We start from the raw sequence: 60,948 nt of genomic DNA on the forward strand, positions 1-60,948 counted from the left end.
AAGCCATAATCATTCATTCATTTACAAAGCACAGAGCAGTTGGTTTAATCAGATACGTACTATTACCCTAGTCTTTCAAACCTAGGATCATTATGGTTGTGGTTTAAATGTGCCATGTGCCCATTATAGGTTATATACACCCATGATGTGACCATTCACGGCAGTATGCATTCAAATGAATTAGGGCTGATAGCATTGAAGAATTAAACCGAACACGAAAAAGAGGCGTAATATTTCACACTTTCTCTTTCGAACTAACCTTCGACTCAGTTGTTGACAATTTGTCCATATTTTTAAAGGACTAAGTCAGTACTAAAAGCGTTACATAAAAAAGGGTGAACTGGCTATTTAAAGCTGTTAGTAAACTGAATTTCCGGAGTTCAAGATATTATCCTGTTTTCTGGTTGAATCAGTTTTGTCTCCATCGAGTGGATTATCGAATAGTGCTAATCCAATGTCTCGCAAATACGATAACTTGCAGTTTTGTGAGCTTAAATGTTTCCTGATCTGTTTGTGTTTTTGCAGCAGCCGAACTTGGAGGCAAAATAGGTCAGAAGCGGCGGAATGTAAAATCTTACAGAACGTGTGTAGAGTGCATTCCATCCATAAACATAATACAATAAATTCAGGTAGTAAGAAGAAAAAATACATTTTTATCAGATAGCAGCGCTCTGGCATTAAACCTTGGATTTGTTGTGTCCGACGCTCCATTTTTTTTCTTGAGAAAACGGCTAATTATCAGACATTTATGAAACTTCAGTATGTTTTAGGTGAAGATCTGAAGTTGTGCACCCAAACATTTAGAACTTTTGATCACGTGGCGGCCATGTTGGATTTTGTGGAAAGCGAAAAAAATCTTCCCCATGATGGCTGATGCGATTGGGCTGAAATGTAAACTGCAGTTTCATAAAGCCTAGGCAAGTTCAATTTGTTCATGAGGACTTTCTCGGTTGAAAAATGAACATGTTCGTTCGTGGGTGAAAATGTCATGTGGCCAAAAATATCAGGTTTCTCTTTCTACAAATAATTTCTACACTGCTGACTTTTTTTTAAATAGTCCTGCTTGAAACACTACACAACTGAAAGTGACATCATCAAAACCGGAAGTGGGTATATGTCCTCAACAAATGAAGCTAGCGACGCAGTCTTAAGGGTTAACGCCATCTCATGGCAAGGAAACGAATTCTATGTTACTGTAAGTGACATCAGTAAATCGGAAGTAGAACATGCCAATAAAGATCGCCAGTTTTGCAATATTCGAAATTATAACACTTCTGCAGCTAAAACGACATGACAGAAATGCATTAAACTCAGGTGAGAAGTAGACCTTGAGATGAACTTTGGCGAGCAAACAGTTTGATCTTCACAGTTTGAACACTACATTTGGCACATTCCATTCACATGCTTTGTAGCAGGCTATACATACTATGTATTAATGGCTTGCAAGAGCGTACGATTTCTCTTTTCCGATCAAAATTGATTTGTGCATGTGTTTCGAACTATTACTTTAGTTTTGCACAGACCTCGTGTGCATACTATATATTAAAGAGCCGGATCTTCCCAGGACTTTGACCGCGTGTAGCATTCAAAAAACCATCTTGTAAATCGAAAACTATAAAAGCTACAAACTTGAAACTTACACGAAATAAAGCATTAAAGAATGTTGATTTACGGCTTCACTAACGAATAATGTAGGCGTGATGAGTGTTTTTTTCCCATTGTAAGTCTAATGACATTACCTTAAGTTAGAAATGAAGTTAAAATCTATTCATTTAGACATACATCTGTACCACATCTGCAGCAAACACTGGAAAGAAATTCATGAAACTCGTGCATATTATAGGCCAATACGTGGAGTTCAAGTGAACTTTTGGGCGGCTTGGATCACGTGGTTTGATGGCTATATTTGATTTATGTGAAATCCTTTGAATAATGTTCTCCAAAATGACTCAAGCGATCGAGCAGTTGCATAAGGCCTAGGCACATTTAATCTTTACATAGTGTCTTCCTTGGTTGAAAATTGTGAAAGTTCGTTATTGGGTAAAAATGTTATGTAACCCGAAATTTAGTTCTCGGCCATTTATGTCTACCCCGTTAGAGATGTTGACATATCAACAGTCCTATCTCATGCAGTTTATGGCGCTGATTCCACATACCGATATTTCCATATATCGATATTTCCATGTACCAATATTTCAAGCCAGACATGGCATCTTGAACTCCGTCTGCTTTAGTAGCTATATTTAGGAGATCGGCCCTCTGAGCGATACCCTCTTGAAACTGTCAGGAGTTTTAACCACAATTTGTCCGACGAAATCTGCTGACACATTACACAGTGCTTGCCTATGGTCTGAAGTAGTGCATAAATTTGTCAACTTCAACCTCAAAAATACATATTCCCTAACTTTGATGTGGTACCATGCTATACCACTACATGCGGCTTGCACCTTGCTCAACAACATATCATAAAATCAACCTACAATGACCACAATTTTTAGAGCTTTGGTTGCTGGAAGTGAAGTCATAGTATTTTATTGCCTTGGTAACCTCCTTGTTGGTGACACTAGGCCAAAAAGGACCTGGTACGGTAGAGCGGAGAACCGGTTCCAGAAAGGTACGATAAGAATGTGTAAATTTCAAAATCCCAGCACAATTCCCTTAATTTCGGAATCAGAAGTATAAAACTTGGTCGAAGCACTCATGAAAGTTATAATGCCATAAAAAAGATAGTTGCTTAGTAATAACCCTCCAAAAATGCACTCTCGATCAAAAATACCATTTTTCGTTCAAACGAGGCAGTATGTTTTCAATTTACAGTATGTAGATCAACGTTAACCAAAAAATATTTTTTGCTGAAACCTTCAAGTGTGTATTTCTACGAGCTGTCAAAGTTTCGTTTTGTTTAACGTTTGTCTGCATATGTAAAACATAAACTTTATAATGTGATTTATATAGTTTTGTCATATTTTAGCAAATTTAAAGTATGTAATTTTGCCGTGGTCTATCAGGCACCCCCACCTCCCACACCCTACATTTCAGTGGACTAACGAAGTCTTTCTTCTGTGGAAACAAACTTTTGTGTGAGTAAAGATAAAGGCCGTTTGCATTAAATAAGTGACATATTACGTTACATTTGGCAACTATAGCGACATCGTACGTGAATCCTGGTTGTGAGCATATGTTGTCCACTAGCTATCATTTACATTAAGATGTTAGGCGTAGAGGAAGTATAAGGTTGAAAGTTACATTGTTATATGTTTATTTGATTGATTGGTACATAAAGAATTTTTCAGAAAGTTAAATTTGTGGTGCATTGATTTTCATAACCCCACACTGTCTAATGCAAAAAAAAGATATTTCAGTGTGACTGGAGCCAGCTACAATTTTTCGAGTTTCTGACCTATACATCGCTTCAGTGCATGTTTGGAGCTTTATAAACCGCATGATTGCCATATAACCGGAAAAGACGAGTAAAACAGAACTGAAAAAAAGAAGTAGCCTTTTGAGTGTGTCAGCAGCTGTCTGTCACTCACAGCTATAGTCAGTTTCTCGTGGTCCACAGTTTCTTGCACTGGGGTCGATTCCCCGCTTTACCATACCAGGTCCTTTTCAGTTCTATCCAAAACAGACAAATTACGGATATATTTTAATTGAGTGCAAAATAGCAGCGCAGAATTTTATAGTGTGCTAACAACCCAAAATGTCTGTTTGGCAGTGTTACCCAATCAGCGCTCCTTCACTTTTCATTTTCGAGGCAAATCTTGGATCCAGCTGCTTAAATTACGCAGATGTATCCTTTACGAACCTTTTTCTCTAGAACCACCTAATCGATTTTCTTCAAATTTGACACACGTGACTATAGCTGGGTGGCAATTAACACCTCTTAATGTGAATCCTTTGGCATGTTGGCCATTGAAGATAGCACAAAAGTAGGTCAGCTGTAAAAACTGCATAATTGAATGGAACAACATTATGAATTTCAAAGAATTATTCCCGTTCACGTTACGGTTTTCACATAATCGCCAAAAAACTTCAGAAATCTTTCATTTGACAAGTGGGCTTTGTGTATGATTAATACCTCTTGATGGGGCTGTGTTTATGTAGAAGCAGGACTTCAATGTATGCTGTCTTCAAAATGATACTGTTGTCTACTGCAAGGCGAAGCATATTATTAAACTGACATACATCGAGCGCAGAAATAGGGGGGTCGGGTTGAGTCGTACGGACAACCACCGGTATGTTGAGGAAAACTCACTGAGGACAGACGAGTGCATACTAAGTCAATGCTTGCATAGGCTTATATAGCTAATCGTCTAACTAGAGCTAAAATAATAAGAAAAATTTGTGAAATTTGGCTGTAAAGTTGGTCTCCATTTTTGGAGCTTTATTCCGAATATGCTACGGCATTTTTTTTATGAATATTTTATGTATGTAAAGATAGACATTTGAAATCAACAAGCGTCATATTGTTTTTTGTAAATTTGGCTCGTTTTTTCTCAATTAAAAAAACTTTGCCCGTGGTTCTTAATAAAAATTGTATGAATACCAAAACAGGTATCTAAAATCTATATCACGTTTTCTTATTATTAAGATAGTGTATGCCAGTTTGCACTAAGCGATAGAGCGGAGAATTGTTTATAAGCATTCATGTGAATAGCTTGTTCTGTTACAAATTATATGGATACTCAAAAAGCTGATTCAAAAAACGAACGAACAACATTTTACGGATTACCGGATTACCAGATTACCGGATTGCCGGATTTCTCGTCTCAATGTTATTTAAGTGCTGTCTCATTTACGTCTTCGCATTACTTGTCCGTGTTCGACACATTTTAAAGACATGTTTTCATGTTTTCATTATTACTTTGTGTAACAAACATGATTCAGAGCGATTTCAAGGACTGCCATATCACGACTCGTGATATTAATACAGATAATCTTCTCTAAGGCTCAGCACCAAGTGAGAGAGAAATGCCAAGTGAGAGAGATACCATATTAGCCAGTTTTAATGTCAGTAAGCGGTATTCCAGCTCTGAGGAACTTAATCTCGCGAGAGCGTCGGGATTATTGCGCGTAAAGGGGGAACAGATTGTGGGAACGTTTATCACTTTAAATTGGATTTTTTTATGAATCTTTTAATTACTATTCATAATAAGCGCTTATTTGTCTCTGCATTCCTTGGTAAAATATTTCAAATGAGGGGGATGCACGATTCGTGTTCCGAAGGCAGTTCATACATAACACACCTGTGATATCCTGCTAACACACCTGTGATATCCTGCTAACACACCTATGATACCCTGCTAACACACCTGTGATACCCTGCTATATCAGGGGAATTTTCTCCTACGACATTTCCTCGGAACATTTTTGTTGCATTTCTATTTATGTTTTGTACTTTGATTGTTTTAAACAAGAAACGCTGACTATGTAGTTTGAAGAGGTTATGATAGCTATGTGCCATTACAGATGGAGGTTAAGAATGATCTTCATTCCCACCCTCGACAAGGCCCTGAGGGACAAATCGTCATCTAAACAACATGATTCTAGCAGACAGTTTGAAGGCTCGGTTTATTACGACTAACCTGGCAAATTTCAATTTCATGGAAACTTAAAGCCCTTAATTAGCTGGAATCGCCAAATTTGACTCGTGAGTTTATGTTAATGCGTCCAAAGCTGGTCCCCGTGGAGCTACTCATACTTCACATCTCATTCCCTGTTCATATCACAATAACGCAAGTTATGCATGCGTAAATTCCAGAGACAAGAAAGGTCTTAGCCACATGTAAATGCTGTAACTAATCTTACACTTCAGATGATCACCCCGGGACAACAACCAGGAAAAGTACATTCTGCAATATCACACTGTCTGAAATACAAATGTTGTTTTCAATCCTTAGAACTTATCCCCTCTAAAACTTTTCCCGAATCTAATGAGAGAGCATAAATTAAAAGAGTTTCAACTGGAATTTCCCAATTGTTTCATGGATTTATGACTATATGTGTATATGATTCTCAGCACCTGCTCCTAATAAGCCTTTTGCTGTTTGGCTGTATAAATTTAAATTTAATTAAATTTAAATTCATAAATTTGTTTACAGATATGAACTTTATGGTGATAACCATTCAACATTTCGTACGAATTCAGCAAATCCGATGAAAGTCCCAAAATCAAAATCACGAACAGCTGTACATTCCACTAAGCGAAAGTAGAGAAAAGTTTAATGATAACTGGCCTCATTATCGCTTAAGAAGGCCTAGTGATTTTACAGTGCATCTAGCGGAAGTGGGGACGGGGGTGGGCGCGGAGCTACGGATTAAACCTAATAATATAACTACGTCACAGCTCAATTAGTCAGGTGAAATTTGAATTGATTTAATTTCTTCAAATGGATATGAAAAATGTGAATCCCCATTGTGTCAATAGATGGCTCATAGATAGTGGTGCTATCAGATAATCGGTATATTACTGGTATCTATAATGTGTGAAATTTTGTGTCTTCGTCCATAACGCGCGGCATTACCTTCAGTGTGTTTACCTTCACAGATTCCCTCACAACTAATGAAAGCAGTCATTATGGAATTTTACTGATGAGTCTCTGCTGAGTAAGGCAAGGATTCTTCGATCAAGTTTTTGGATTGCCTTTCTACCTATGTCGCCATCTGCACTAGGATGAACTCTCTGGGTAACGGGTCTTACTTGTACGTTATAGAACAACATTCACATCGTAAACCTTGAGGCATCTTGTCGGCTTGAATACTGGAACATGGTGAGTGCAAAATGTCAGGCAAATGTCTTGACCTACTGGAACCTACTTCTGTTGCACTATTCACATGTTTTATCATAAACTTTGGTATCAAGCGACACCATGAAGTCACAGTCAGAGTTATCAGGACAGCAATGAAGTGGCCGCTTCATTGCTAATGTAGCTTCTTCACCAACAACTAATTTATTTATAGGAAAATAGCATGTTTCAGGGTCAATTGAGCGGATGCACCCGTATCTCTGTGCAATTTAATGCTGTATAGTCGAACAGTCTGCGTGTATCAAGAGACAAACTACCTCCTGCCACGTCACGATATGGTCAGAAAAGGCGACTGCAGTATCCTGTGTTTCGACAGCTATTGACTTGGTTGAAAAAAAGTTAAATGACAAATCCAACCATTTGCCAGGAAGATTTTAATGTTCTTCTTGTACTTGATTAATTGGTCAACCATGAAAATATTTTATAAAGCTACCACTACAGAAAGGTTATCATATTTTATGCACTTCTATTGAGATTATAAACATTTTAGTAGGTTTGACCACCCCAGGATGTACCAATTTCATGTCTGGCCCTTGGCCTATAACAGATATTCATGAAGATATTTAAACAACATAAATAATTTGTTTATTGCTTTTACATTGCAGTTTCCATGACCACAAATAACTAAAATAACAATACAGACACGAATGTAGAAATCGTCTGTTAACTGATATGCCGAATTGGTATTTAAATCCCTCCTACACACCTAATGGATGCGACCAGGCTCTTTCTACTCTTTCAACCGAATATGAATGCTTCATACTAGAGTTAACCCCACACATAGTCAAAAGCTAATGGATGTCTATCTATTTATGGAGTAATTTTATACTGAAGACTTGTGTCAGTGGCTAATGAAAAACAAGCCCACGCCTAAATTATGATGATTGGGATTTTGGGTCACATGGTTTCATTCTACAGATAGATATGCGCCAGTTGAGTAGTACATGTTTAACACACCATAACTCATTCACGGTAACTGCACTGAGATGATACCTCTTACCAAAAAAAAAGAGAACAAAAAATAACCAAAATGAACATCCATATATTCAGTCAAAAAAACAAACAGTTCGAATGAGTGTAGGCCTTTGGGAGTTTGTGGAGCAGGAAGAGGTTGTTAGCCTCCGAGAGAACCAGCGTTATGACTGACGGCACTGCTTACACAAGCCTATCATCGGACTGAGATTCATGACAACTGGGGATCATCAAAGCTGTCAGGTACAGAGAGATGTTAAGTAGCTGTTTGGATAGTGAACGACTAAGATTGCCTGCAATTCCTCCCTGCGGACCGCTTACACCTTGCAAGGTGTGTAATTTCTGTATGAAAGCCCCCATCACCGACAACCTCGCCACTCCACCCAATCTACGACACTTTCATCGGATGTGACGTCATCAATCGAAAACTGCAGCATCCCACGGGTATCACGTGTCTTACAAAATTCGAACTGTTTTATGTTACTGTCCTTTTTCTTGTTTACTGCCTAAGAGAAACGTATATAGGAAAGTGTTCGCAGTTTGATTTTGAGCGAGTTATTGGTTTGGATATGAACTCATTGGCAGAGTGTTAACGCCTACGTTGCTGCGGGTTTTTATTCCACGGTTCGCAGCTTGGCGGTCTAAAGAGGCACACACTGCTGTCATTATACCAGACGAACAAGAGGTTGGCAATCTTCAGTTTACCCTTAATTTAGCTGCTGTTTCATTCAGGTAAGTTATTTCAGTTTTAATCAATCAACTTTTAACACAACATGACTTTTGCGACTATTTCTTTGAACTAACTACTCTAGGTTCCATCACTGAATGTTTCGTCCTCTTCAGCAAATTTATTTGCCTTAATTCGGTTCATCAGTACCATAATTCTTGTATTACTCAATGTCCGTAAGAGCAATCGGATTGAAAGTTACGAGTTTTCTGAATCTCAAACTACATCAGAGTTCGAACTAGTAAAGGTCGGGTGTGCACAAAAAAAACGTATTTTTAGAAGTACGATTTAAATGTTCGGAATCGTTGAATTCTTTGCTGAGATATTGCAAATGTCTTTGACCAAATGAAACACAATCTTGTCGAAAGAGTAACGCTTGTTTGTACTGATTAGATTTACTCATTGCACGACTGTGTACAAATTAGCACATCCACATTAACACCTATAAGTGGTGCACAAACTGATACCGATAATGTCATTGTGTGCTTAATTTGTGTACTCCTGGTAAACAAAATTAGACAGATTTTATCGCACATGTGCCCGTCGTAAATTTTTAAGATTGGTGTGTAAAGATTACCTATAGTGGCTGTGAGGAAAATATACATTTTTTGACTTGATGTATGTGATGAGGGATGAAAACAGCGAGGCTAAACTGTCCATCAGCCGAAGTTTATCCAACTATGACCGACTTACTAAGGTGTAACATTTTTGTACAAGATCTATGGAAATCCGTCCACATTCTTTCGGAAAAATGAAGTATTCAGCTCGCGGACATGAGCAAACCTAAGTTCACACGTTTCACACACTATTATTTATGGGTGTCATGATCGGTTACAGCATTTTAAGAACACTTTTTGCAAAATGTGTTAGTATTTTGACTTGTAGTGAAAGTATAATGCCAATAGTAAGAAGACAATTCTTTCCTCTAGGCATTAGTAGTTTTAGGTACCACACCTTGCACCACTGCAAAGATTCATTCTACTTTCTAATTTTTACGATTGATCGCCACAATATGGTTAAAATACTGCCATGTATATAAATTCTCCGCAAGATCTGAAGTGATGTTATAAAACTTGTTGCATGCATGGGCAGACGAAAAGTAGATAACTTACATCTATTATTCAGTCTTACGGCGAAAAGCTGACTTGACGTAATGTTTTGAGGGTAACCCTGAGCGGTGTAGAATTTGACCAAATGAAGTGGACCCACTTGAATATTTATGAAGTGTACGGGCTATAAGGAGCTGATCTTGGGGAGTAGAGCGATTCAAATCTCGGGAGAGCTTAAGTGTCCTGTAACATCGACTCGGGTAAAATGTGGACGGAGGAACGAAATCAAAACGTTGTTTTGCTTCAAAGCTAATTCGAACTTGGGCGGATAACTATGCTTTACCGTGCTGGATCTGCCTGCTGTGATGAGCCATCCACCCAGCAGCAACATTTGGATTTCTCGCTTGTAAGCAGCATTGCGTGTCAGGCCACCGTTAAGTTGATAGGAAATGCCGCATTTAGATAAAATTAAACACGGACCAACAAATAATCGGCTCACACTCATAGTCCATATATATCAACTCCTTCTTGTTATATAACCAGTGCTCCAGTGGACGACTTCTTTTTGCCTGTCATTGGTCGTAAGTTTTCCTTACAGGCAGTCTTGTTTTTGACCAAACTAGCCCGTCACTTGAAGTATCATGCAAACCAGACCTGCGTTATATAAAGCTTGTTCAATACTGTAAGGACATGTAAGATGGATTATTTCTTTGCTACTCTAGTACTCTCTTACAGCTGACATGTTATACATAAATTTAATGATGTTAAATCCAACATTTTGACAATGTTGGAAAAGATAAAGTATTTATAATGTTATATTAATATTTTCCAAAGTGTTAGAAATTACACTTTAGATTACCATTTACAAAATGATTTGAAAATCTTTTAATTTAACATTACCTTCTGTTAAATTAACACTAGTTGTTATGTGTCACAATTTAAACGTTAAATATATTGTAATCTAACATTTTACAACCGGCAAAAAGTCATTTATGTAACATTGTAAGCTATTTGCACTCATACATTGCACCCTAGTATTAAACACTTGGCAAATGTTCACATTTTAACATTTTACGTCTTAAGGTTTTTGGGTGGAAGAATTCAAGAGTAGGTAGGAAATCATTAACCCTCATCAGGAACCTGACCAAAAAAAATCTGATATAAACGCTCATTTTTATACCATATGAATTGAGATTGGGAACTCCTCACATGTGTTAGAAGACAAATACACCAAAACTGATATCAAGGTTTAAGTTTTAACAGTCAAAAATCGATGCCCGGAATCGTCCATGGGCTAATAGTTTCCCTGCATCGATCCCAGGCGCCAGTCGGTCAGAAAACATTCGTTAGAGGATATTTGTATATGATGGAAGATAATCCCAATCATCAATTTTCAAAATAAATTTCCCAAAACTTCACTAATAGGGTTATTACATGGAAGAAATCATAAGCTGAGTGCTTATGTATATCATATTGGCTGTCTCGGGGTCAATATATTCATTATCGGCCTATTAGTGTACATAAATCATATAACGCTAACGCCTAGATTTACTGACTTACATACGACCTATGACAAAAGTTTTAGCTATTCAGTTTGCTGATGTCAAGGACAATAGCTTGATGTTATATAAGAGCTTGAAGCAGTCAATGCATAGCTATCTGTCTCTCAATACAAAACTTAGTAAAGACTAGTAAAGCATGTGTCCCAAACAATAAATCCTTTAAACTTTTCACAGTATTGCCTTAACCTCTGTGAGTGAAATTTATATTCTTGTATGTGATTCTACCAATGAAAAGTTGAACGTGAACGACCCACATCACTTTTTGATCTTTCTGAAAAGAAAATCCATTCTTATTCTTTACTATTTAGTAACCTGTCTATGCTAAAGCTATAAACAAATTCTCTCATGGGTGAGACTTTCTGAAACCCCCAGCGGGCCAATCTCCCTCCCCACAACAGAAATACTTCTCACTGTTTACTGGGGTTACAAAGCAGGGGCATGGGAATGTTCAAAACTGGATGTTGGTGTTTAATAATGCGGACACTGACAAGAGTGTTACTTCTCCTACTTCTCATCTATACCAAAAAACGTCCACGTTTTTAGCAATTCTCTGTAAATTATGGCAAATAAATCATAAATCAATCAAACGATCAGTTGACATGTAAGATAAGCATCGTATCGGAGTTATTAACACTATTTCCATCAATTTATAGTGCCATGTTCTGTATCTGCTATTAAAGGTGTATTTGTCAAAATGTGTGCACCAAATCTTCTATTTGGCCTAGGTTCCACATCACCTGGCCATATGTGTGTGTGTGTGTTTATAACGGAATCGGTTGGACTATTTTTCTTTTTTTTTTTCCCCTTTTACACATTTATACGTGTTTTACTTCGCAAAAAAGTTACCTTACCCGATTTAGCCAAGCTCAGAGAGACTGATGAGTACATCGCATCTTTTGTTCTGTAATTTTTCGTCAGGTGTTTCTGTCGCTATTTTAGGCACATCATATGTAAAGCTTTTTATTTCTTTTCGATGTATGGACAATTTATGGAACCGATCAGGCTCCCGTATGTTATCTTTCGTATGCATTGACCACATGGTACAGCGGTGTGTGTATATTTTCCTCATTATTGCACAAACATTTAGTTCATTAAATATTCGCTATATTAGTTCTATAAGCTTACCTCTGATCATAGCGCTAACATTGCTCTTAAGGGTAGGCTTTTTGGCAACCTAAAGTAAACGTGAGTTGTTACAATTTATCAAAGTGTCTGCATACACAATGCGTCCTTAAGAACGTTACTTTTCGTCTGTGCCAGCTGGTCTCAGTGTGTCGCCCATGAGCAATAGGCAGTCTGATGCGTTCATAACAAATCACGGGCATTAGTCATTTCTCTTTATCCGTTAAAATATGTCTTTCGGGTTTCTGTCCATTCAGTATATGATTTTATTTTCCAGTCTGTTGCTAGACACGCGTGGTTTCTGAAAATTCTATCCTTGCACTGTGTATAACTGTTCTCTCACTGTAAAGAGGGTGTATTAAATTGAACTCTTTACCACGTACCATTCTGACCATACAAAGAAAAACGCAGCTTTGGAACAGCATGATCTTAGTTAAAGGTTTTATACAGATTGATACCCGATCTGCGGTTGGGATGGAGAAGTATTATCAGTTATGGACACGGAAGACTCGCCTTAGTGCGCCTCGGGAAAATTAACTCTATGAAAAAGGGGAAAAAACGATTGTGTTTGGAGGAATAAGTCAAAATGTTAGGAGTGTGCGTAAGCTGTACTATTGTTTTTAAAATGATGTAGAAGTTTGGTTGAAATTTTAAATCCGAATCCACACTACGTGTCTACATGTGCCTTAAATTGAGATAAATGGGTTGTCTGGCAACGATGGTGTTGTTTTTTCCAGCTTTTGTTTGTTACGCACGTACAGATGGTACACTAGAAAATTTGCGATAACACACTAAACATGCACGGTTAATCAAAGGGCAAAGTTGTGGACAAACACGTGTATAGGCCTACACGTGAGCCCTCAAGAACGCGCTCAGTTAGCATTTTTATCTCTGATATTTAGTGACTTTTTAATCTACTTTCTGCTGTTAATATAAGGGTTGTATTCTAATCATCAGTTAGTACTTTAATTGTGGTACTCAATGTGCCCATTGAGAGGCCTGGTAGATTTATGTGGAAACTAAAAAACAGCATACCTCTAGAGATGACCGGCCCGCTGATAGCACAGTTGGTAGGGCGTCCGCTTTTGGGGCTGTAGATCCAGGGTCAATCCTGGGTCACAGGAAGAAGTTGTAACTTCCTCGCTTGGCTTTCAGCATGAAGGGAGTAGTGCAACGACTGGTTTACCCTTATCGGTATAATGGCTCGGGCGGGGCGGTTTACTTGCCCTCGTTAAGTCTTCTGGGTGAAGACTCCTTCGTCGTCATATGACTGATATGTGAGAAGGTTTGTCATCAACCTGCGGATGGTCGTGGGTTTCCCCCGGGCCCTGCCTGGTTTCCGCCCACCATAATGCTGGCCGCCGTTGTATAAGTGAAATATTCTTGAGTATGGCGTAAAACACCAATCAATATGAATAAAACCCTAACCCAAACTAACCGGTGTACAAATTTCTAACGATGTTGCTGTAGTTTTCTTTTGCCAGATTTATGTCGTTATCTAAAAGCATTTAACTGGTGTAATAATGAAACGATGCGTTGATTAAGTCATTGCAAACGCCTCAAGTGAAAAATGAAAAATGTGCCAGAGACCATCTCTAATAAGAAAACCTGCCTTAACAAGTACATCTTTTCTTTTGTTCAGATAATGAGATTGGTATTTTCAGAGCTTGTTGATTTGTCCCGCGTGACTTTTGTTTAAATATTCTTCCCTCACATCTTTTTCAAACCATTAACATTGCTTTCTTCGAGAGTGCCATGAAAAACTCTTTGTCACAAACAGAGGTCGTAGGACATCGGATGTGGTTGATTAATACCATAGCGAAGCCAGTGTTTCATGGCTTTGGTGAAAGCTTGGGCACAACTGTATCAGAAGGTATAATGTCGGACTCTGGCCCAGTATACCCGTGGGATTACTGCGATTCCAATTTTGTTAATACGTTAGCAATTTATAAAGATGCTCGGCAATGAGTAGGAAGACACGTCGTCCTGGGAAGTAAGAATATTCCCTTGTGTGCACATGAAGACAAACCAAACTCCGATGTTTTAAAGGGGACGTGCGTGCGGATGTACACAGTTGTGGGTTAATCGGTCTCTTGTGTATGACTGCACGAGAACGGGGTATAGTGTTCCGTGGAGGAAGGATTTCCTATTGTTATTCCTGGCATACCAAAGATAGTGCGTCACAGGCACTCCATCAAAAGTATTCCCTCATTATTTGCTTTAAATTAACGCAATTTTAATGAGCCCATTCCACTAAACTTTGAATGGGCGAAGACCTCGCTGGCACATTTGCTAAAGCGTACCATAATACGCCCCCCATTAAACAAATGTTATGTTTTGGCGAATGAGCCAGCGAGGTTTCAGCACATAACGTATGTAAGCAAGCTGACAGAATTTTATAAAATACCTGTAAATTTGCGGAACCTTTTCTGATACTCGCGGTTTGAAACCTTTGATTATCTAGAATTTTGGGAAGAACTTCGCAAAAAGCGAAAGAAACACAAAACCAGTTGAACAAAACGGAAAAGAAATAATTTGACAATTTACGACTAACATGGCCTTTTTGATTTAGCCCATTTGCATTTGACGTTTGGTCGAGTCATTGACGTTATATATCATAAGTACTAATATAAGTCATCTTACCATTTGTCTGCCAGTGGTCGCTAAAGTCCCTTCTTGTGCCCCATTTCCCTATGTATTAGGGGAAACAGGTTCTTGTTTTGTTTTTGTACGCTTATTTCGATCTTTCATTTTGTTTTTTTTTTCCTTTTGGATATCAGGTACGGACATATTCATGTCCATAACCAAAATGTAACGACATTACCATTCCACATCTCCAAATAGATATTTGTACACTTATGAGCAGGGTAAGCATAAGCATTGACTCTGCCGTCATGGAAATTGTCACTGGTGAAAGAAATCCGCGGCTTGTAATTTGCTACTATTTAAGCATTTTCATGAACAGTTAGAATAAAATCCTGAGGAAAATCAAATGTGTGGCCATATTCCTAGATATTCCTAGATAGCTCTGGCTTTACTCTCTATGCTGTAGGTCTTTCATTATATACCTATATATAGTGTCAGACATGTGAAATCCGTCAGGTAATCCGTATTGACAGCGACTCGTAAATGCGTAACAAAAAATATTTCTGCATTTCGCTTCGAAGATGTAATCCTACATGGTTTAGAAGGGTACGCTTATTTGTTGCGTATATAGTTATTTCGAAATCGGTTTCAGCCCTCAACAGAACTGATCTTAACATGTGGGCATATGATCTGTTATAGTAAACGGGTAATAATAGTGGTCGTACCGGAAAATCATCATAATTTTGTGGTATTAGTGACATCTGCACCCACACTGTTGATGTATAAGGCTATAAAGATGTTCTGCGGTATTGCCTTCATTACTTTTCCTCTCGCAACCAGCGGTGTATAATGCAGTATTACGTCACAGACTATTATTACGTTAAACGGAGAGTGGCGTACACAGTTGGACACAGACCCCCATTACAACTTCCGTTTTTCGGCAGGGACGAATGTAATTCTGTGTATTTTAGGGTGTAAAGTCTTTTTTTTTTGCTGCCAGCCTGCCGTTTTTGGTGTACAGGTGCATGCTTGGTATCAAAATGCTAGACTAAGCTTTGGGCAAGTAAGAGTTTTAATGGTGAAAGTTTGAAATTCTGGCCGAGAGGATACAAGGAGATAGGTGGTGATGAGGCTGCGAGTGACGTCCCCTTGGCCTTGCTATGCACACCTCCAGCTGCCGGCATAGAAAGGTTCAGATTTTGACGGTCAACCTATGTCAAGATTTTAATGGCTTCTTTCCCACAGGCTGGGGCAGGTATGCACCATAGCTTATTGGCCACGGAATGTTTGGGGCCGAGCTACAGCGCTAAACGTTAACATTGTCGCTTATGGAAAATTAATGGGGGTCTGTGGCCAGTTACGAACACTATCCAGATGTTCATTCTCCATGGGTATCTGATTGATACTTCAAAATGTGTGTACTACGTCAGCGAGGAATACTATTAAAGTCACTTTCAGTTTGCTTTCTTTGTGCACCAGATACATAGTTTATGATATACAAACATGTATCACCGTGACTATGTTTTCTTTATAAAATCATTATGTATTTATTCATTTACCGGTGCCAATCTCACGAATTTTTCCATCATACTGTTATGTACGCCAGTTTTGTGCGTTGGGAAAAAGTGCCGGGGATAAACCACCGACCTTTGGGAAATTAGTAACCAAGTAAATGGAAGTATATGACTTTCAGGTTATAAGATATGTCTCCTGACTGTGTTTTCTTTGTGCTGTAGATGAAAGCCCCGAGTGTCACCGCCACTCTTCTCATCATGACCATTGCCCTGTGGTCGAGCACAGTCGCTAACAGGTCCCGATACTGTTCCATGCACCTCCCACGAGCACTTATCGCCATCTGTGGCGTTACGAAGAGAGGCGGATCTTTATTAAACGTGGACTCAACGCATGCCTTTTGTGAGTTTTGTTTCTTTGTTTTATGAAAGTTCTAAAACTATGCCTGTGACAAACCCTTCTGTGAAGGAAATAGGACGAAGTTTGCAATCTTCAGCGCTTTTCACAAGCGAGATAAACGCTTTTCACAAGCGAGATAAACGCTGTTAAATTGCAAACCGTTCAACGTCACGAGAGCAGCCAAAGTATAAGGTAATTCTCTCTGATGCGCCGCAAAGGACCTTGCATGGTTAGGCGGTACGAAACTATGCACCTCAAGAAGCGAAACTGACTATAGCTGTGATTGACAGCTGCTGTCACACTCGAAAGGCTGCTTCTGTTTTATTATTTTACTAGAGTGCATTTTTTGGCGGGTTATTGCTAAGCAACCATCTTTTGATGGCCACATAACTTTTATGGGTAATTCGACGAAGTTTTGTACTTCTGATCTGGAAAGTAACAAAATTGCTTGAAAAATTTTGCTGGGATTTTTAAATATACACTTTCCTATCATACCTCTCTGGGGCCGATTCTCCGCCTTACCGCACTGGGTCCTTTCTGATGTTCCGGGAAAATCAAACAGGTGCGGTCCGCATGTTTAAAATAGAAAACACAACAATCAGAACAATATAACTGGCATAAAAGTATTGTCACATGCTTACCAGAAAAAAAGCGACACTTTCCTGACAAGCACCGAATAAAATGTTAATTTTGTAAGGTACACTGGGGAGACCATTTACTTCTTTTCTCATTAGAATTTCTTTTCTAACGTAAATTATTGTTAAGTGGTACTCTAATAGCATTGCATCCATGTTTACTTTACTTGCTTCCTCTCCGGCCGTACGTGGGAAGGTGTGCCAGTAACATGCGGATGGTCGTGGGTTTCCCCCCGGGCTCTGCCTGGTTTCCACCCACCATAATGCTGGCCGTCGTCGTAAAAGTAAAATATTCTTGACTACGGCGTAAAACACCAATCAAATAAATAAATAACTGTTTACTTTATGTTTAAATGGAACGGATGGAAAACAAAAGCCTTAGACTATACTCTGTCCTCTGAGTTCAATAAGCTGATTGAATTGTGCATATTACACTATCTTTGAAGACAAGATTTATCTTTGCTATGCGTAGCAACAAGTTCAAATCCACGTCTGGATGGTGTGAAATCGTACAGTTTAAGATATTCTTTATCCTTCATCGTCACCGTCATTAGCTAGGTCGGCGCCGTATGACATTATTTTTTCTCTTTTAAAGTGAGATCGGGAGGATACTATCGACGATCGCCCTCTGACAGTGTTAAGAGAACAGTACAGACGTATAGAAGATTGCATGCTGATACCAGGAAGCGCGGCCTGGCACCCATTCACGTCATGGCGGACATTTGCTGTAGGCGCGGTTGTTCATTGGATGATTTGCTGGAAACATGTCAGTAACATGCGCAACCGGAAACCACGTCTATCCATAGAAATGAGGCTACTAAAGGTTGTGACCACGAATTCACTTATGTTTCACAAAAAGGATCGGTTTCTGGGATCCGCCAGATTCTTCGCTTTTTGAGTTTCCTTCTTCGCACGACTATTTGTTTCCACCGGACTTCCAGAACGAGGCTTGCGCCCAATGACGACTCCCTATATTCTATGTCCCTTCTGCTATGACGTAGTTGCAACACTAATCGTCACTCCAGAAGCTGCCGTGCTTTTAAAGGTCATTACAGCAAACCGTCTCACTGCTACACGGTACATTCCACATAACAGTTACAAGTGATACCTGAAGCCATGTGTCTACGACTGCTTTTGAGGACATCGTATCAGCTTGGTACGTTTGTTGATGTATTCGCACTGTCACTTTCCTGTGCTTGTCTCAGTGTGGAGAGATCCAAGGCCATTCTCCATCTTGAATCTGGCTGCTCAGATTTAATCAGACTGGCTCCAAGGTAATCTATGAAGCACTTCTATCTGACATTTGGGTATTATTATACCATGCAGGAATAACGCGTACCTGCTTGTCACATATATCACTTTTGTTAGTACGAGCCCGACTCGAGGTTATCTCGTTTCGGAGATGATTCGGTGAGAATTACCGGTAAATCAAGACTTCATTGGTGAATTGATATAACCATTATACTCGGTTACAAATGTGTCTGTCATATATTGAACATAGCGTCAGATTTCAGTGAAATCTCTTCCAAATTCAAAGTCATCTTTTTGATTTTTGGTCGCTTATTTTTCGTTATAACTACATGAAGACCGCTCACAACAGGTCAGCCACGGTCCAGTTCAATATATTCTGGGTAATATTCAGTTTAAGGCCTGTATGTTTTATTTGTTCTTACCGTCAAGTACAAGTTCTCCAGTTTGGTAATAAGAGTATACAGTAACATATTTTCTGAGAAGTGAAATATCTAAAAGGATTTCTGTTTATAACTATATTGCTACATTTCATTTAAAAATGAAGCCGACTGTCCCTTTACTTTTTTTTTGGAATCTAGGGATATATTGGTGATAAATTTTGGTCGTGGGGTATAGAAGCATATTTTTTATCGATTCTCCGAGAAGATCTCTCTTGAAGAGTTCTTTTTTATTGATTTCTGTATGACACATTATACTTTTGACAATTGTACCATGTCAACATTTTTTTATGAAGGATTTTTATGTCAGATCCTCCAGTTACAAATGTAATGACTGTGTCATGCTGTTTTTCTTCTGACTTAACTTGGGTTTGTATAATTGCTTTTAATTAACGCCCGACGAGGCTTCATTTTCTTAGACATGTCTTTAACAGACGCGAATTCGAAAGCCATGTCTAACACATCCGCAAAGTTTCACATCACTCTTTGTTCTTAGTTAATTTGCAATCGAGTTTTGAAAGGGGAATGTTGAAATAAATGTGTCTCAGGAACGAACAATATTTCTGCATTTCTTTTAATTTAAGGTTCCATTTTGGTAAGTTTTCAGTGTCATCAGTTGTTCAGTCCTCGATACTTGTGAAGCGTCGCAATGGGGTAGCACAGATTTGGTATCACCAAGGATTTGTTATGTTAATGTGTCCACAGTGCTCATCCTACCGCTTTGTTCAGAGCTACGGCCGTCCCGAGTTCAGTTTTGTCCTCCGGCTATTTATACATTGATGAGCCATCCGTCCTGCTGCCACCAGTCTAGTTTTTCCCCAGCCAACCATTCAGAACAAAGGAATCTGGTCACGTGAACCACCGTTGTGACGTAACAAATTCTATCACCACTGTCCACAGAGGGTAAAGTCGTGAGGCTTTACACCAGGATACTTCGGTATGGTGGAATAGGAGAATCCCTGGGGACTGATCCCTTATTGCTTTCATGTTTTGCATACTAAATGTGATGACAATACTGCGTTTTGTATTATTCTAGACCGGTGTCGTCTAATAAATGGCTATTAACATTATCGTATTTTTTAAACTCAAATGTGACCATTTGCCAGCTATCACACTGTCATCACCGCTCGGGTTTTACTTGCAATATTGTAGTGTGTTACTGGTAAACATGCACTGATATTTTGTTTGAAATGATTTCCTGAAAACCTATTTAGGGAAAATTGTTTTCAGCTTTCATATCGATGAAATTTTAAATTACATATCGGTAGCCAAATATATTTTATTTAAACAATGTATATTTCTGCCTGGGTTAAGTGCTCATACTTATCCCTAAATGACACAAGGGCATTCTTCGTTGCACACACAAATTCATATTTATGTATTTGATATTTGAGATTTAACACTTTGCGATCAGTTATTGTCACATAGTCAATCCAACAGAAGGCTAGCTGCAGACAAATGCCACCATCATTGTTATTATGAATAGTCACAAAAGTTAAAATGCGTTAGCTTTGGTAACTTCTTTTGTAAAATGTGTGATTCGTATATTTGTGTATTATACAAATAGTCTCTATACTCACAAATACACCCTTCTGAGATAACTCCGTGCAGCTCATCTTCTTAACCGTAGTCAGTCCCTATACTCACAAACATACCCTTCAGAGATAATTCCATGCAGTTCGTCTTCTGAACCGTAGTCAGTCCCCATACTCACAAACATACTCTTCTGAGATAACTCCATGCAGTTCATCTTCTGAACCATAGTCAGTTCCTATACTCACAAACATACCCTTCTGAGAGAATTCCGTGCAGTTCATCTTCTTAACCGTAGTCAGTCCCTATACTCACAAACATACCCTTCTGGGAGAATTCCGTGCAGCTCATCTTCTGAACCGTAGGCAGTCCCTGTACTCACAAGCATACCCTTCTGAGAAAACTCCATGCAGTTCATCTTCTTAACCGTAGTCAGTCCCCATACTCACAAACATACCCTTCTGAGAGAATTCCGTGCAGTTCATCTTCTTAACCGTAGTCAGTCCCTATACTCACAAACATATCCTTCTGAGATAACTTCCTGTAGCTCATCTTCTAAACCGTAGTCAGTCCCCATACTCACAAACGCACCCTTCTGAGATAATTCCCTGTAGCTCATCTTCTAAACCGTAGTCAGCCCCCATACTCACAAACATACCCTTCTGAGATAACTCCATGCAGCTCATCTTCTGAACCGCAGACAGTCCCTATACTCAAAAACATACTCTTCAGAGATAATTTCCTGCAGCTCATCTTCTGAACCGCAGACAGTCCCTATACTCAAAAACAAACCCTTGTGAGATAACTTCCTGCAGCTCATCTTCTGAACCGCAGACAGTCCCTATTCTCACAAACATACCTTCTGAGATAACTTCCTGCAGCTCATCTTCTGAACCGCAGATAGTCCCTATTCTCACAAACATACCCTTCTGAGATAACTCCATGCAGCTCATCTTCTGAACCGCAGACAGTCCCTATTCTCACAAACATACCCTCCTGAGATAACTCTGTGCAGCTCATCTTCTGAACCGCAGACAGTCCCTATTCTCAAAAACATACCCTTCTGAGATAACTCCATGCAGCTCATCTTCTGAACCGCAGACAGTCCCTATTCTCACAAACATACCCTCCTGAGATAACTCTGTGCAGCTCATCTTCTGAACCGCAGAGAGTCCCTATTCTCAAAAACATACCCTTGTGAGATAACTTCCTGCAGCTCATCTTCTGAACCGCAGACAGTCCCTATACTCAAAAACAAACCCTTGTGAGATAACTTCCTGCAGCTCATCTTCTGAACCGCAGATAGTTCCTATTCTCACAAACATACCCTTCTGAGATAACTCCATGCAGCTCATCTTCTGAACCGCAGACAGTCCCTATTCTCACAAACATACCCTCCTGAGATAACTCTGTGCAGCTCATCTTCTGAACCGCAGACAGTCCCTATTCTCACAAACATACCCTTCTGAGATAATTCCATGCAGCTTATCTTCTGAACCGCAGACAGTCCCTATACTCAAAAACATACCCTTCTGAGATAATTTCCTGCAGCTCATCTTCTGAGATAACTTCCTGTAGCTCATCTTCTGAACCACAGACAGTTCCTATACTCACAAACATACCCTTCTGAAATAACTTCCTGCAGCTCATCTTCTGAACCATGGAAGAAACATGTAGAAACACCGATACAATCAGAAACAGAGCTATATTTGTGACCCTCTTTAATGTCAGTGGTCTATATCATGTGCAAATGAGGAGCCTAACTATAGAGCATCCATCACAGATTGTTGTCTGTGGCTGTTTTTCCGCACAGTACCTCCACCTGTTACACAGCTTAACTCTGTGGACACCCACCAGTTCGAATGGAAAGGCTGTGTTTTGATGAGGAACGTTACGATTGTCCCCCAATGGCCGCGGCCTTGTCATCACAAGTAAGCTTACCCACGCCTTTTACACACACAGACTGAGAAGATTTGTCGAGCAACAGGACTTCAGTAGCTCTCACCGCTGACTGAGGCCACAACTTTCACACTAGGGGATTATAGGACCATCTTTCATTTTACGCGTGCTTGTCTTTAAATCGCTATAACACACGAAGTGCTGGTTCAAAATTTGTAGATCTCCCTTTGTGCTGTTTAATAATCGTTGAAACCCCCTTGTCTCCTATCAGTGTGGTGTGCATGTGTACGTCAGGTGTGGATTAGATCGCCAGTAACTTGCCAAAGGTCCGTAGTTTAACCCGAGCACCAATAAAATTGCCCACTATCGTATAAGGGGAAAATGCTCGCCTCCTCTCCGCCGTACGTGGAAAGGTACGGTAGCGGAAGGCCGTGGGTTTACCCCGGTCTCTGTCCGGTTTCCTTACATCATAATGATGGTCGCCGTCGCATAAATCAGAATACAGCATCCCACTACTCCGGTTGCGCGTTTAAGTCAGGAGGATGGTTTAAGTGCCTGACTCACCGCGCTGGTTCCCTCGGCGCATAAATCTGAACATTTAAACGTTTCTTGATCAAGGTAAAAAATATTCCGGAACAAAATTTAAGTATAATGACTAAACAAATAAGATGAAGATGACGTTTTACACATACTGTGTCTGTTTCTATACATTATTCGGCAAGCAGGTTGTAGGTAGTTCCTCCACACAGCATACATGCTATAACCTGGGAGTTACTGCAGAAAAGCTATCATCTGGTCATCTAACTTACTCACTGATCTACCTGGTGGTATGGCCCGTAGACTTGCAGAAAATGCAAATATACTTCCACATCACAGGTAATACAGTGTGTACAGTGCAAATCAACTTGCTATTACACTACCCGTCAATTTCTAAGGTATAGATTTTCTAAGGTAATTTTTGTTCAACACTACACGTTATTTTCAACAGGCCAACCACTTGTTGACTTTCAACAAGAGGAGCCTCCGTGGCCGATGTTTTCAGCTTGCCAATGCGGCGCAATAACCTATTAGCCTCCAACCAATGCGATCGCAGAGACTTCAAATCCAGCTTATGCTGGCTTCCTTTCCGGCCTGTAGTCGGAAATCCTTGCAAGCAGCCTATAAATGGTCGTGGGTTTCTCTACAGGCTCTGCCCTGTTTCCTTCCACCATAATGCTGGCTGCTGCCGTACAAATGAAATATTCTTGAGTATGGCATAAAACATCAATCAAATGTATATATACCATTAGTTAATTTTCTTCATTACTACAGGATGATTTTAACACTACTGATTAACTGATACCACTATACTACCGGTTCATTTTTCCAGTACTATATAGGTTGGCTTCTTTACCATTAATTTTCATTTAGATTTATATTAATATTTATTTCTTTATGACGGATTATTTTCTTTGTCACAACATTACATTACATTACCGGATTATTTCTCCCCTAATGGACAAATATTCCTTAATACTACAGGTTAGCCTCTGTGTTACCTGTTAATTTCTGCGCAACAGATTAACTTTCTTCACCATCGCAAGCTAATTTCTGTATAACTCGCACGGTGGCGTTGACTGATCGACAGTGTTGATTGTAATACCAATAACCAGTTCTCCGCCAGGAAGGAACATTAGGCCCCTCAGATCGTTCATTTTCATGTCAAGCGGGTTCCTATTGGTATCACCACAACGAGATAAGCTATAAGCCATGGTTTATTTCAGTTGTTTGAAAAAATAAGTTGCATACACCAACATTACAGTGAAAACAATTAATGCAGATATTAAGAGAAGTTGGCATCTCACTGATAAAAAATTTACCTAAGAACTATTTTATGATTTAAATAAACTACCAGGCAAAAGAAAGGTTTCACCGTATTTTTTGTCATAAAAACAGTAAAAGCGCGGTTCCGGGTTTGATTCTAAGCAGGACTTAGTGTATGACTGCATCGTTTCCTCTACCAGAACGCATCGTCACGAACGCAGCAATTGGAATTGTGAAATTGTGACCACATGCAAAACGTCCTTTTGAGGCATGGCTCGTGATGCACGTGCAGTAATGTTGCATAAATACTCTTGCTCCAAGGAGCAGACATTCAGTGACCGAAAAAACACCAACAGTATGCCAAGACTTACGCAAGCGCAACGAGACCAGGCCATCGGTATGTTCACCATGGGAGTCTCGCAACGTCACATTGCAAGAACGTTCAACTGCAGCCAAATCACTATCAGGAGGTTGTTGATACGCTATCAGCATACAGGCCAGATATAAGATCGGGAAGACCGAGGGTAACAACTGCGGCTGAAGATCGCTACATCCAGCAGATCCACCTCCGAAACCGATTCGTAACGGCGACGTCAACAGCGGCGATGGCACTAGGCCATGTCATCAGCCCCAGAACAACACTGCGTCGTCTTCGTTCAGCTGGTTTACGACCTTACCCCCCCTTTCGTGGGATGGCCTTAACCCTTTTACACCGTCAACGCAGATTGCGATGGGCACGTATTGTACGTCGGTGGCAGCGACGTGACTGGGCGAGAGTGCTGTTTACAGACGAGAGCAGGTTCTGTCTATTCAGGAACGATGGCAGAGTTCGAGTTTCCCGACGAAGAGGCGAGTGTCTCGCGCCAAACTGCGTAAGAGAGGTTTATCCGTTTGGAGGCGGAGGCGTCATGGTTTGGGGAGGGATTTGTGACCAAATGAAGACGCAGCTGGTTATTGTGCGAGGTAATCTGACTGGCCAGCGATACGTTGATAAGGTACTGAGACCTGTCGTCGTTCCTTTCCTCCAACGACAGTCAAGTGGATCGATCTTGCAACACGACAACGCAAGACCTCACACTGCCCGCATTGTTACAGACTACCTCGAGACCGCAAACGCCATCGTATTGCCCTGGCTAGCCAACTCACCAGACATGAACCCCATTGAGTATCTCTGGGATCACCTTGACCGCCGTTTGAGACAGCTGGTGCCTCCTTCAAACCAACCAACAGGAACTTGAGCAAGCTCTGTTAAACCTATGGAACGTTATCCCTGTTGACGTCATCCGGCGACTGACGACGTCAATGCGGAGGCGTGTGCTTGCTTGCATTGATGCCCAGGGTGGCCACACTCGCTACTGATGACTGTAGTCCTTCATTTCTGTGGATACTGTGACTTTACATGCACTTGCCAGTTAACTTTACATTTGTGTAATTTTTTCTTCTGACCCCTTGTCTCTTTCATTGTGTTTTGTGGCCAATTGAATGCCAACATTTCAAAGCCTTTTTGAGAGAATATTTCACAATGATTCCTGTTTATAAACCAATCTTCTTAATTCTTATATCTGCCTTTGTTTTTGTTTTATGGGCTCAAGAAGTGGGTGAAACCTTTCTTTTGTCTGGTAGTTTATAAATTTAAATCCTCCATAGTATGGTGCTTATTGTCAAGGTTCTTTTTCGGTCATTCGTAAATGCCTGCCTAGCATTAATTGCAGACGATGGTCGCATGCCAGTGGCGTTTGTCCCAAGAAAAGTTTCAACGTTCTTGTTCTTGCCCATTATTGCCCTGGAATAACTGTACATTGTGGTGCACGTATTTTAGCTCTTTCTTTCTCAGCTCCCATGAAAAATAGTTCACATGGCTAAAATGTTATCCACTGAGTATTACTTGGGCTTAGGCAAAATTGGCAGCAGGGAACGTCCATTATGCAAATTATTAATTCTTGGGTTTTAAAATGGGAAACTGCTCATAGAAATCCTTTGTAATTAAACTCTGCATCTGAATGTTGGCGTTTGGGGATAGGCCTCGATATATGTCTCAGTCTATGTCAGTAAAGGAACGATTACTAAAAACTGTTAATACGTACAAGATATTTTTCTTTTATTTCCCATTGGTCGAAATTTGCAGCAAAATATGGTAGTGGTGCTAGAATGTGCTTATCGTGACCACACAGTGCATAATTACATGTACATCTTATGTCTGTTCCCAATACGGCCAAAGTGTTGACCGTTCTCTGTTCGCTGTTGGAATCTCGTAATGGGTTCTGATCCTGACCTCATGGCATTCAGCAGCCACCATGAAGATAACCCCCGACTTCCGGTCATCGGACCCACTGCTGAGGCCGGCTCAGAGGTCACCTCACTGTGAAATTGAGATACGGTAAGTTCCTTTAACGCCAAAGCTTTGCCTTTGTAATAGCTATCTTTGGCGGGCCTTTTACAATTAGCAACCGAATTTGGGTCCGCTCTATCTCGTGACTTCGACGAACGACTTTTAGACTTCCTCATTCCACGTTCTCTGCGGGCCACGATACTTATGTTCCAGTGCTTACGGCTATCTCTACCAGATTGGGAAGGCCTTTTGGCCTCTATCCCTGCATTGCTGTCAACTAGAACTGTCCTTGGGAATGGAACAGGTTTGCTAGGTGCGAACCCGTCTGGAGTTGCCATCTGGTTTTCGTACCATCGACCCTGAGCAACTGGACTGTCCTCAGGCTGGTGTTGTGTCATCCTGACGGAGGAGTATTGGTCAGTAGAGGCTGACCACATGGAAAGGTTATCAGAATGGACCTGTTCGGCCATACTCGATCCGTCCACTGACCCAAAGGCGTGATAAGACGGTTGTAGGGTCAGTGGGTCTATAAAACTGAGATTACTTTTGTTTTCGATGTCTTCTTCTTCCTCTGACCGCCATCTGTAAAATGAATGTATTATTTTTATATAAATTCCGCTATTAATTACTCCATTCACTTATTGATTAGGGGACTGGTTAACCAATTGCCTCACAGCTGATCTTAGTGATCTGTGTATTGGCTGATTGATAGATTAGAGGATTCATTTGTGAGCTGATTGGTAGATTTAGCACTTTGTGGTGAATTTAAAAGTTGATGATCTAACATAAAGATTGACAGATTAAACACTACATGATTATGTATCGCACTTATATATGGTGCGGTAGACAGTCGCTCCAAGAAGCCATCGATTCATTTCTGATGTATTTGAAGAGCAGACGCTGTATTATAGCCTGTTTCTTTAACCAGTCGCCTCTATTCAGCTGTCTGTAAAATCCGTCTGGCAAAATTTTCTGGGCAAGAATATGGACTTTCTGCATATGCATGTGTACAGCTTTTGCTGTTACTTGTCACTGACTAAAAGCAATGTTGGTTGTGAGTATGACTGATTTTGGAGACAGTTGAATATGGGCAACTGATTAAAAGAAACAGACTATGGAAAGATCGCACAAGGGTCTCAGCTGCCCAGATGCATCAAGTCAGCTACTGCTGGCAATCTGCTCAGTCTTCGGGAATAATATAAGCTGACAATTACATATCTGATGCGCTTGAAGCAGCGGTTTCATTCAGCCATGATTATCTTACCCTCCGTTTTATACCCCTTTAGGAAATGAACGTACCCATAAACCACCTGTATTACTGAGATGTAAATAGTGCCGCTGCACCATATGTTACTCGACTCTGCATGAGCATTACTGATACAAGTGTATTGCCACGGTGCTTTTGTGGGAATATCTTGACTTTCATGACTTGTGTGAGGGCCACGTGTTCCCTTGTTGTAACTCTTATTGAAACAAAGCACCTGTATCGAAATAATACTGAGATTAAGTGCAAACATAATCCTCTCAGGTAACGGTTTGTGACTAATAAATAAAGTGTAATGGTACACAAATACATTATCACACACAGAAATACACCCACAAATATATCCGGTCAATGCATTCAGAACGCCACAGAGGAAGTGACACCAAACGAAAATTATACACGGAAAAACGCATCATGAATCAATTATTTCCGTTGTTGAACTCTTTGCTCTGACATCTTGGAATGATTTAATATTGTTAATTTTTTCCAGTCATTCTGAAAATATTTTAATGATATGTCAATATGGCCTATAAATGGGCCTTAGTAAAATAGAATTCGTAATATTTCACTAAGGCTTAGCACTGCAAAGCTTACTGAAATAACAATTTCATGAGCAGTTACCATGTAATACTTGAAGTAACTATTGCAATCAGAGTTACACTTGTAAGGCCAATTGAAGCGATGATTTTAATAGGAGTTATTTATTTCAATACGAGTTGAAACATTGCCTTCTTATAGCATGAGCTCGCAGATCAACTAGAGGTTATACCGGAGCCATTGGTATTTCAGTGGTACGCTAAAACCAGCAATGGAATTGATTACCACTGATTAATACAAACTGTATTCATGTATATCATTTAATCGAAGTCTACAGCCTTTCAGGGATATGTTCCATTTACAAAATATTATATCATTTTATTCTGGCTACATGTATTTCAAGATTAGATGACAAAAAATTACAACAGGATATAATTGGTAAACAAACGGATTGTGTCATTTTGTGCCAGATTGTGTCATTTAGTACAGCGCAATCACTGAAAATGTTTTCTTGTTACAGAAATATATATATATATTTATTTATTTATTTATTTATTTATTTGATTGGTGTTTTACGCCGTACTCAAGAATATTTCACTTAGACGACGGCGGCCAGCATTATGGTGGATGGAAACCGGGCAGAGCCTGGGAGAAACCCACGACCATCCGCAGGTAGCTGACTGACCTTCCCACGCAGAAATATATATAACTTACGTTTAAATTAACATTTTAGTAAATGGGTACCGGTAGGGTAAATTCCATACCCAATGTTAGGGTATCAGAATATTGCCTTATTACTAGGTATATGACATGTATTGAGTCTGATTCCATAACTTGAGTGAGAATTCATTGACATGCACTCACCTTAAACAGCAACAGATGACAATGAACAAGACAACAGCGATCAGCAAAGTGGCGCCACCTACGAGAGCTCCGATTATTGCCCCTGAAAAGTACACGCTTGACATAGTATACTTTGGCGTTGCCTTGCTAAGTAGTGGTAAGATGAGCCACATTTTACAAAATGTAATCAGAAATACACAACATTCCATTTTATCAAATACAAACTATGCTGTTTTATGTGGCAGTTATCAATGCATGCATAGGAAATCATATGTTAAAGTTCACATGAATAGTTCTGTATTAGATGCAAAATGAAAAATGTTGGCTTTGCGTGGGGTAAGTTGAGCTGCCACATAACGAAGCAAGTATCCTTTATCTATTATTAAATAAGTTGTTTTATTTCAGCATTGTTACGTTTACTAAACTGCAAGTATTTCTGTTTTCTTCTTTCAATGTCTCATGCTGGCTTCCTCTCCGGCCGTACGTGGAGAGGTCTGACAACAACCTGCGGATGGTCGTGGGTTTCCCCCGGGCTCTGCCCGGTTTCCACCCACCATAATGGTGGCCGCCGTCGTATAAGTGAAATATTCTTGAGTACGGTGAAAAACACCAATCAAATAAATAAATAAAAAAAATCTTTCAATGTCAGACTAGACTGGCATTGTAACGGAAAGTCTTTAACGTTGTCAGAACGACAGATAAGCAATAATTAAAAAGGAAATACCTTGAAGAACATAACAGCAGCTCAGATTTCTAAGCACAAGTTTTACAAAGATTGGATAACGCGCATGCAGTTAAACGTGTCTAGTTTATATTGTAGTTTTGTAAGTCACACGGGAATTTGAGCAGAGTAGATCTGCAGATCTACACTTGGGCGGATTAGGCAAGTGTGAGTGGCTGGGCGGGGTGGGGGGAGGTGTTGAACAATGTTAGAATTTATGAAACAGGCTTCCAATGGACAAAGACGATCATTTTTATTCGCTCAGTTGCCTCCGAAAGGATATACATTCATAAGCACCTTTCCCTTTGCTTATCTTACGCTTTTACCTATGGCTGATCTTAAATCATACCTATTCACTCTAAACTTACTTAAGTAATAGCTAATTAGGATATTTGTAGGCTTATATGACTGACAGCATGAGAAATATGTGACCGCAGAAGATAAAAATGAAGCTGTATGAATACCTTCCACAAATAACTGAGTTATCAACATCAAAACAGGTCTGTAAAATTAGTAATGCTCAGATTGATTTTACATCACAAACCAAATGATTAAAGAATAATATTTCAGATTTCATAAATTCGTTTCAAGCTCACTCTCATTTATCTGTTTAAGAGAAGAACACATACCTGTTTCAACAGTATTCACTTTTTGTCAAAACTGATTTTGTTGTTTATTTCCCGTGGTGTTGTTACTATGTAACTAGGTGAAAAAGGTCAGCACATGTTTGTGACAATATTTATGGTGCTTTTGTTTTAGCTTGTACATCCTGATACTTTTTTAAAGGGGTTGGCTCATCTTACCCCGTCTCCTCTACAGAAAGACAAATTTTCAGTTGTCAGACACTGAATATATCGGGTGGGCATAAAAGAATGGGTCGCAATTTGACACTCAACATCTCCGAAACCCTCTTACATCAGCTTCTAAAAATTTACATACTCAAAAGCCATTATGTCTTAAGAATACAGACCAAATTTCAATTTCATCCTTTAAGATTTCTGTTCATGGGACCAGAATCAAAATAGACTCAAAAATGCATGTTCGGGACATTGTTTTACTTGAAAAGGTGATCAATTGGTCCTCCATCTTCTCGGTAGACTGCGCGCAAACTTTTCTTCCATGAAATGATTGAGTCTCGAATCTTCTTAAGAGTAATTTTTTCCAGCAGTCCTTGGTGTATGCTTTTAGTTCATCCTCAGTGAATTTTTCTGAGCGACCCTCATAAACCTTTAAGGAATTCACCTTAGTCTTTTCGGTATCAATAAAATGTGTGCGGGTTTTCCCGTGCCAACAAATTCCGCCAGAAACCATCAACTTCTTTGTAAACGGACTTGATTCATTGTACAGCCTCTTAACATGAATGTCCCGCTTTCGTTTGCCATAAACGCGATCGTTCTGGCTATTGCGTGCAATCTCAAATGGAAAGGCTTTTTCATCCGTGAAGCCAATTTTCTTCACCTTCTACGTCGAAAACTTATCATCAAGGTTTCTGCAGCGCGTCTTTTCTATCGAATCGTTTCATCCCTTCTTGAACTCGAATGTACGATTTTAATCCCAGTTCTTTTGTCATATTTCTCACAGAAGTCCGAAATACTCCAAGGTTCCTTGCAATTTGTCTGCGATTTGTGAGTGCTTGGATTGTCTTCCTGGGAACAAAGTGCCCCTTCCACATACTGAAGACTTTCTTCCCAGCAAACAGTTTTTGGTCGTCCATTGCATGACTTCCTTTCTAGAGAACCTTTCCTTTCTAACTTCTGATCACATTGTTAATGGAACGTTTGTTCCAGTTTTTCACCGGGAATTCTTTTACAATTTTTGCCGCTCTCCAACCTTTTTCAGTGAAACATGTTGCGATTAATTCCCTGTCCGCGGTAGAGAAAACCATCTTAATTCAGCAAAACTTGTGCCTACCTGGCAGAAGGGTTTCTAAAGCCAGACAATTTTTCCAGACGACACTTAATTGACGCTGTTACACAGGTGCAGCGCGCGCTCTACTCATGTCACCTGACAGATGATGCCATGTGGGTCACCGGAACGTGCGTTTTTGAGGCTATGTTTTCATTTTAACCCTGTGTACAGACTACTCAAGCTAGGATCTTGAAAATTGGTCAGTATATTAACAAAATCATGCCATTTGAATGTCTAAAGTTTGAAAGGGTTTGAACAAAGGATAATGGAGCAATGCAACTTCAAAGTACGGCCCATTTTTTATGCCCACCCGATCTACAAGACCTTTCTTTCTTTACTTGGAATACATTATGTCACAAGTAATATCAGGAAAACTAAAATGGCGCAATAACCAGAGGCAACTTTGATTTGAATCGCATGACACTTTAACTCGAATGTTATTGATTGAAATTAACATTGTCTAGATCTAGATCACAAGGACCGTTAAATGAAGAACTGTTAGTGAAGAACACTAACTCTGTAAATAAATCTCACCTGCTCAAACTCTGGAAGTTAATTGTCGGCACCAGAGTAGAGTGTATATTTAGGTGAAAGAATATAGAATAGGAGTTACCTTCTCTTGCCACGTCTGGCGGAACGGCTCCAGTCAATGTGGTGGAGCTGTTGACTGTCGCAGGAGGTGGGGCTGTACTACGAGCGGGGGCACCTGTCGTGTTACCTCTGCTGACTAACTGTTGTGACTGTCGCCACCGGAGAGAGCCACAGAGCTCTTCCTTAACAGACGAACTGTACAGAGGCATGTGGTCGGCAAGTATGTCCGAATCTGTGCAGAGAATTGATGAGAAGAAGAGTGTGATGTGCAATATGGGATATGATATGGGGTTTGCGATCCTGGCGCCATGCAACAGGTGTTCATAGAAATGTATGGCATGTAAACTTTGTTCAAAGCTTGAAGAAACGTTGAGATAATACGCCACACTCCCTTGTCGCAGTAGATAGTCTCCTATTTGCATAAGCAAGTATGTTGTGGTAGCATTTTCAAACTATTCGCCTTGTGAGGTATTCGTACATTTTGACTACAGCCCTGACTTTGTTATGTTTTACTGTCTGTGTTGCTTATTTTCCGATTCAAAAGTGGCAAGCAAGGGCTTAAATGTAGAATGAAGAATCTAATTATTAAAAGCGTGGAGACATAAGATTGTGAGAACAGGAGTCTGTGTTCATTCAAACGCAACGCTGAAATGACGGTGCTGATTTGCACATGGTATATTAAGTGACTATAGCCACTCTTAAACTGAATATTCATGAGGGTCGGCGCGGCGCGCTATGTGAAGGTATGCTGACCTATATACATTTTACCATGGGTAGACCTTACGTGTTGGATACACTGTACTCAACACAGTGCTACTTAAAACCAGGAAAACGTCAGATTGAATAATGGAAATGTGTACAAGTCGAAGACTCTTTTATTTCATGTATTATTTTATTATGCATCTTTACACAGAAAGCAAATATTTCTTGAATTAGTGTGAAATGAACTGGATGAACTGAATATATATACTAGTTAACGCTAAAGTGGACAAAATTAACTTGTCTGCGGCTTTTAGAGGATGTATCGGATATGTACATGGCGAAGATCTGTGGTTTATCAGACAAGCCGGTTTAAGCCACTTATAAACCTGACTGCCGTCGTATTGGTGAGATAATCCCGGAAACGGTGTTAAACCTCAACTGGAATAAAAAAAAACTAAAGGTGCATTCTGAGAATCAACGTAATTTAAAACCAAGTGAAGTAAAGAGGCTTAACGTTACGCCAGAAATAGCAAAGGGAACCAGAACTGGCTGCAGTTTCACGGCTTCCAAACATGCAGTCTTCGCGAATGGTCTTCAGCTTCCGCTTCAACTTACGACATCACAGTGTTGTAACAATCGATCAGCAACACAGCCATGCTGGTATATAATCATGGACAGTTAACTATAGGCAGTTCTAGATCATATAATTGTCTAGTTACCGTCTAAACCAAGGTTAAATGAATGGGTTAATGATTCACCCCGCACGAAAAGAGCATATCTTGGGCTTCGGTTAGGTGCAAATTACATATTTATAAGCCACTGAAATTACATAAAATTAAACCCAAATTTTAGTTTTTTGCCTGTGCCCCAAATCATTGCAACACCATAGACAAAAACACCGACACGAAATACAATGGAGCAGATTAACGCTATATAGAAAAAATCAAATCTTGATTCGACGTCTTACATTCCACCTATGTCGGGCGTCTAACGCTTTTACTGGAAAAAAGTGTCTTCTTAAAACATTTTGTCACTAGTATCGCTCAACATGCATATCAAATTTAAATTTATTTATTTATTTATTATTTATTTAATTGATTTGGTGTTTTACGCCGTACTCAAGAGTATTTCATTTATACGACGGCGGTCAGCATTATGGTGGGAGGAAACCGGGCAGAGCCCGGGGGAAGACCTGGCAGACCTTCCCACTTACTCAAATTTGGAAGGATCCGCCCTATTGGTTTTTGAAAAGATGTTTAAATGTTTTGTTCGAAAACCAATATGGCCACCAAACTAAATGACCTTGAAGAATAAACTTTACGACCATAAAAGATCCGCGAGAATTTTGCTTTCAAACTTGAAAACAGCTGCGATTTGCACTTTTCCAAAAATATGACAAAAAGCAATGTCCGAAGGGAATTTTTTTCAATTGTCGGGGCAAAAACAAGTTATTTTATTCTTATGTTATCAAAACTTGTATTAAAAGATAAGGAGATAGTGTTCGACATCAATGTGCACCCAGAAGGTTTATCTGCAGTATAACTTCAAAGTATTCCACCTTCATTATTAGTGAAATACAAATTACGTATGAGCTTTAAAATAGACATAAGTATCTACCTGGGACACACTCGTACATAACCACCATATAATTGGTGAACGGTTTAGGGCCACACCCGGCGATGGACGACCTCTGGGCCCTCACGGAACATCCTGTCTTCCCTTCGCAAGCGGACTGCTGTAAGATGTGTTTGTGAAAACCCGTGTCCTCCACCAAACAGTCCCCGCACTCTGGAATACAGCAGGTTAGTGGAGTGAAGAAGTCCGTCTCTAAAGGGCAGCTGGGGTCCGCCTTGGAACCGAAGGCAATTTTTCGTAAAGACACCCGGGTACCCCATGGGCAGTTCATCTGAGCGAAAGAATTCGCTTTACCATAACAGGCATATGACCATCGCATGTTTGGTGGGCTCTTTGAATGGTCACTTTTACTGTAAAGTTCGCGTTCACCAAACTTCGCTTAGGCTGAACCCTTTAAGGGCCTAGAGAGTTATGACACGTACACACACACACCTTACAGGTATAAATATAAATGGTATCTTGACACGCTGTTAATTCCCATGTATGGCAAAAGTTAACATGGAGTAGTTAAACATCAGCATGCATATCGATCAGTGTACATACATATATTCGCAATGTATATTCAACAGACCTAATGTACATATGCAAAGTAAACCATGTATTGACATGAGACATAAAACCACTGACTGAATATCGTACACACGGGCCTATTACAGATATCACTGAACCCGACACACCTTGTATATATATATATATATATATATATATTTAACACCTGGCCGTTCACTTAACATTATATTAACAATACAAATCAGTATAAATATGCTAATTTACAAGGCATACCCAACAAGCGTAAGAGTCTGTAATTGGTCTGCTTCATCCGGTATCTCTCAGACCTACACGTAGTGTGTACCGGTACCTAACGTGACGTGTTCAAATTAATCTCCGAGCTTGCTAGATTATATCAAGAATCATATATACTTCGTAGACAAAAGTTATTAAATACTTGTAGAGGATGAGTTTGACACAACCCGCATGACAAATACATGCAGGAATTAACTGACCGACTCATATGAATATTCAGCATTTGTAACACCCTAATGAAAGCAGCTGTTGTAAATGTTCCGAGTCAGGTCTAGCACGTATGGGATGGGGAATGTTATCCGCATAATACCTGTCAGCCTAAGCGATGAACTCCTGTTCTTTTATGAAATACATCAGGCGTATTGCTGTAGAGTTGTGCTCTAAAACAGCAGAATTAAAGTACAGAGTAACTATGATACGTAACAAGGCTGTTGAAAATTTAAGAATGTTTACCCTCATTACAATAAATATTTTTCTAAATCATTCACAAATATTACAAATGTGTACGGAAGTCATGTTTCTCCTTGTTTTACACCAGCCAAAATATAGGACATCTTAAATCCATAGGCACAAATTACATGGTATCTGTGTATATGCTGTAACATAGTAACATTGTATCTTATCTTGTCGCTAATACCAGGAGTTACACACTGTAGTAGTTCTTGCCAAAGGCTGATCGACACCACATGCTTCCAAACGCGTTTTGTGGTGCATTATAGCACAGAACGTGCCAAATAGCAAGCACGCTGGGGGCTCCCCCTACCCCCACCCCCCTCCTTCCCAATACACCTACACAAAGCTAAATGAACAAATTCCCGCATTAGGCTATAGGCAAAGAGACTATACTCTACATTTCTGCCTCATGTGTCAGTTAGCAAGAATCAGGTTCAGCGCTGATATGGATTTGTGACACTTAAGGCCAAGCTGTGTTCATATTTTTCATCAAAACCCGATCATTACCTCTTTATGACATTTGGTAATGGTAAACAATCGATTACAAAACTTTAAAAAAAAAAAGCCCTACTAAAATACTTAAGTTTCGTCCAAATCCATGCATAAAATTTCCCCACGAAGTTGCTGACAAACGCTTGACAATTGTAAACAATCTGATTTAAATAATGATCACCACGAAAAGTTAATGGACTTACAATTGGCCCAAGACCAAGCTGTGCGCCGAAATTTCACCACCAACTCTAAATGGCTGTGATATTGCCAATATGGTGATAAGGCTTAGTCATTCATTCATCAAACAAACTTTGCATCATTAGATGTGTGAACATATTCTGTGTCTTCTTGTGGCAGGACGAGTCCATGCCGCCAAAGCGCTACCGCCACTGATCGATCGAAGTATCATACCGAAGACACCAGACATGACATCCCACCCAGCCATATTATACTGACACCGGGTCAACCAGCCCAGTTTCAACCACGCATGCGCATCGGGTAACAACCCAATTTATTAAGTCTATTTATCGGCTAAATAGGCTACAGTATGTGGAAAAAATTGTTAGAGGAACAGAGAATGTCTTAGTGAACATATTTTATTGGAGTTTTGCTCGGTAAATGCATGTATTGGTTCATTTTGCACGGATTTTATGGCGCGGAGATCCTGTGCGCTAAGCTGTTTTTAAACATCACTATTTTAACCTGGATGACTCCTCGGCTGTGATGTACGCCTAACCCCATATAAAAAGATTGGTTGTACAGGTTGTCTAATGCTGTCCACGGGTGTTCAATCAACGAGACAATGTTAGTGCTCTGTGAATGCTGTAACCGAATACCAAATTTCGGCTTGATACATGCAATTGTTCTTGAGGAAATTCAATTAAAGATTTTTTCTTCACCGAACAACAAAGCGGAAATAGTAAGTCACACTGCATGGAATGTCATTAATTTTGTTCACGGTTGCATAGTCGTGTATTCCTTGAAGCTCTTTCGCCACTAGCTACGTTCGCTTTACTCCATTGCCACCACTAACAAATTTTGTACACAAACCTTGAACAACGCCGAGGTCATTGGCGTCACGGTGATGAGAAGGACAGTCATATCACAGAAGATCAAAACTTTGGATTAGAAGTAATAATATACTTTACACACATGTATTATCTGTATCTAAAGTACGTACAACATGATTCTAACCAACACCTGCAACAATTTTGTTAATGAATGCTGATTAAATAGACCTGCGCGAGGACACCAGTGATAAGGATAAGCCTAAACGAGACTGGAGGTGGCAGTGATGTAAAGAGGGCAGGGAGAGCTGTAAATGAACTGTGAGGAAGATATTGCATAGTAAGCCTGTTCTGACTACCCACCAGCAGTTTGGCTCAGTCTTGAGGTGTCGGAAAATCAGTGTGTTAGTGGGTGCAGAGAACATTTTTTCAATCGTCCGAGTAAGAGCGAAAACTTGATTTGTTGGGGTGTGTTGAAGGTTCAGTGGAGCAGATGTCTTGCGCAGGTCATTTTGTGCTCTGTTAAAATTGATTTCATCTGGATTAACCAATTTTTGAACGTTACTTCAATTCAGATTACCATAGAAATTTATTTATTTATTCATTTGATTATAGAGTTCTACACCGTAAGCCTACTCATATATGTTTCTCTTATACGACGGAGGCCAACATTATGATCGGAGGAAACCTGACAGAGCCGGGCGGAAACCCACGACCATCGGAAGGTTCCGGACAGACTCTCCCGCGTACAACTGGAGAGGAAAGCAGCATGAGCTAGAATTTTCCGTTTGAACGTGTTGACACATGGACCAGCAGGCAGACAAAATAAACACCGCCAAAACTTAACCTGCTTTGGTGGTGGTAATAATAACTAAAACCTTCTGTGTGAAGCACAGTCTATGCAATGTTTGATTCAGCCCCATGTGTATTTAGGTTTTACAGCACCCATGTTGTTTTACTGAAATGCACGAATCATTATGAAATGTTAACAGGGACAGGTTTGTCTGTCTGTCTGTCTGTTTGTTGTTTGTCTGTTAGCAGCTGTACAGAAAACGTTATCCACAGATTTGTATGCCACTTTATGCACATTGAATTCATTAAGTTTGTTTGTGATGCGCTTCGGGATCGGACTTCAGGCATTTATTAAGCGATTCTCGATCACTGCTATGAAATGACACAAAAGAGTATTTCTCCTTTGCCTGTAATGTTCGAGGGAGAACATTTTGCTAGGGTGGAGATCAGAACTCTCTGGGTGCCTTTTAGTTGGTGTATACCCTTATTAATGTGTATGTTCAATAAATATCCATATGTGGTTAACCACCGACAATACTTCGCTGACAATGTGATATGCCGTTTTCCTCTTTCGTTTCCTTCACTATTTTTCTATTTATTTCTCTATCCAATTACACACATACATGAAAGGAGGCTAACATGTGCCGTACTAACATCAGGTCGATTCAATATATTATAGTCAACTTGCTTGAAAGCGTGGCATTTTATCTCTGCCTATATGTAGCTATATACAATGAGAAGGTGGGGATCTGGAGACGGGGTGAGGCTAGATTGTTGGCTTCTATCCACCTTTAGTCATATAAAACAAAGACACGTACGTTGTGTGCGAAAATGCGTTAACTCACAGTTTACTGGTCATTCCACTCCTGCAACAGTCAAGCACTTGTAAAGGCAAGCTCTGCATATATGTGAGCAGTTCTCATGTGCCATGCATGTGCAGATCAGGTCAGGCTTCAGCCTTGCAAACTTTAGACAACCCGTATGTAGAATCTAGAGTGATTGTTTCCAAACGGGTTGTGAACATGTCCTCTGCGAAAGAAGATTGCACTTGCTTGTTGTTTGCTATCATCCGCCAGTTCCAAGAATCACGAGAGAAGAGTGCACGTCACAAGTGCAAGATGACACCAGGTTTTACTCACCACTTCGATGGTAAGTATATGGGGCTACAATATCATATATATAATTGAGTGCTCAACCAGAGTTTGGCATTTCATTCAGAAACGCACCTTATACCTCCATTATGTACCTGTATGTTCACAACTAAACCACACATATGCCCTCATCTAGCGTTACAGGAGACTGTATGAGCCTTCCTGTGGATCAGATCATCAGATCATGGAAAAAGTAACATTACCATTCATGCAGCGATAATAAATTGCACCTACAATGCAACGCAGCGGATTTACCAAGTTTTAGGTCAATAAGGGGATTAGTAAAGTGTACAGCGCTGTTTGGTCATGTGCATAATAGACGTGATATGGTGTTAATTGGGGGGGGGGGGGGGGACTCTTCGATAAACAATGAGCAACAGCATTAACTTGACTACTCCTCTGCATACGTTAGTTCATAACCTTAAGCATGTGTTTGGGCACTAGATACACATAACACCCGTAAATACCATATGGGTGATCAGATCAAATTGAACAGGTTTCAAAGACTTCTAAAAAAGCAATTCTTTAAAGAATCTTCAAAACATTGTTTTCCTTTAGTATTGTACAATTTACCATCAAAAAGCGTGCGTGAAAATCCATTGTCTATGTGGTTTGAACATGGAGACAGAACCTAGTCTAGTCTACCTCCATGGTTTGACGAATCATTTCCTGCGCGGCTTCTCTGCACCCATAACAACTCAAGCAATCCCCAAACAAGACAACCGTCACTCCTGTTTTCCACGTCATACAGATAACATGTATGAAAACTTCACCTGATTGCGGGTCTTCTCTGCACCCCAATCAACTCAAGCAATCCCCAAACAAGACAACCGCCACTCCTGTTTTCCACGTCATACAGGTAACATGTATGAAAACTTCAACTGTAGGCCTACCTGTTACATGTACCACAACCAGGGACCCGCTTTACGACGGAACCTCAAACTGCCATCATGGAAATTGCACTTGCACGTAGCCTTATGACAGATGTAGCAATAATTGGTATTTCAGAGCTAACATCAACATTCGTACCCGAAGATGGGGTAACACATAAGTGTCTGTGCATGGTATTTTACAGCTTATAGCTGAATTATAGGGTTAGGAGTGTTAATTGTAATTATTAAAATTTAACTGATGCCTGTTATCCATCCCATCGTGAGTGGAGTTGGTTGGGGGTGGGTGGTGGTGGCATTTGCGCAATGTTCGGGCATCTAAATTGTTTCTGAAGGCACGTGGTACAAAAATCTTGACACTATGAAGATGTCGAGGGGCTTTCCGCCACACACCACACCCCCTCCCCTTAAGGCCCAATGCCCCATGTAAACGATGTCACACTGAAAGCTCCCGGCGCATTGAGCGATTAGCCGGAGGGATGTCCATCCCCTGAGGTGTTGCGGGGCTAGAATCTCGCCATGATTACTGAGGTGTAAGTGTACGAGTAGTGGCAAAAGTCCTCAGTTAAACAGTTTTCGCATAGTGCCTAAGATAGATAGTAGCCTCTCCCTTAGAGGTTACAGAAGGTAGGAGTCAGCCATATTTGTGTGTGAGGACTAGAATATACGTTTGTATCAAACACAAACAGCTGTTGTGTGAGATCTCTTCATAAATATTACAACATTATAAAATATTATATTTTTTTTGTAACCAAAATAATTCATATAGAAGTAGCTAGGCTGATAAATGGCAATTCAGTGGAAATCGGATCAAATGTTAATGTTAATGAAATTTGACAAAAATACCACAAACAATGAAACAAAACGACAATACCAAAAATACAACAAAAACTTTTCAGTTTTGAATTACCCGTATTGTGGACAAAAATTACGTGTACACCTATATAGGCCTGGTCTACTTCGTTCATTCACATAAGCCTCGGGGCCTCCGTGGCTCAGTTAGTTAGCACGCTAGCGCAGCGTAATGATCCACGAGTCTCTCACCAATGCGGTCGCTGTGAGTTCAAGTCCAGCTTATGCTGGCTTCCTCTGCGGTCGTACGTGGGAAGGTCCGGCAGCAATCTGCGGATGGTCGGGGGTTTCCCCCGGGCTCTGCCCGGTTTCCACCCACCATAATGCTGGCCCCTGTCGTGTAAGTGAAATATTCTTGAGTACGGCGTAAAACACCAATCAAATAAATAAATACATTCACATAAGCCTAATTTAATTTTACGGCCATAAAGGTCTAGAATGTGTTTTTTTCTTGTATTTTTTTCATTCTGCTTTCCAAATGACCTGTACATATCTCTTTTTAAAAAATCAAAATGAATTCTCCGCAATGTTAGCAATTGTTTTTTTTTTAATGGTGAGCTTTATCCTTATACAAATTTAGAAGAGAGACGATCGATCATCATTCTTATATAATTACATGAATTATTTCCTTCAGATATAAAATAATTCATGCAGAATTGGTACTACATATTCATATCATTATTTATTTTAGCTTTGTCTAAACATGACTTACTCAATGCTTTTGTTGAATGATAGGCCTAATCTTTATTACCAATAGGTTTGTCTTTGTATTATATAAAAATTTTCTTGAATTCCATCTTTTCATTGCTTCCTTTTGCTGCTTAATGTATTTGTCAATTTATGTTTTGTTGCGATAAACATTCATTTGAAACTGTACCTATCTTTTGAATGATTTTCAAGAACAAAGAATCAATTACTCAAGTGTGATAATTACACGCCGTCTTAAAGCCCACTGCTGTCTCTGGCTTACAAGTGTCTGAGTTGTTGAAGTCTGCGTTACTCATCACATGACACAAGTGTCATATTGCTCTTTAATCCTGAGTGACCCTATTCTCAAAACTGACATTAGCTTGTGTCTGTGTCACCATTTGAAAATTGCCATGTACTGAAGGAAGTAAATTCAATCCAAGCGGTAGACCTACGCAGTTCTGAGGTGCTTATATAATTCAACCCATCTTGACAAATCTTCATTTATGAATCCAAAGTAGCCCAACAGGAAAGAACGAGAGACCCATCATCAAGGAAATTATTTCTTCCTCTGAACGAAATTGAAACGAGTTGAAAACAGCGTGGTATAGTCTATGCAGTTTGCACTGGCTTTAGCGATCATTCACTAAAGTGTCCTGGTCTGAAGGCTCTGAACTCACTTCCGCGTTCAGGCAAGTGTTGTGCCCGTTGCATTCTGGGTAATAGTACCCGGCAGTTTCAAAATTACCCGAATAAGACCATGGACGACTGCGTTACACCCTTAAAATATACCGTATTTAGTAGAGGAGAACCAGCCAGGGAGTCTAAAATTAGTCTGGGTGAGTAGAGGAATCTTTATGGATATGTTTTCGGTTATTTAGAATCTGTATATAACTGCTTTCTGGAAAATCCTTGTCGACTGCGATTTGGTAGTGGAATCATAAAGGGTCCAAATTTCGAGAAACGCCCATCGTGTTTTTCTTTTTGAATTTGTTTTTTAGGGGAAGCGCAAACCTCTTCCGACAGGGACTGTAATTAAACACCAAGGTTTTATTTTGTAGTCCACGGTAAATAGTAACACGAAAGCCGTATTCAGCGTGCAACTCATGTTTTTTAAACTCTATTTAGAATGCGTATCTCTTCAATCTTCGACTTCCAGTTTACGATTACTGCTAAACTAAGTTTACCATTGTATATCCTAGATCCTAAGCACAGTTAACTGTTCACATTCGTTATTATATGATTTAGTATATATTCTTTCTAAGAATGATGTTGATAAAGGAATACTTTGTAAAACCCATAAATGTCTCACTAATTGTTTTAGCGGTTTGCTCATGTCACGTGTGATGAGGAAACAACAGCACCTGCCCTGTCACTGGCTAATGAACACAAGCAGATGTTACTAAACAGGTTGATTTTTGTCTTGCCCACCCTACACATTGCTGAACTGTGTGTTTCTTAAAGAAGAATCTTGTTTTATTACTCTCCCCTCCCTCCACATGTTGATATTCCCACCTGCTAGCATTAGGTACAGCTTCCAAACTGCCTGCAGACTGTCTCATTTAGATAACACTTGGAATGAGTCTGGTGCCAGAGCCAATTAAAACAATAGTGAAACAGTAGGGGTCAAAACCAAGGGATTATTGTGTTGAGCCAAAACCTGCTAGTGTAATCACAGGTTAGATCAGATTATGTTTATTGGCTTGGTAAGCTGGATGATGATTTGGTGTCTCCCAGTCTAACTATTTTAGTATAAAAGGGATTGATTTACCATTGCTTAGTCAGAACCAAGACAGTCACTATTCAACCTACAACCCATTCAGGCCTTTGCAAGAACCTAGGAGAGAAACCTATCATATTACAGAAAGTTGACTAATATATTACACGTTGTTGCATAACCCAGAAGAGCTAAATTGGAAGTTAATCTGCATGTAGTAGCTAGTGCAAGGACATGTGACCTGAAGGCTCCATACCCCAGCTGTTTTTTCCATCACTGCTCAGTGCTTCTAAGATCTAACCCACAGGATCTCAGCTTTTCACACCAGTGCTGAAAGTGCTAAGCAAACTTACTTTTACCATCATTTAATTGTTTACTAAAATTTCCAAAAGTGCTAAGATGGGACAAACCAGCTGTGAAGCTAAAGTGCTAGGTGAGAAATGGCCTCTTTAAACATGTACATTTTCGGTATTTTGGTATGAGCTTAATATTTAAAGGAAACTCAAAATAACCATTGAATTTTTAACTGGCATTAATGTTTTGGTTGGATGTCCTTTTTCATATTTCAGGGCCTTTCCGTGCTACTCAAATCTGGAATGAGATTGTTACTCATTTGAAGTTGACAGTTGAAGTGAAGAGACGACGTCACAAGATGAGATACGTTGATAACTGCTTCACGGGCACAGATGCAGTCAATGTGGTTTTCCAATACTTACTGAAAGATCAGAGTTGTTTTGGAGCTGAAATTTGCAGGGAGAAAGCAGTAAAGGTGAGATTTGTGCGATCAAATTGTATAGGTTTCTATGAACAAAAGATCTTATAATTCTTGTTATATCAGTTACATATGTTAGTTTGTATTGAATACGTACAATTTGTGTAATATTCATGTTAATGTTGTTAACTGTATCCGGGCTGTGTGCCTTGGAACATCGGATACTTCTACATGTTCTCTTTGCTAACACTATTAATATCTTCCCTTCTGATTTTCATGTTTTCAGCTGTGTCAGACATTGATGGATCGGAGTGTGTTTGAGCCTGTTTCCTCAAGAGTCAGTGAGGGGAAGAGGCCTGTGTTTGAGGACAGTCAGAGTAAGCTGTACCAGTTTATTGGGGTGGATCCGTGTGAGACTATGGTATATGATTCTGACATGGAGGCATTGGATGACACTGACGATGAAGATACAGCAGGATCCAGCCCAGGGGAGGAGAGGAGGTAAGCTTATAACATAAAATTTACATCCATTGCTAATTTAATTGGATTTTCTTACCACTGTGTAATGCTTACAATTCAGGTCCTGGAATCAACATGTACATGCATCTGTACTTTTGTAAATATAGGTGTAAAATTTTGTACACAAGTAAATAACATCTCGGTTTTTCTTTTGTCCGTAGATGTGACCAGTGCTGTATACATAATTGACCGATCATTTAAAGTATTCAGCGGTCAAATTTTTCAAGTTTTAGTACTGTACATGACATTTGTAGACCTTTAAGGCTCATTGTTACTGACCAATGTTATAATAACTCACCATAAAACTGACATCTATCACAGATGGAAAAGAAATGATTTTCTGAATTTCCATGTTGATTGATCAGTTGACAAATAATGCACAGATGAATTATAGTTCCTCAGAATGTTTGGCCACAGCTTATTGGAAAAATCTCAGCAAAGTTCATTCTTTGCCTGAATAAACCATGATAACCCCTTTTAACCATAATAAACATTTTTGTCCTTATTGTTGGCAGAAATAACCAGGATCTAGAACCAGACATGATCGGTGATCATGATGACATCATCTGTAATCCGATACTACTGAGCAAACAAGGAAATATGATGGCCGAGGTGCTACAGTTGCAGAAGGGTATGAAGAGGAAGAGTGTTAACCTGACTGCCCACCCATTGCAGCGCACCAAAGTGCCACGTCGATTTTCCTACCCTGAGGGTATGAAGTTAGGGGACAACCCTGGAGAAATTCAGCCAGGGGGTAAGTTACTTAGTCAGTTCAGGTTAAGATGGAGGAAGAAGTATGTGGTCTCTGAGAAGATTTAAAGTTTTCATTTTGTCAGAATTGTTTGTCGTCATGCACCTGTTGACCATTTCAGTTGCTGATTCAGTTGAAATTTTTCATTTTCTAATGTACTGCTTCCTCAGCTAATTCACTGCTCAGAGTTTATAGGTTGTGACATTATGCCATTGCAAGGATGTCCATTTTGTGCTGGGACTTCGTCACTTAATATGAAATCAATGCATGTTAACAAATAATTTTCATTATTGTACATCCCTGTCCATGTTAAAATGCAGTGATTTACCCCTACATGCCATAAAGCGATCACATCATGTCACAAACCCACATCACCACAAAGATCCAATATTGTGTTAGCAATTACTAGTCAAAAGTGGTGTTGGCGTTCGGCATGAAGGGGATAGTGCAACGACTGGTTGACACTTACCAGTATAATGGCTCGAGCGGGCGGCTTACTTCCCTTCGCTAAGTCGTCTCAGTGAAGCAGCACTAGATAAAAGAGCGGTGGAAATCCCTCCTGCAACAAGGAGGCACATTACATACACCCTAAGGATTCCTTTGTCGTCATATAATACAAACCTCAAGCACTTTCTCACTCAAAAGTGGTGTTACAGTAACCATCAGTTGTAGCTAATCTTCTAGCAAATGGTGCCACCATTTGATCAGATGGACCAAGCAAGAAGTTGTGGTGCCTGCTGAGGCAGTTACATTTGTTGACAACATTATTTGCTTATTTTATGTTCATTATCATTGTTACTATTATTTATTATATATTATATAAATGTCCATTTTATAAATATTTTGTGCTTTTATATTCTGAGCTCTCGACAGACAATTTATCCAGTTGACCTAATTTGTTGGTTAGGTCCCTGAACAAAGTTAACTCCCTTCTTTTCTACTTCCAGCCTATGATGAGATGTGGAGAGAAGTGGCTTTAAGAAAACTGTTAACAATAGTGGATGTGCCCATCCTGGATGGTCTTCTCTCTGAGGACAAGAGTCACAGGAAGTCCAACCGCTTTAACGTGGTCATAACCAATGTCATCAATAACCGTATGCGACCTACAGCCTCTGCAGGGGGAAATGAAGACCCCTGGGTGAAGTCAGCCTTAGAAGTATTGGAAGGTCTACCATTAGGGTTATCTGTCCTTGATAAGGAGCTCCAGGGCCCAGTCACCATGTCAACAAAACGCCAGCTGTTTCGAGCCATCTGCAAGCACTATTCTCAGGGGTCAGAGCCTCTGTTACCTGAACGGTTCATCGACCTGTACCTGGCAATCCTAAACCTAATACTGCAGGAGAAGGATGACTTGGCTGTCCAGGCCCTTCAACTGCTGATGATCTTACTACCTTGGCAGACTATAGAGGAAGTGGATCGGCTCTTCAGGTTCATGGTGGCTGTTGCCAATGACACTTCGTGCTTTCTTGAGGAACAGGTTAGCTCATTAGTACAGTTGTCTTTTTACACATGTTCTTTTCAGTATACATAATTTTTTTTTCAAGAATTTCAAGAAAAGTGTAGAAAATTGTCCAGTTTGCTTGATTGATACAATTAAAATTTCAGTAGTATCTTAGTTGAAATATATATCACATTTTCACATTAATTGTTTCTGTTCACAGGAGGATAACAAGATTGTAGTTATCAACACGTTTACTGATATACTCATTCAACACACTATGATCTCTCACAATCTTTCGGCGGTGCTTGTCGGCTTTATCCTTTCTAATGCTGGAACCGTCTTTACCATCCCTAAGGAGATTGAGGATAAAGTCCAGTACTATATGGCACAGGTCAGACAAGGAAAGCTGGACCCAGTTATTGGTATGTGTCTGCCAACCATAAAAAGTAGGTGGAGTAAGGTGATATTTGATTGGCCAGATCGTGCAGGATAGAGCAACAGCCTTCACAGAATTTCCCTTTTGTTTCACTTTCATTGTGCGATTTTCCCATTTTTATTCCTGGGTTATTTTGAATACATTTTCGGTGATTGGGTGGCAGAGGTATTTGGAGGCACAAAGCACTGTGAAGGGAGTTCCACTGTACTGCACGAATATGACCGTTGCACATTTATATGTATTTTGCACAAGTTAGCATGGTTTTTATACTAACGCCTTCTTAAACTTCTTCGCCCTGGTTTAGCTAGGTAAGATAAAAGTGTTTGATAACTGGTGACAAAAAATGACTTTAAAGGTAATGTAACTTAAATTCAAGAAACTTTCTAAAGTAATAATTTTTAGCTCAGCATCTTAGTTATCATGAATAGTTCAAAGTTAACTACACAAACTGAACAATACAGAAATTTACATATTTTAAGATTGGAAAAGAAGTCTTATTTTTTCATTTTAACTATACATTGTTGGGGGGCCTCCGTGGCTCAGTTGGTTAGCGCGCTAGCACAGCGTTATGCCCCAGGAGTCTCTCACCAATGCGGTCGCTGTGAGTTCAAGTCCAGCTCATGCTGGCTTCCTCTGCGGTCGTACGTGGGAAGGTCTGGCAGCAACCTGTGGATGGTCGTGGGTTTCCCCCGAGCTCTGTCCGGTTTCCTCCCACTATAATGCTGGCTGCTGTCATATAAGTGAAATATTCCTGAGTACGGCGTAAAACACCGATCAAATAAATAAATATATTATTGGTTTAAGAGTGCAGTAAATTGACTGTTACTGTTATCAAAAAAATAAGTATGGGTGTGAAATATTTCCTGAATACAAGTGGATTTATTTGTTACACTGTATGTTATCCCTAATCTTAATAGATTACATCTGCTTTTTTATCAAGCCCTCTATTGTAATTCTCACTGCTAATGTGCCAATTTGTTTATGAAAGAATGTGACATGCCTCTTTGTGTATGACACATTGGCCAAGTTTGTATTTTAACTGATGTGGGTCTTTTTCGTTTTTTCTACAGAAGAATCCTACTGTGCCAGGTTAACCCATGAAGAATACAGCAAACAAAAAGCTGCAGCCACTAACGAGGGATTGAGAAATATGATTGATGCAATCCTAGATGACACCAAAATACCCCTCAAAGAGAAGAAACTCAGGTTAAAACAGTTTCAGAAGTTCCATCCACAGATTTGTGCTCAGTACTTCCCAGATATCGTTTGAAAATAGAATTCAAAACAGACTTTATGAAAAGCCAAAGTGCCAAAGGGGTATACAGTATGTCCCGTGAACCTTTCTCATGATTGTAGCTGTGTGTGGTTAGTAATAGCCTGAGAGATTGATAATAATGAGAGATTGTGTTGTACAATATCCACATGTTATCTCTGGAGAACGTCTGTATTATCTGTGACATCGTTTACATCTATGTTTTTTTTTTTAACTTGTTACTCATATTGTGATTGTTCCTGCATGCCAGCAGTATAACATATCATTGTCCCAGAATTACCTTAGTTACAAATGTTGTCTCATGATTATAATCATTCTCTTCAGTACATCATGCCATATCATGGTCCCAGAATTACTTTGCATATGTAGTCGTGAGAAACATGTAACCAGTGAGAAATGTATTTAGTAAAGTTCAGTGGTGTGCATCACAAATTTCTAGTTCCAAACCACACTAAGATATTAAGATGGTGCTTCTTCTTATGCTTGTTACTTACATCTCAAGATGTAGTTCAGTTTATAATATGTGTGTTAATAGCTGGATACATTAATACATGGGAAGGTCTGGCAGCAACCTGCGGATGGTCGTGGGTTTCCTCTTGGCTCTGCCTTGGTTTCCTCCCACCATAATGCTGGCCGCTGTTGTATAAGTGAAATATTCTTGAGTACGGCTTAAAACATCAATCAAATAAATAAATAATAACTGAAAGTGATAAGTTACTAGTTTTCAAAGCACAAATTATGTACAGCTGGAAGGTGCTACTTCATTTCATACTTGTTACATATATTTGAGGATGTAGTTTAGTTGATATCATGAAAGTCAATAACAAATATTTACAGTATACTAGTAGAAATTTCTAATTTGTTTAATAAAAGGAATGAGGAATTTAGTATGTAATAAGTCTTGTCTGTCTTTCTACTATTTGTTCAATTGTCACCAATCTTGCCTAAATTTTGCGAAAACTGACTTTGAACTAAGCTGTTACATTTTTATCATCACATGTGCAATTTAAGTCACTTTATATATGGGAAAATCAGTTGGCAGACAATTTTAGGCGTTGTACAAGTCCGAACGTTTTTAAGAATCACACTGAACACATTAATTATCATGTTTAATGATCTCATTATATATCAAAAAACTTGGTGCAATACTTACTTTGTGTTTAATATTTAGTGATTTTTGTTTTTCAAATGATAATTTTCAATGATTTTGAAAATTGTTATACTTTTATTGCGATGCCTAGGATCAATAAATTGCGTAAATGATCTGAAGATAACTGAAATTTGACTTTTCACTAAACTGACATTTCTAGTTTCAGGAGCTACATTTGGTCGAGCCATATACAATCACTTGTGAAGCCCTGCAACTGATCAAATGGAAAGTGCGAATATTGAATTTATTTCTTAGTAGGTGCTAAAAAAGGATGTTTTACTAAACAGAAGATTGCATATATTCAGGGAATTTTTTAGCTTGACTAATGATTTCCACCGTAATGACTAATTTGTGTATGTGTGTATAGACGTCTATAAATGTTTTTTTTGTTTTTTTTTTAAATGGTTGTATTAATAAATAAATGATAAATCATGTGTACATGTATGCTATGCAAATTATTTATGTGAGTGAATGACTTTGTAACACTTTATTTGTAATTAACCACATTTACTTACATGTATCTCTATTCCATGATTTGTTTGTTAGTGCAAATGGATTTTTGTCAGACAGCAGATTGCTGTAATCGTGTCAAATGTTTTTCACCAAACAATTTTCCTTTTCTCTTCATCAGTGTCTAGCACACTTCTTATTGGTCTTAAAACCTTTAAACCTTTCTTAGAATATGAAATGATGTCTCAGTATTTAGCTTGTGAAATGTTGGTCTAGAAAATTGGCTAATTTTCAAAACCAAAGCATTTGATACGAACTGAAGTTAAACAAAGTCAGCTGGCTATTGACATGAGGTGGTGAAATTACATGTTCCCTCAGTAAAGCACCATTCATTACATAAAACAGAAAAGTTTTGTTCGGTATGTTAAACATTGCCTTATGCTCTGTCATAATCTACAGTACATTTGCAATGAACATTCTGTGGCAATTTTTCTGGATAACAGTTTCAGCGAAGTTCAGGTGTCCTCATCTGAAGTCCTACTAATGCAGTACAAATGATTGGTATATTACTGGGAGATTAGGTTAATTCTTAGTTACCGGTACTTTGATTTATAGTGCAGTGTTTAATAACATTACTGATGTCACACTATGTACAGTAGAGTAATTGCTATGAAATGTGTTTGTTCTAAAGAACGAGGTGAATTAATTTTCTGGATTTGCTTTTGCATCGGTGGCATTTCATTAACAAGAAGGCATGCACTCTGACAATATAGACAAATATGTGAATTTGTTGTTTCTGTTTTATAATTAAAATAACTTTTCAGTATTTTACTACTTCACATAAATGTAACTATGTAAGGTTTAATAAATGGAATTTAATGTTTGTCACCAGGCTTTACTTCCACATATTTTCTTCTTCATTACACCTAAATGTATATGTAAATGTGGTGAAATAGCATTATGTATTACATAGTATTTGGTCTATATATGTATCGGCATGTTTTGAAGAAAATGTAAATACTATTATTGAAAAATACAAATTCAGAGATGGTAATAGTAAAGGAGTTGATGTCATTCATTCTTATTTTCAAACAAATTTTCTTATTTTTTCTTTTTTTTTTTTTTTTTTTTTTTGATTTATAAATGTTTAACAATTGTTTTATCGTTTGGGGACTCTTAGTTACCGGCCCAGTAGCTAATTCACACGGCCATGTACTCAGATCCAACACATAGGCCTGTTGGTTCCTCTACGGCTTTGTGATAATCAAGGCTTGTTTCGAAAATAGTCATAAGTCAGTGGACTTATTGTCCATAACACATCCTTAGCGCACAGCAGAGAAGTGACTGCCTGACGGTCCTATTTTATCGCAGCGATATAGACGAGCATTCACTTCACGAGTTCGTTGCGATGTTCATGTTGGGTGTTACATTTTCATTGAACTAAATATATCATGCATGCGTCTCCAGAGAAACAAATGAAGCCGTTCGTGTTCTATCGAACACGTATAGGACAGCATGTACAATATCGATTTCGGAGAGCCGATATTGACAGCTCTAGACATGGCGAGAAACACGTGTGTTGTAGTGCCATTAGCAACCAACTTCTTACTTCGGCTGTTTCCGCTATACCCGCTGACGCTGTCGGAAATCGCTTAGCCAATGAGATCGCAGAATATCTGGGCACGTGAGCCGGCTGGGCGACAGGTCACCCCGCTCTCTAGCAACCAAACTGATCGACTAAAGAAGTTTGTTTGCCGTCCTTAAAACTGTCGTCGATAACAGACAGCTACCCATCTTCAATCATTTTTGGAAATGGTGAGTATATCTTGCATTAAGTCGACAATAGGTCAGACGATTTCGTGCGCAAACTTTATTTTTACGTGTCAGTGAAACGATGGTGTAAGTTTAATTAGTACCGGTAGTTGTTGACAGCATCCAGAAGGCCTAGCTTAATTGATTGCAGACAAGGCAAATAGTTCGTGGTAAACTGCCTTAATAGAACTTCTATTTACTATGTCAAATTCAGGATTGTTTCTGGGTATTTGTGTTTGTTTATTTTATTATTATTATTGTGTGGATTTCCTCTGGGCTCTGCGAGGTTTCCTTCAACCATAACGGTGTCGCTGGTCGCCGTAGGATAATGAAGTTGAATACCGCCACAAGTATTCTTGACTACGGCGTAAAAGAGAGATCAATTAAATAAAATAAATATTATTATTTTTTTATTTGTTGTTGTTTTTTTTTAGCCAGGGGTGGAGGGGATCTTGAAACTCACCTTTAAAGTTATGCAGTTCGGAGTTATGAACAGAGTGCATTGTGCAGTACAGTTTACACTGTCAAACAACTGAACAACAAATCTTTCAAAAAACGATTAAACTTGCGTTTACCTGGGGAAATTGGTTATGCATCCAATTTTCGACATATTCGTCAGTCACACGCAATCATATGTACACCACCATATTATAATACAGGACAGTAAAAAGTTCGTAGACAGCGAACCGTGGAGGATGAGGGGGGATGGGGTGGGGGTAGTTGGCGTGAACTGAAGCCCCGCCAGAAATTAAAGTGAGGAGGCTAAGGCATATTAAGGCTTACAGTAATGCCTCTGCATCAATGCCCCAAATTTTATAATGTTCTGGTGCTCCTGAGTTGTATGCCGACTGCTGTAATCAAAGCAAGTGGGAGAAAAATTATATGCACCCCTCTAACAAGTCCTCTAACACACTCATGAGTTACATTTCACAGCAAGCTCATTAAGGTCTACGTTTATATTGTCATATAAATATGTAAAGACTAAGACTATGGTGAATATGTATGCAGCTTTAAATATCTCAGGCAAGAATGACTGGGTTTGCCAATAAGTAGTATTTTGAAGACATGAAATCCAATGAATTTCAAGAATATTGTGAAATATCTTCCATTCTAGATGCATAGAAACTTAAGTATAGTATACAAGTACACATCCACAGGCTTAGCCCATCTAGGTGGAGTGCGATATCTTAAAATTCTGACATTCAGTAAAACACTGACTGTGAGAATTCTAAATTAGCATCCATCTAGATGTACAAGTATATAGGCCTATAAGTATAGAGACAGTTGAAACATGAATTACAAGACTGCTCTTCAATACTCTTGATGACTGTTTGCTCACAGTTTTTGAGTTACAGAGTACACCAATAAATTAACCTGTCAGAATTGATGATTATTTCTGGTACTGCCACCTGTTGGTGTATTTACAGATACAATTTTATATATTGCTGTCAAAGGTAAACATTTAAAAAAAGGGAAATAAACACGTTTAGAGAAAAGATATTATTGGACAGACTAATTTTTTCAGGTGGTAAATCAGAGTTTCATATTGGATTTCTTTGGATTTCAGCTGGTAGACTCTCTATAGAAAGGCAGATTAAGAAGGCTAACTTAACTTAGAAAGATGACCGCAACACTTCCGAATGGCAAGCCTCGGCTTATTGCTGCTATGTTCAGCAGTCCTGGACCATGCTATGGTCTTCCAGGATTAACAGGAGCGCCAGACCACGATCCTCGTAGTGTACACAACAAAGCTCCAGCATATTCAATGAGAACAAAATCAGGGAAATACAAGGATGACTGTAGCCCTGGTCCAGCATACTACCCTGATCCGAACTACACAAGAGTTGGCAGAAAAGGAGACCCATCTTACTCTCTGTACTCGAGGCCCAAAGACTGCGCTGGATTCCGCACTCCAGGACCTGGAGCTTATTGCCCTGAAACTGTGGGACCCCAGGCTTACTACTCTCCCCCGAAGTACAGCTTTGGTACACGTCATAGGAACAGGCAGACAGACAATACGCCAGGTAACCATGTTTAGCACTAGTTGACCAGAGTGAAAGTTTTTGTTCTCTTTTATTTGGAGAGGTGTTGTGTAATACATGTGCTACAGACTGATAAGAGGCTGTAATTTAGTATATAGCATCATACATATAAAGTTGTAGAAACATTGATTGATGAGACAATGATTCTTTTTAGTGTAGTATGATGTGTGCATAATTGTGTTTAATTTGAATATATAACTTAAAGCAAAAATGTTATGGGGCCTCTGTGGTCCACAGCACAATACCTCAGGCATCTCCTAACTGTGTGGCTGATGTGAGTTCAAGTCCAGCTCATGCTGACTTGCTCTCTTGTAATACTTGGGAAGGACTTGCAGCAACTTGCAGGTAGTTGTGGGTTTCAGCACAGTAGCCACCCACCATGTAATGCTCGCTGATGTAGTTTCAGTGAAACATTTTTGATTACTGCATAAATCACCAATCAAATGAATAAATAAACAGAAGTGTTACCCATAAGTGTCTCTTAAATTCAGAGAGACTTCAGATAGCTAACTGTTTTGAACACTTACATGAAGTAAAATGTTTGCTTAGTTAAGAGGATTTAGTTCAACATATTTTCAGAAGTAGAGTGTTCACGATGAAATGAACAATTTATTAACAGGCTCTATATTTGCACACATGTGGCAAGTTGAAAATTTCACAGATTATATAGACTTGTGATATAAGTTATGATTAGTGTTTTTTTTTTTCGTTGTTTTTTTTTTTTCACAACTGAACAAAATTGATACCCCTTCATACATGTGCTTTGATGTCAGAATTCACATACAAATGTTTGGTTTATCTGTATTACAGGACCTAATAAGTACACTGTGCCCGTTGCTCTGGGCAGGACGCCTGTTGGCACCAAACGCTCGGCTCCATGTTATTCTTTACGGAGTCGCTCAAATGTTGGTCATTTTGCTGAAGATTTGTCAAAGGTTAATTCCATATTTGGTGTTTGTCTGATGGAAGTCCATGTAGTGCCTTTTCCTGTCCTTTCTTCTTGATTGGTGTCTGAAGTGAGTGAGAGGTCAGAAATTGCCATTTTAATGTTCGGGAATGAATTTGATACAGGGTAATCATGTGACACTATTGATTACTGTTTGGCAAATCTGACTCCTTAACATCAGATCTCAGTCACGAGCAAGCCTCTGCTCCAAGGAGGATAGGTATACATCATCTTTGCTCTGGTTTCTGGTAGATCTGTGCTGTAACTCCATATGTATATCTTGTTTGTGTTGTAGCATGTGTAGGTCTCTTCTTTTACTGTGGCCATGGTAACTGTTTCTTTGCTTTGTAGACTTCTTCTCTGAATGTACACATCAACTCCGTCTTAAACTTTCATTTCTGATTGTATGACTGTAACTTTATTACAGCACCTAATAACTATACATTGCCAGCGGTCTTTGGCCCTCGTACAATTCAGAGTGACAAATCACAAGCCCCAGTGTATTCACAAAGAGGCCGTCGTGTTCAGGGAAGTTTTTTTGAAGATTTAAGCAAGGTATCCTCAGTGTTCTAAGGACATGGGACATCTGTTTGCCGTGGAGTGCTGTGCAATGTTGAAATCAGTTTAACCTGTCAGTTAATAGTAACCCTGCATACCTTGTGATACTAACCAAATATTATCTATTTAATAGTCTGCTCTAACACAGATGTGATTCTTCATTGTTTCCGATAATAATATGGAAAATAGTGTATGTGAAAAAAAATAACACTGGCGTTTTATGCTACACTCTAATTTTGCTGTGCTTAATGCATGCTTGCTAACTAATATTGCTCATTGAACTGGTTATTATCCCGAGATGGTTAGGTCAGACGCCAAAATGATTGCATACTCAAACGATATAGTGCTTTTCTACACTATCAGTACATGCAGCAAACAATCAGCTTTTCTAGGAAGTATTGGCTTAATCAAGCAAATGTTCATGTGGTGAGGATTGGTAAATGGATGGGACTTTTCTGGCACTGTACGTTTAGCTCACGATCTGTGTTATGGCACTGAAAACACAACATTTATTGGTTATGAACTCAAGTGTAATGGTATATGCTGTGGTGGAATTTGTCTATGGAATCACATTGTTTTTGTAAAATCATGAAGTCCTTTGCATAAAATAAAATAGTCAAACTGTTTGCATACACCTATATGGTATACATTTTATGAAGTGATCTGGAAGTAGTATACTCACACCAGAACATCTACTTTGGTCATTGATTCAGGATAGGCATTAAAGTAAAAGACAGCACCTGACTAATGTCCACTGTAAGACTACCATTCAAAGTATCTTAAACCAGTATTAAATATTTTTTTAGATTTTCTTCAGCCCAGTAAAATTTCAGTGAAACTTGACACAGCTTCCGCACGTCTCCATTATCAAGGGCAAATTGACGTAACATTTACTCTAGCTCTCTGATGTCGAAGGTATTTTCTGTATAATAGTGTAAGCAGTAGCCTATGACAGATAAAAGTTGTGAACTTCGGCGATGAAGGCCCAAGTGATTAATATAGTTTTCTCGGAAATTGAACATAATGGAAAAATATTTCTTCCACTGCTTGAACTGTTGATACAACAGGCCTACTATATCATTTACTAGGAACTCCAGAGACCCTGTTTCAATAGCCCAGCTGCAGATGTAAATGCTTCTGCATGCACAATAGACATGCTGGTTTAGTTAAATGTAAAAATGAATATTTGATAGTCGGTATACATGTATAGCATGCATGTGAGTGGGCATGCAAAATAATACAATAAATACAAGAATCATTTCTTTTTTTAATTCTACCATTTCATATGTGTATGGCAAGCACCTCCTATTGTCAGTTGTAAATGTTGCTCTTCTTCTTCTGCATGCTTGTTTGTTTATTTTGCTTGTAGCACCCAACAACTATTCTTTGCCCCCTATGATTTGTAAAACTGTCCAGAGTGGCAAACGCCAAGCCCCATGCTATTCCCTCAGTGGACGCAGTATGGTAGGCGGATTTCACGAGGATTTGGCTAAGGTACACACGGACATGGCATTATGCCAGACGAAAGACTCTCAACTATATTTACTGTCTGTTCCAGAGTTACTTATTGCTGAAGTGTTGAATTAGTTATGAAGCACTTAAGACACACACACACATATGTATATATATATATATATATATATATACATCAGTAGACGCCTTTATATTCTGTTAATGTCCAAATTTCCCAACTGCTTATTTACTAACTCTGTCTTTAGACAAGTAGAAAATGAAAATATTTTCGTACCATAATATCCCTTCTGATACTAATACCTCCTAATCTGTTCATAAATGGCTGTAAATAATGTAAGTATAAATCACATAAACCTTTGTAGATGCCAATGCAGTTGACTTTACTGTTAATATTCTTCATGGCGTGTACAGTTCATGTCATTTGATTTGTAGAAAACTGTTGCAAAAATATGATGTGAGGATTTTTAAGATTGCCTTTTGTAAATATTGGTTTTGTAACAAGTTATGTATGTTACCTAAATATTCCAAACCATGGGTCATCCTTCCATCTGCTTCTTGTTTAGACTCCAGGCCCTGGGACATACAAAGTAAATGACCCCAACACCAACAAGCTGAAGGCCCCATCATACAGCATGACCAGCCGTAATACAGCCCCTGGAGATACCACCACAAAACCTGGCCCTGGAGCCCACTTCCCTGAGAACGTGAGTGCGATAGTAGTCATGTATTTAAAACAAAATATTTTCAGATTGTTCCAGTTTGTCAAGTTAATTTATCAGTCACAGAATTTGATTTTGTACGCCACAAGTGCATGTAGGTACATGTAGGCCTTTTTTCTTAGGGAAAAAAAAATATCAGTAAGCCAGGACATTGCCCTCCTCAGCCAAAATATTTCGTAATCTACATTTTTGTTCACTTCTATCTAGCAGTGTAACTATGGTGTGTATGCAAAAAGAAAATGTGGTAATGGTTTTGTAATCTTTTGTTTTAGGTATATATTAACAAGAAGCAAGCACCCCAGTTCAGCTTTGGGATCCGCCACTCAGAATACCTAGCGCCACTAATTGTAGAGTGTCATGATTAAAACACATATATTTCAGCATGAAATTCCAATGTAAGTCCAGTTTCTATGTAATAAATTTAGTCTTCAGAATATTTAAATAACAGCTCCATTAGTACTGTAAGTTTCTTTTTTGTGATCCATTAACTCATTAAATCTCTCTTTCATTCTCAAAGTATGGTCTTGGCAGATCTGGCTTGGTGGTGTTTTCTACACTTTACTAAATATGAATGACTGGTTGCTTAGATATAGGCAGCTTCATGTCAGTATACCATTTTAAACCATTTCACTGTAGCAAGATCACCAGTTTTCATATCTGGTATCTTTAATATGGTATTTATGAAATTTTCAAATTTAATTTGTTTGGACATGTAACAAAGTACATGGGTCTAACACTCCGTCACCTAATCAACCATTCTATTTAAGGTGTAAATTTTATATTTGAATTTGTTTGAAACATTTGTCATTCCTCAGATTACATATATTTTAATATCTAGGTCAGGTTCCATTGTTTGATGGTGTTATAGTTTAGTTTAAATTAATAATAATTGTGCTATATTAATATTAACTTCTTTGTTCTTATCTACTTCAGGTATTACCTGCATCCTCAGATTTAAGAAGTTTATACCTGCTCAATTGTTCAAGGGGAGTTTGGTTTAGCTCAGTATTTACCAGTCTGTGATCCACCCAACCAGGAACAGTATTCACACCATGTTTTCCCCCATATCAAATCAGTATTGTTAATTTTATAGATGTGTTTACATTTAATGCATTGTGTTTTCCTTCTTCTATCTGTTATTCTTTTTTTTTTCTCTTTATACATGTTATACAGTAATCTACACAAATATTTGTTAAAATTTTTGATATATTAATATACTAGGTGTTTTGTAAAATGGAAATACTGTTCACGCAGATAGTGTTTGTGCTCTTTTTTCTTTTCCTGATAGTGTCTGTGCAAGTGTATCATCATTTGTGGAGAGTTGTTTTTAATGCTTTGTCAGAATTCTGCACTTTAATGAACTATACTTGCCGTTAGTTTTGTATGCGGAGTGTACTTTGCACTTGAGTAAATCGGTGATGGATAAAATTTAGGATTTTAGAGAAAGATTAACAAGATTTTCTTGTGACCTTTAAACAGCAGTGTCGTTGCGCAATTTTACAGGACATTTTCTGGTCAAACTGCTGAAAAAAGATTTTCTACAGTACATTATGATTGTGGCTAATGAATCCAGATTGTATTTCCATATTCGCTTTCTTAAATAAGACTAGTTTTTTTTAACGAGAAGTGTGAAAATGTTGTTTCTCTTTTTCATGTACAGTAATTTCTGGAAATTAAAGCTCTTGATCTTCCTACAGTACTAGTGTCCCATGTTTTTTTTTTTCCCCATTGTGGCACTGGATTATCAACAAAGCAAATAGTTCCGCACTTAATAACTTGTAAGGGGTAAATATTTCCTTTCTGATTCTCAGCTAAGTGTACTTGTATATTGGTATATATATATATATATATATTAAACACTTTCATATCTAAACGTGCATTTTGTATTATTTCTAGTACCTAACTACACGTAGGTTCTGTCTGGGGAAAAAAAAAACAGTAGCAGCTTGTATCAGAGAGTATGAATTTGCATAGTTTTGTTTTGGAGAATAGTTGGTAGCCTTTAGTTCAGTTTGCGTTTCCAGCCTGTGGTCAGTGTGCAAGGTTCTGGCCCCACGATCACAAAGCTGTCTTAGACTTAAGTCTAACTATAGACTAGATAACTATAAAAGAGTTTACTGCTCTACAATTGTTACTTACCACAGGAATTTTTATTTTAATACTTGAAGTTGCCTTAAACTTTCATGACAAAATTTGAAAATTATTGCTTAAGTTCAAAAATAAATTCAGGAATTATACCACAAATTAAGACTATGTCTGACTTAAGTCGAAGACAGGTTCGTGATTCTGGGCCAGATCATTACTCGACCATCCCTTTTGTCCCTGTTATTACACGGTGAGAGCATGTCAGAATCAGGACAGCTATTAACCATAAGGCAAGCCCATGTGGTTTCCTGATTGCTTATGTTTTTTCCTCCATTACCTGACTAACATGTATTGATAGAGAAACCAAACTTTTTCAAGGAGCTAGAGTTCAGCTCAAGACCAGCTGGTTTGTATTGTAAAGGTTATGTTCGTGTAATGATTTTCACATATCAGTGATAATAGTGCTTTTGTATATGTGCATGTATATGCAATTTGTGTTTGGCCAGAAAAAAAACAGACAGGCATAGACAGTCTATAATTTGCTCAAAACAACATGGCTTGTTCCCCATGGGTTTTAGAATATCGTCATATCATAGTGACTGTGGCCCCAGTTCATTCGTCTGACAATAACAGACTAAATATACATAAATTATTTACATGAAGAAAACATCTACAACAACAGGAGAAGCCTTTTGACAAGTTTTGAAAACTACATGAAATTCCACTGCAAAAAAGTGCTTTAATGGTTGAAAAGGTGGAATATTTACAGTATTTATTTGATTGTTGTTTAATGCTATACTCAAAACTTTTCCACTTCTACACAGGACAGTCAGTTTTGTTGGTGCAGGAAACCAGAATGCCCATATTGGTGAAAGGCAAGCAGCATTTACACTTGCCTGTAGAAATGGTGACA

At 39.0% G+C, this 60,948-nt stretch overlaps 2 protein-coding genes across 4 annotated transcripts; both read left to right on the forward strand.

Moving 5' to 3' along the window:
- Positions 1–42,711: 42,711 nt before the first annotated feature.
- On the forward strand, positions 42,712–49,549 carry LOC135461488 (DEP domain-containing protein 7-like). The gene is made up of 7 exons (XM_064738614.1): positions 42,712–42,790; positions 44,238–44,437; positions 44,667–44,881; positions 45,415–45,653; positions 46,598–47,127; positions 47,312–47,513; positions 48,598–49,549. Exons 1-7 carry the CDS (start codon positions 42,712–42,714, stop codon positions 48,795–48,797), a joined length of 1,665 nt encoding a protein of 554 aa, XP_064594684.1. The 3' UTR covers positions 48,798–49,549.
- A 2,551-nt stretch (positions 49,550–52,100) lies between these two features.
- LOC135475386 (ciliary microtubule associated protein 1A-like) lies at positions 52,101–59,789 on the forward strand. Of its 3 annotated transcripts, none has more exons than XM_064755276.1 (6): positions 52,101–52,215; positions 53,780–54,236; positions 55,065–55,189; positions 57,795–57,935; positions 58,223–58,345; positions 58,884–59,789. In XM_064755276.1, exons 2-5 carry the CDS (start codon positions 53,834–53,836, stop codon positions 58,313–58,315), a joined length of 762 nt encoding a protein of 253 aa, XP_064611346.1. In that variant the 5' UTR covers positions 52,101–52,215; positions 53,780–53,833; the 3' UTR covers positions 58,316–58,345; positions 58,884–59,789. The 3 variants fall into 3 exon arrangements, with proteins under 3 accessions (XP_064611346.1, XP_064611330.1, XP_064611338.1); XM_064755260.1 differs by lacking the exon at positions 55,065–55,189 and adding an exon at positions 55,628–55,755; XM_064755268.1 differs by lacking the exon at positions 55,065–55,189 and adding an exon at positions 57,128–57,252.
- The last annotated feature ends 1,159 nt before the right edge of the window (positions 59,790–60,948 follow it).

The sequence above is a fragment of the Liolophura sinensis genome, chromosome 1 (genome assembly GCF_032854445.1).
Source record: "Liolophura sinensis isolate JHLJ2023 chromosome 1, CUHK_Ljap_v2, whole genome shotgun sequence".
In the NCBI taxonomy this organism is placed as follows: domain Eukaryota; kingdom Metazoa; phylum Mollusca; class Polyplacophora; order Chitonida; family Chitonidae; genus Liolophura; species Liolophura sinensis.

Coding starts and splice junctions, on each gene's coding strand:
- LOC135461488 (XM_064738614.1), top strand. CDS start 42,712: ATGGACGACTGCGTTACACCCTTAAAATATACCGTATTTAGTAGAGGA. Junction 44,882..45,414: donor AGCCCAGGGGAGGAGAGGAG/GTAAGCTTATAA, acceptor TATTGTTGGCAG/AAATAACCAGGATCTAGAAC. Junction 47,128..47,311: donor CGTGCTTTCTTGAGGAACAG/GTTAGCTCATTA, acceptor TTCTGTTCACAG/GAGGATAACAAGATTGTAGT.
- LOC135475386 (XM_064755260.1), top strand. CDS start 53,834: ATGACCGCAACACTTCCGAATGGCAAGCCTCGGCTTATTGCTGCTATG. Junction 55,756..57,794: donor TTTTTGAAGATTTAAGCAAG/GTATCCTCAGTG, acceptor CTTCTTGTTTAG/ACTCCAGGCCCTGGGACATA. Junction 57,936..58,222: donor GAGCCCACTTCCCTGAGAAC/GTGAGTGCGATA, acceptor CTTTTGTTTTAG/GTATATATTAACAAGAAGCA.